Here is a 60,999-nt window from a genome sequence, read left to right as displayed (position 1 = left end):
GTGTTTCAAAAAATTTCACAATGTTGAACAATGGTCCTTTAAAGAGATGCATGTCCTCTGCAGCATCTACAAGCCAAACTCTGATGAGTGTAAAGCCTCAGATCCGTTTCATTTTGATTGCTGGCTTAAATATAAAGTAGAATTTAAAACGCCTCTAGAAGTCTGCCTCCACACACATACATGCATCATAACATGTGGCTCTCCTTGAACAAAAGAAAAGACTGATGTCAGTGGGGTTAATCACCAAAAACAAACAGTTTAGCTGCAAAAGTTGGACCTCAAAGGATAGGAAGCCGCACTCATCCTTGGTCAGCCACAATGAATACAGAAATCCACCGAGTCCTGAGGATTTGCATACATTTCCCTATGTGGTTTTTGCCTCCCAGTTCCTTTGCATGCCTCTCATGGGAAATCTGGAGGCAGCTCTCCTCTCTCCCACACACACTCTCAGAACAACAAGAGCTTCTGGTTTATTCCATGAATATTATACACACAATAAATCTTTATTTCTGAATTATTAAAATATTGTACAGTACAGCCTTGAGGGGGGAAAAAAAGAAAAGCAAAAAAGCATGAGAGTGAGTTTAAAAAAAATCTTTATTCATCTCCAAGATAAAAGAAACTCATACATGTCAAACTGCATTCAAGTCCACAAATCCTCCTCTGTCACTCATACGAAGCGCTTTCCAGTATTTTCAGAATCCTGCCACAGTATTAAATCAACTGTATTGCTATTGAAACAATGATTCAATTTAATTTAACCTTTGAAACCCAGAAAAGCAGGAACACCACAAAGTGAAATGAAAGAACAAACCAGAGGGGGAAAAAAGACAATTTGCAGAGATCTGAAACCAGAGAAACACACTAGGACTTAAACTTAGCCCCAACGTCAGTGGTTCATTCTGACAGGTAAACACCTTCCAATCAAATAACTGCAAATACTAACAGAATTAAAATTCACACTCATTTGGTTAATGCGTTCTTACATCAGCTGGTAAGAACATGTCCAGTATCTCTTCCTCACACTCACACCTCTCTGTTAACATGGTTGAAAACTCCACGTTCTTTTAAAACATCTGGCAGAATATCAACATCTGGATTAAAAGTCAGTGTTTTTAGACCTCAATTGGAACAAATATTTCAATTATCTTTTCATTTTTAATTGCCTGAAACATCCATAACAGTTGTTTGAAATGATAACATGAGCAGTACAGAGTGAATAAATGCTTAGACAGTTCTATAGTGTGACTTTCAAAATAAATGTATCCATAAGCAGATAATACTTTGTTTGCTTTTGCATGTCTTACCATAAAGAATAACATTTTCTTAAAGGGTTGGGTTTCTATTTGACCACCAGTTAGAAAAGCTTTACAAGAGAAATCGCGCTCTCTCTCTCTCTCTCTCTCTCTCACACACGCACACACACTCTCTCTCTCTCAGCTGCATCTCAGGGCATTGAATGCGGCCAGTGAGATTATCAAATAAATCTTCTCACGTATTTACTACTCTTAAAAATGAAGAACACTGCAATTAGAAACTCAGATAAATATATGTAACGAAGATTTAGTACTCTTTTCACATTGCTACCTTCAGTGGATGGAAGTGGTGGAGCCTCTGGCCTCCAGGATGGTTGAGAGAGACCAAAATTTATACGGACACTAAGAAATTAGGAGGGGGAAAAAATACATTTTTAACACATGCTGCTTCCAGGAAGTAGCTGGTTGCAAGTACCTGCCTGCTGTGATGTCTGACCCACAATGATCTAATTAATATATGACTAAAGTGCTAGTTTGGGGATTTCATTTGGTACAAGCAGAGAAATTGACTCGGTTCTTTAGTGTTTATACCAGGTGTTCTTGTTATCTGAGCCCTTCTCCTACGTGACTGGATGGCTGTGTGAAAAGTAACAGTGTTGAGCTCAGTTTTAGTAGCTTCAGTAGTTGAACACTGTTCAATCAGGAAACAAAGCAGCAACTGAACGTTCAGCACCTTATGCAGCTGCCGCTGTCTCTTGTATATCAAAAACAGCAGCAAGCACAGAAAAAAAGTGCATCTGCTTCAGGAAAAAGCAAAACAAAACAACAACAAAAAAAAAATGCGTACACACGTAAATGCTGTGCTAGGATACAAATATCCTGAACTGTTTGTTTAGCACACGTTTGCATATTTAGATCTGATCCTAGACACGGATTTTCCTCCTTTTTTGGGGTACACAACAAAAAGGTTTCGTTCCTAATGATTGTTAATTATGATTTTCAGTTCCTGTGTCAATTATTACTTGTTGGTACTGGAAGGGCCACGTGCTTTTTTTCCCCCTGACAGAGCAAAAGCCAGTAGTGAACTATGCCAGAAACAGATAATTACATGGAAAAAGGTTAATTTACTTAAAAAAAACAAACAAACAAAAAAACTGCCCGAATTTAAAGTGATTTGTTCAATGTGCATCATTTTGTAGGTGAGCACACATTAACATCACAGCATTTGCAATTTCTCTGGTTTCAGATGCAGCACATGTTAAAAGTATGACTTTTCAGGTTTTTGTCTCTCAGCCACCTTTCGGATTACATCATCAAGACTAATCCGAGGCAAGTGATCTATACAGTCAATAACGGTACAAACCCATGGGGCTTTTACACTCGATATCTAATGCTGAGAAAAATGCCAACCTTTAGATTTTACACACACACACACTTACATTTTTTCATTGTAAAAGTCAGACTCTTAAAAATGCATTGAACTTGATCAAAGTGGATTTTCTTATTTAGAAAAAAACACTAACTTTTGACAGATGTAAAATAAATAGAGATTCGTTAAAATGTATGTACAAAAATGGACAAACACTCAGTAGTTAAAATACCAAACTATAAGGAGCACTGCCTTCTTTCAGGTCAGTGTGTTTATGTCAGTTGTACTGTTCTGTCAAAGATGTAGCTTAGTGATCGATCCACAAAAAGACACAGCTGTTGGCAGCTGTACACTGTTGTGGTTGAACAATCACAATTAACTATAACTAGTTTTACCATCACTGCTGGACGGACTCACCAGTGCTGTTTGTAGTGTTAATTCTTCCTCCAACATAAAAAATAGACTCTGTGTCCCAGGTATCCTCTTGTACCCAAGACAGACCTGTAGCTCTGGGCCCCAGGCTGGATTATTAATGTTCGTTGATGGAGAGAAGTAGTAGTGTTAAGGCCAGGGCTTGTTGAAGTCTCTGTTTGTGTGTGTGTGTGTGTGTGTGTGTGTGTGTAACATCAGATCTACATCTGCTCCACCGGTGCTCCCTCTTCTTTAGGAGGAGGCTCTAAATGAATGGGAGTGACATTCGCTGGTTTCCTCACACTGATCAGAATAAAATAAGAGAGTACACATGAGGTTACAAAAAAGGAAGTGGAGCGATGATAACATTAAGCAGAGATCAGAGAACCTACACAGAAATACAAGTGAATTAAGGCAAATTGTTTTTTTTATCTGGTGTGAATTTACCCAAGATGGTTATTAAAATGAGAATTAAAAGCAAAAGACTTTAAGAATGAAACTGTAGTTGGCTGTTCTGGTTGTTGTGAATCTGAAGCAGATTAATCAACCATGGTGATTTTTGTCTCTTGTGGTCACTGACAAAGAAAACATATATTGATAGGAAACATTATCAGTAAATCAGTAATTAATGCAAAAACAGGGTAAAAATTCTCACTCCAACTAGAGATTCTGTTAAAGGGCTTAAAGTTATTTTACTGAAATAAAGTTTTATAAAACAAAAACAATTGGATGGTTGAAGAAAGGAAGTGTAAACAATCACAGGAGTTATCATATTACTTTTGAAATAAATTCCCTTTCTCCCTCTGATGACTGGCACAGTGCAGCAGGAGTGACTTTGCTTCTTTGTATCCTATCGTATTCACATCATGTCTTGAGGTGGAGTTTATATAACCTTTATATAATTATATAAATTAAGTTTATGGGCAATGGAAGGAAATCAAACATTTTCTTCAAATATTGGTGCTAATTAATTATTTATGAATTATTCCCTCCCCTCCAACAAGGTACCTCTTTAAAAGAAATGAGCCAGGGTACTCAGGAGTGTTTCAATAGTCTGCCTTCCTGAAATGCTCTTCTCATTAAAAGCACCAGTTGTAACCAGTACCTCCCACATGAACTCTTAGATCCTTCACTTAATCATGTTTACAATTAATAAATCTGCTCCTTGTGTTGCTATGAGAATCAATCTAACTATAAACAAGTGAAAGATGCAGCATCTCACCAAAATATCAACAATAGGGCTAAAACTTTAGCCTACATATTAGGAGAATGCACCTTCTAAGCATTTCAAAGCTAAATACCAACTGTGTAACAGAATGTGTGCTGGACTGCCAAACACTTGAGACCTGGACCTGAATACATCCATTCCAACAGAAGACTGCAGGTGATAGCAGACTGACTGCCTGATTTCATAGGCAGGCAGCAAACAGAGACAATATTTTGTTTAGATTGCATAAGTTATTTGCATAGCCCTTTATCTATCCAAAGTACCTGAAACTTTTCCTTTCTCCCTTTCCTGTCACGTAAAAGGTCATTGTTTGCCTGTGTTTCCACTGTGTTGAAAACCCTGAATTATTCATGTAACAACCAGGCCACATCTCTGCTGTTTGCATCCCTCTCCATCTCCATTTTCTGTTCTGCATTTACAGGCCGTCACACAGAACCTGCTGCTCTAACAAACAGAAGCTGCTCTTAGGTAATAAACAGGATCTTTTACGGTTTCCTCTTAGGGCTGTGAAAATGTTTCATCTTGTTTCACACTGCTTTAGGGTGCAACTGCTGTAAACCATCAGATAATGGTCATATGATTTCCATGTCTCTATCTCTGACTTTCTTGTTTTCCCAGAAAGATTACAGGTATGGGCTACATATAATCTGAGAGTTACTTACGAGTACGGGGAGATCGGAACAGCCACGACCAACACATGGTTCCTTTTTCTGAAGAGCCGCCATAGACCTCTGTGGTATCCCCGAACATCTAGATCCCAAACGTGCAGGCACTAAACAAGAGACATGATTGAATTTATTAGGGCTTAAATCACTGCCTGTAAAAATCACAAGCAAGACCACTTATGTAAATATGACCACCTTGGCAAGCTCAGTCCAAGTGGATGTGTCTGTTTCAGACTCCATCTTAATGAACATGATGTAGATCTTCCCCTCAGAGTCAGGTAGGAATGAGTCCTCACATGGGTTTTTGGTGTGGTCTAGCACCTCTGCCTCTCTGGAATATCACACACACACACACACACACACACACACACAAAATTTACTTTTTGTGGTTTACAACAACCATAAGCAAACACGCTGAGTGATGCCAGAGTTTGTACTCACTTCAGCAGGTTCTGGATCTCAACTTCATAAGCATCTTTCTTCAAGCTGTGAAGACCAATTAAAACCAAGTCTGTCACCATGTAGCCAGATTACTTACAAAAAAACAATAGCATTTAATCACATGGCTGTACACACCTGCCCACGTTCTTCAGCTGTACATTGGGAACAGTGTTGAACTTGTGCTTTTTGAAATATACCTCCTATGTGACACGATAAGACAAAAACAGCAATCTTTAACAGCGGGCTAAAAAGATACAGCTGACTTAACTGCTCTAGTGCTGCCTTCAGACCTGTCGCTTTGTGTCAGGAATACACAAATGAAAAGCTGATAACAAAAAGCATTTTCCTTTCAGATCTTACGTGAAAATAGCCATTCATGTTGAGGCCGATGATACCGAAGTGGTAGGAGCGGGATACATCAGGGATGATACACTCTCGGCCTTTCCTCTGCTCTGGCATTCGCATCCACATGTCCCAGTCCCACAGCTACAAGCCAGAAAGAGCGCAGGCACGCACTTAGTCACGATCTTTTCGCCACGGCCTCACACGCATGCACAGCGTGTTCCTGCATTTGTTTTTACTTGTCAGCTAGACACTATTCTTTTTAAGGGCTACATAGATATTATTCAAGATTTTTAGAATTACAACATGACAATAAAATCAACAACACAATATATTAAAAATCCTTTCATGCAGCTCCTTTTAATCACTCATATTTAAAAGTTATTGAAGATTATTCACTTCACATATCTATTTATGACCACTGGAAGAATCAATCGGTGATAAAATATCACAACAAAAGAAAAGACAACTTCAAGCACCTTTTCGGGTGTAGGCCATTTTGGCTCCAGCTCATCTTTGTAGAGGCTTTTCTTCAGCACCCAGCCCAGGCCGGGCATACTCTCCACCCTGTAGAGCAGGGCCGGGTCCTCTGCTGTGTGCTCATAGCCCTGATCAACACCACATATAGGGGAGTGTTATCATCTACATAACAAAGACTGGCGGGACAATGTTCATGAAAAGCAGGCTTAGAGAAGTCAAATAGTGAAGTCACTTAAGTGTGAAAATAAGGAATACAGATGATAGTCAGCACTCACCTGGTCGTTCCAGGCTGAAATACAGTACAGGCTGTCATCCTCATCCAGCAGGTGGATGGTCTGACTCAGAAAGCTACAGAAACAGAAAATATTGATAATGTAACCGTTTTCTGACAATAGACTGAATATAAAAAGGGGTCTAGTTTGCAGTTATGATTTTAGAAAAAAAACAAAACAAAAAAACATGAAGAAAACTTTGATCTAAACAGAAGACCCGAACATACAGACGTCTGATCACTGAACAGGAACATTGTTCTGGTACTTCAACAGATTACACTGAGCTTTTCTACCAGACCTTTCATAGCAAGTGTTCACTGTGATTGACAGCTGACACGGGGAGCTTCTGAACTGGACTTGTAGATATTCCTTCAAGAAACTACAACTATTGGACATAAAGAAGAAATAACAGGCTTGTTTTTGTCAATAGAACCAAGCTTTAATTTCACTGCTCTCTAACTGAAAGCTTGAAGCTCAAAAGCAAACTGGCGCAAACACAGATGATGGCCGCAAGTTCTTCTCCACTATTGAAGTCAGAGCTTCAAACAGATTGGTCAGCCCAGGAGGGAAGCTGGAGCTTTCACAGCAGCAAACACACAGTTCAAAGCACAGCCTGTCCAACAAAGGAAGGCTAGAGGTTCTGACAGAGCAGAGCATTATTATCACTGCCCTCTACTGCCATCTGGTGGTGAATCTTGCAGGTCAGCGTGTTAAAGGGCCGTCTCAGCTGACATTATAGAATCAAAAACATCTTTAAAAATTTCACAGAAGAGCTGAGGATGCTATGCAGAAAGTTCCTTTAACAAAAAAATAAAGATGTATTTCCACTTTCTCTCCTCATCATTTCTTAATTAAATTGTGGCTAACTATAAACCACAGCTTGCTGCAAAAGCAACAGCACACAGTTTGGACACATATTCCTAGCATACATTTGGGTCCTTAAGAGTAAGCATCTCATTTAATGCACAAGCTCTCTTTCTCTTGGAGAAAGAGATTGAGCACCAGTTTTAATGTGTGCCTACATTCAAACCCAAAGGTGGCTTTGTTATGAGAGGACTGAAACAAGCAACCTTCACAAGAAAGTGCACTGTGAGTTCATCTCCAAGGTTAAAAATGAAAATACAGAGTTCTATTCAATGGGCCTGAAGTGTCTTATGACGTGATTCTGCTTCACATCCCCAACCTCCCATATGGAAGTACTAGAGTACTGGTGCAAGTTGCTGGTTTGATGTCGTTTTGACCGGTCGTGCACCTTGGTGCGTTCTTTCACTGCCGCTGCAGCCAGGACGAAGATACAAGTGTAGGACTGTCAGTTTTTACTGTAATTTTAATAACGTCTCAGTACAGAAGCTCAGAGATCACAAATTATACAGAGAGATGTAGTGGTGCAACGGATCACGGTTGATCCGTAATCCGAACCCACTCCACGGTTCGGCACGCACGTTATTCCGAAAAAGAAGGAAAAAAGGTATGTGTATGGTGCGCGTGGTGGGTCTGTCAAGCGATAGTTATGGCCGGCGCTAGCGGTCCAAGTGGAGGAGCAGAGGAGTTTGCGGTATTTAAGCAGCCCTTTGCCGCCCAATCCGACCGGGCTAAAGCTATTACAAAAGCTACTGGAGTGTTTAGCTGCAGACGGGAGGCCGTATTCCCTTGTGCAAAACAAGGGGTTTAAACTATGATGAACGTGCTTGAGCCACACTATGATATCCCGTATGATATCTTCCCCTGGACGACAATCTATTATGGTTGCTGAATCACCAATAATCAGAGTCTGTTCCTTGGCGGGTGTGGCATTGAGTGTGTGTGTGTGTGTGTGTGTGTGTGTGTGTGTGTGTGTGTGTGTGTGTGGGGGGGGGGGGGGGGGGGGGGGGGGGAGAGAATTCAAGATGGTGGAATACCGTGAACTTCTGTTTAGGCCTATTCTTCATTCTAATCATCATCCAGCCAGCCTGATCTCCAGGCTGCTCAGGACAATACAAGGGGGGAGTCACCAATCAGCCAAGCAAGAAAAAGTGTAAGGGGCGTACATTTTGAACTTTTAACAGCAGTTTAAAGCATTTACAGCTTACTACACTGAAGCAATTAAGTAATACATAAGCAATTAAATAAACTTCACAATAACATTAAATGTAAAATCAATTTAAAGGGACTTTGCTCTGAAATAATGGAGAATTTTTAGCACAGCTTCCATAAGCATAAGCATGAGTAGAGTCTAACAGAATGAGACTACCAGGTTAAGAACCAAAAACAGCAGCTGCATAAAAAGTTGTCAGTAGAGAGTGACTAGATATCAATCAGTAAGAGCCCTTTTCTGGAACTAACATGGACATCTGGCTGCTTTTAGTAGTGGTAATGTAGACTGGAAGAAATACCTGAAGAAGTCAATGGATATATCAAGATCTTCTTCTAGTACAATGGCATAATTAGCATCCTGGGAAAAGATAAAACAGACACAACAAACTCTAATGAGCGCATACATATGGTGCATACAGACTCTACCCCAGGCAACTGCACACACTAAAACACCCACAGTGCATTCACAGAGTTCACTGCATAAAATCATAATGTCAGTGTTGACAGTAAGAGTTTCAGAAGTCTCATTAATATTGAGTGGAAGCAGAAATTTATATGTATACAGTTACAATTCAGACTTATGTTAGAGGGTTTACCTCTGGTTAAGTTGCAGGTTAGTTATGATGGTCAGAGAAACAAATGAATTGGAGCAACTGAGTGTGCACTGTGAAACCTCTGTTTGGACGTGCCAAATGATTTTTTTTCTTAATTAAAGAAATGCTGAAGTGCAATGTAAAATTGAGGCTGTACAATGCACTTATTATAAAAGATGAAAAATTCAAATAAGAGTTATAACAAACTGCATTAACATGATACAGCTGAGTGTTTGATGTTGGTCCTTACTGGGTGAAGATTGAAGGTTGCTGTCAGACTCGCTTTGTAGTGCTGTGATTGAGGAAAGAGATGTTTGAGTTTCACAGTAACAAAGAATAATTTAATAACAACACTGCTCAACGTTTCTGTAAAGGAAACATTGGTTCTTTAAAATCTATGCTTGTACTGCTCTGAATTATGTGTTAACCCTTGAATGAGAAGCTGTTGCTTACCTGAGACACTCTGGCATTCTTGATGCTGATAGGTGTGTGTTGAACTCCCTTCAGTCCAAACAGGTCAACAACATCCATTGGCTCCTGAGTCAAAAAGGCAGATGTTTGAGAGCTACAAAAAGATTCTTTAATAATTTGCAAACTGTTTCCCTGAACAAAATCCACTGAGGTGGTGAGTATAACCTGAAATGACAATTCTGTTTCTAAAAGAAATAGAAACCTAAAGAGAAAACACAAAAACATCCAAAAAACAGATTTCTGTAGTTCTAGTTTAAATTCTTTTAATCTCACAAAGGATGCAGTTTAATCCTACTCTCGTGGTAATTATGACGAGGATACACTGTAGAGATTAATTAGTTTTTTTAACATTTAACAAGATAATTTATAGATTCAGTTCATTCATTTGGTAAAACACACGTGATCGTTATAAGTCAAACAGACTCCCAATAAAAAATTTAAAAAAATTAAAAATTGGGGGGCAGTGGTCAGTGGTACCCCTTCGTCTCCTAGAGATAGTATCAATTTCAAAAGCCTTGTTTTCAAGTTATTGCATTCACAAGGCTTTCTAAAAAAACTTGACCTCTGACCTTGAGGTTGAGGTCACTGAGATTCAAACTCATCCAACATTTTTATTAGGAGCACCAATATTATCAATTTCAAATTCCTACGAGTTACTTGAGTTATCGCGTTCACAACTTCGGTGCCAACGCTGCCTGCCCGGCAGGTTAACACCAAATCCGCATCAGCCTCTTACAGCCAAGGTGTAAAAAGTTATCAATAACTTCAAAGTCTCTGACAAGGAAAAAGATATATAGATACCTAAACTATCTATAAAGACTTCTGCAAATAAAATTATGGTTGTTGTATTTGTTTAAAATAAGGTATTGAAATATGATGTGTTGATTAAGATCTTAAAATTGTATGACTTTGATAGTCACATGACCTAACACCAGCAAAGGTACACCCCAATCACTGGCAGAAGTAATCTGCAGCAATCAAAATAAATAAATACATACATACATAAACAAATAATAATAATAATAATAACAATAATAATAATGAAGGTACCTCATAATATCCATCAATGAAGACTGTGATCATCTGTGGGTTAACACCATGGGCTGAAAGAAGTGACCTCAGCATACTAAACAACAACAAAAAGCCAAACACTTAGTTATATTTTGACAGAGATTTATTACTTCCTTGTATGACAGAAGAGTATTTTTCAGATCTTACCGGTAGAGATAGTTAGGTCTGTTTCCTGCAATAACGGCCACTGGGACATTGAAAACATTATTGATGGGGAGCTGCAATGACGAAACAGTAAAAATGTGATCATACTGAATCTATACTTGCACACAAGAAACTCAAATTAGTGGACAAGAAGACAAGAATCGGTAAAGCATACACCTGACTACTTAAATCCAAGTATATGAGCATTTTAACAATGACACTTTACATAGACTATACAGCCTCATGTATTCGGACAGCTGGCCAGGTAAATTCGTCAATTTACCTTTATTTTTCCATCTGTCTAAGAAGTGGTTGTTTTACTACTGGACTCTAAGCTAACTCAGTCCTTCCTGTTCTGTGGCATCCTTCGGGCTTGTTTGTCGGATGGAGGCCCCTTATGTCATTCAACTGTCTTGAGTCCCTCGCAACATGCTCAGACAAATTCCAGCTCCACCATTTTGGACTGCAGATGATGACAGTGTGTTCTGTTCTGTTGTGGAGATCCATTGCAAACTGGAGGGTCACTCTAACTGAGCCTGAAGAGCACTAACGCCAAAATCCTGGGCTCACTACAGAGCAACACAGGAAGTATCATCGAGACAGTGAAGTTGAGCATACTCAAACATACGAGCAAGTGTGCTCAGTGCCTCACTACTCGCTACTCTCACTTCTGTGGGATTCTGTCTTCATCCAAGACCAAAAAAACCATACAAATTATAGCAAAATAAATAAATATCATTGACTGATGCAAGGACATTACTCCCTCCTTACAGCTTGGCATTCCTGTGCTTCCCCACGCAGGAAAAACATGGTGAAACTAAAGAGTCGTGTCTGTTACATGTCTTACAGGGTCAGGATTAAACTCTACGGGTGCCGGATCTTTGCAGCTGCAGATGCTGCCGTATCCTTCCACCTTGCTGCAGAAGAGTTTCCTCCTCCTGTTCAGCTCCGTGTCTGCCCAGTGGCACTCTGCCTCTGCAGAACATAAGAACACATCCCAAATTATTTTACAGTTTTTTGTAACATATAAAATTATTTTGAACTTTATTCTCTTATGGGTTCATAAAGTCAAAGGAGCTTGCAAAGAAAAGCGTCTGGACTTCTTTAAGTTGCTTGAAGACGTTTCACCTCTCATCCGAGAAGCTTCTTCAGTTCTAAGGTCAAATGGTGGAGAGTCCCAGATATAAACCTAGTGGGAGTTTCCCCCCACAGAGGGACAAAAGGACCCCCTGATGATCCTCTAATCGCCTGAGCCAAGGTGTGAAACTGGGTGTGGGTCCCAATCAGCCAGAGTTGAGCCAATGAACACACCCGAAACTCTGGCTGATTGGGACCCACACCCAGTTTCACACCTTGGCTCAGGCGATTAGAGGATCATCAGGGGGTCCTTTTGTCCCTCTGTGGGGGGAAACTCCCACTAGGTTTATATCTGGGACTCTCCACCATTTGACCTTAGAACTGAAGAAGCTTCTCGGATGAGAGGTGAAACGTCTTCAAGCAACTTAAAGAAGTCCAGACGCTTTTCTTTGCAAGCTCCTTTGACTACGATGACCTGGATGACTGAGAACCTTCACAGACGATTCATAAAGTATTCTGATTTCTATACCACCAAAAAAGTTGGGGTGGGGAAAAAGGCTGAAGAAGTAAATAATACTAAAAAGATAGAGCAGGCGGAACATGTTGCAATACATTAGGTTAACTGTCAACAGGCCAGCAACATGACTGAAAAGAACATGTTTGAGAGGCAAACTTGCATCTGTGTCATCCATAAATACAGCTTAAAGCTCTATCATGCAAAAGAGGAAGATGTATATGAACATGATCCAGGAATACTGTGTTCTGCTCTGAGCCAAAGCTCACGTAAAATGACTGAGGCAGAGTGGGAAACTATTCTCTTGTCAGACAAATCCAAATGTTAAATTATTATTTGCAAACATGGCTGCCGTTGCATTCTCTGGATTAAAAAGAACTGGGACCATCCTGCTTGTTATCAGCACTCAGTCCAAAAGCCTGCATCTCTGATGGTATATAGATGGGTGCATTAGAACTGGCAACTTGCACATCTGAAAAGGCGCTATTAATGCTAAAATGTGTACACAGCTTTTAGAGCAACATATGCTCTCAAAGAGAACACGTTTTTTTCCATGTGAGGCCTATTTCAGCAAGACAATGCTAAACCGCAAAATACATTGGTCAGAATTATAGGTGTTGAACTGGCCTGCCTGGAGCCGAGACCTTTAATTAGTTAAAAATATTTGACACATGATGAAATGAAAAATACAACAAAGATGACACAAGACTTTTGAGCAGCTCGGCTCTTGTATCAAACAAGAATGAGCAACTTTCCTCTCCCCAAAGTTCAGCAACTGGTTTGAACTAATATTTTTTCTCAGTTTTAACATTTGTGTTATTTTGTGCATAAAATGTGTTTGAGACCTTCAAATCATCATCTTTTTTTAAATTTACATTTTACAGTTTCCCCACCTGTGGCCAAAATGCTCATGCTAAACCTACAAAATGTGAAATCCAAAACTACCGGTGAATTCAACCATCATTCATATACAGTCTTTGTCTCAAACTTTTAACCCATCTGGTCCCTACACCGCCGGGACTAAAACATCTTAATATAAGGAGAAGCAAATCCCCAACTTTGACTTTTTTCTCAAGGACCCAACTTTTACTGCATGTCATCGCACTTTCAAAAGATTATTCATAAAAAAAAGCTACAAGTCTTTTAGTTTTTTATAACATTTTGTGCACGACAGGGGAATCAAGTTTAAATATTTCACCCTTTGTCAAGCATGCTAAAACTGGCTCTTACCTTCAGAGGCAGTAAGTTGCACTTCAGTCTTGAGCAGCACTGGGTCTCCCCAGGTAGACAGAGCTGGAGACTTTGAATGCTTCTCTCCATAAACCTGACCTGAACACAAACACAACATCAAGTCAAGAGAGGTAATCTCAGGGCAAGTGTAAACTCTTGTTTTTCCTTTTGTCTCTTCCCCCCTACTGACTGATTTATTTGATCAAAGATGCCTTATTTATGGTTTATACTGATAACTTCTCAACAAAATCCAAGTTTATGTAGAAAATAGTGATGAAAAACTGCACAGACAATTAAATATATCCATCTGTTTTGTTTCTTGTAAATCAAAGATGATTAATTTCAGCCTAAGAAAAAGTGTTTAGCCATTAGTGACAACACCTCAAGCACAAAGGTCAAGACACAAATGTGAATATGTAGAACAAAAAAAGTCTTTCTTTCAGTCATACACAGTAAAGTTGTAGTGGTCCTGAAAACAATCTAGGCTGATTCTAGTTTAAAAAAATAAAAATAAAATAAAACTCATATGTCAATCCACGATAAAATGGTGCACTTTGGGCTGACTTTGTGAAATCTCATAATCAAATCTTCTTAATGTTTCTAAACAACCAATCATAATTCTCCCCAGCTCCTCAGATGTTTTGTGACTGATCGATTTAGTGAAGCTCTTCCTGTATAATGGCTGTCCTCAATGTCATTGTTAAAAATGAAGGTCTGCTTTTCTACCTCCTTTCTTCACCACTAGAGTCCACATGTCTCTCCAGCTCAGATTGAGGGACACCTGGCTGCCCAGACTCTTGAGCAGGTTCTTAGCAGCATCTTTCAAGTGGAATGTGCCCTCATCCTGCAGGACAAATAAGCCCCCAAAAAACACAGTTACAGGTATGGTTTATGACTGGAACATGAATATCCCCTTCACTCCTCAGACAGTTAGAAGCTCCTGACCTTTATGGTAAAGATGAGGATTCGACCACGAGTCACCATATTGAGGAACAGGATCATGGCTTCATCCTCATGGGGAGAGTAGGTGTCAAATATCCTCTTGGCCATCACATGACCCTGTGAGAGAGAGACACACACACACACACACACACACACACACACACACACACACACACACACACACACACACACACACACACACACACACACACACACACACACACACACACACACACACACACACTTACTGAAAAATCTGAAATTGCTAAAAAAAAATATATATATATACTACTGACATTTGATAAGTTTAACTTCAACGTTGTTTGTATTGTGATAAATACAGCTATAAAAACAGTGAAACACAATTAGCAAAAAATCATAATATGATGCATCCATTTTTTCCTCCTACCTCTAGTATGTACCGTAATTGCAGTTTGTTATATTTACATATGAGTTGCCAGTGGAAAGACATGCGTCATGATATGAAGAATAAGCAGCACATGCTCACAGTTGCTTGGTTGAGAACTATCACATGGATCCCTCTGCCTTGTTCTCGCATGTCATCTTCCAGCACCTGCAGGAACAAGTAAAATAAAGAAAAACAATATTTTTACTGAGCCAAGTGTGTCAGACACTAATCTTATTAGCGTCTGACACACTGACTTCATTGCCAGTGGCAGTCTAAGATGGTAAAGTTATCCACGTGATGAGAAACTTACTGGAGACTAATTTGTATTGTTGTTGCTGTACATGGTATTATTTATTAAATACAATATAATTCTGTGAGAAATGTGGCATGTGAATGCTCGGCCAGAAGAAACAGTCTGACGCTTTGTGTCTATCATTAACCAAATTCATTATAAAGGATTATTACCATTTTGAACATGAGTTCAATGACATTAAAAAGCCAAAATCTAAACACCTTGCATTACCAATATTTCCCTTGACAAAATAGAATTCAACTGAAAACCTAACAACAAAATGAAGGTTAGTGGGAGGAAAGATTAGTCTAGGATGTATAGATTGTCTTGAAAACTGCGATGGTGAGAGGCCCAAGCAGCAGCTTACTTGGTCTGAGTAAGATTGTTGTTGTCTTCAGGCACCTGGAAAGTTAGTGAGACCAAACCCTCTGTTGTTGTGTGAGTCTGTTATATTAGCTAAGCCCCTTTGAGTATTAAAGCAGGATGTCTCAAGTAACCTGTCAGTAGGCATCAGCCAGTTAACCAGTTAATCACCCACCGTGGTGCCATCTACTGCCACGTAGACCTTGGAGCGGCTGGAGTACACCTCAATGTCGAGGACTTTGCGTCCATTAGCCGGCCTGCGTGCTGTCTCCATGTTAGGAATAACATCCTCTAAAGAGAGAAAAACAAACATCAAGATCAAAATGATGCACTTCATAATAAAACTACACTTTAATGGAACACCGTGTATCAGAAGGTTAATGAGTGATGGGTGAATATTAGGGGTGCAACGATACTCGTATCGATATTGAACCGTTCGATACAGTGCTTTCGGTTCGGTACGCATGTGTATCGAACAATTTTTTAATTTATTTTATCAACTTTTCTTCTGACGATGCTGTCTGTGTTGAGCGCTCAGTGAATCTGCGTTCGACTACTCCGCCTAGGCTGCACTGTCGAGCACAGATCCACTGAGTGCCACCCACATGCATTCAATCAAGCTAGCGAGACAGAAGCTAAGCTCATTGCAACATGGCAACTGCCTTAATGCCTCCCGAAGTTGAACCTCCTCCACAGTCATTGAAATCTGGCGTTTGGAACTTTTTTGGCTTTCGTGTGAAGTATGACCCTGATGGTAAGCGCGTTGTGCACAAAACTACAACAGTATGTCGGATGTGCCACGCCATGGTTAATTACATCGGTGGCAACAACAAATATGAATGCACATTTACGCCGACATCACCCTAGTGCAAAGACGAGTGAAGGCAGCCAAAAACAACAACAAACACACATGCTACAAACTTTGCCAGAGTCATTTAGACAGCCATTAGCGCATGATTCTAAGAGGGCAAAAGAAATCGACAGGGCAATTGCTACTTTTATTGCTGTCGACATGCGACCCTTTTCTGTTGTAGAAAACACCGGGTTTCAGGAAATGCTGAGAGTACTTGAGCCCCGTTACAGTATTCCTTCACGAACCTATTTCACCGATATCGCAGTTCCCGCTTTGTACAAGGAGACAAAAGCAAAATTAGAGACGGCAGTGTCAGCAGCACCCGCTGTTGCTCTGACCTCAGACGGCTGGACGTCAAGAGCTACCTCACTGTCACCGCGCATTACATTGATCCGGAATGGCACATGAAAAACTGTGTTTTGCAGACACACCTGGTCGAAAGTCACGCCACTGACGACTTAGCCAAAGGTCTCTCTGAAGCTGTGGAAGGCTGGAAGTTAGTGCGACCAAATGTGACAATACCTGTAACTACTGACAATGCTAAGAACATAGTTAATGCCGTCACAGCTGCTGGACTGGGGCCACAAATCGGATGTTTTGCACATACAATTAATATAACTGCTCAGAAAGGAATGGCAGTGCAGAAGGTTTCCCCATCTCCTAGCAAAGATGAGAAGAATTGTCTCCTTCTTTCACAGAAGCACAACAGGATGCAATGTGTTTATGAAAAAACAGCAACTGCTGCAGCTTAGTGAAAAAAAAACTGATTCAAGATGTTCCAACTAGGTGGAACTCTCATGATATGATGGAAAGATACCTTGAACAGCAAGCTGCAGTGTTTTCTGCTATGGCCGACAATACTGTGAAGAAGAGTATGAAGAACATTCAGAATCTAACTCAGGAAGAACATGCACTGGCTGAAAATCTTGTTACAGTCATGAAAACCCTAAAAACTGTGACAGTCATGATGTGTGAAGCGTCATCTCCAACAGCATCCATGATCCTACCACTTAAAATGAACATCCTGAACTCTATGGCGCAGTCTGGTGATGACAGCCCAGCAGTGAGAGATGTAAAAAAAAAAAAAAACATCAGGGAGGACCTGGAGAAGAGATACGCTGATCCTGCCCTTCAGAATTACCTACACAAGTGCACAGCTTTAGATCCTCGATTCAAGTCCCTGCGACACTTGGATAATGTCACTCAGCTGAGAGTCTATGGAGCACTCGCCACAGAACTTGTCTTGAGCATTGAACAAGTAGGTATTCTTTTTTTTTATTTTTGAAATTTTATTTAGCTACTGCTTCATTTATAAATATTATTTAAACAAATACAATTAACAGTTTGGTTGTTTATATTTCCTCAAGACCAAGCTGCAGGCACCACAGAAACTGCGACCTCCGCAGAGACTCAAGCAGCAAACTCTTCAGATTCACCATCAGCATCTCCACCAGAGAAAAAGTCGGCCATGAAGGAGTTGTTTGGAGAACTGTTCATGTCACAGGAGCCAAGGACCAGGTCTGCAGCCGAAGTGGCAGAGGAGGAAATTAACTTGTACAGGTTAGCAGACTGCATTCCCACAGATGATAACCCACCGAGATGGTGGAAGGAACATCACAGCTTGTACCCTCATCTTTCCAAGTTGGCACAGTGTTACTTGGTTGTACCTGGAACCTCTGTCCCAAGTGAGAGGGTGTTTTCCACAGCAGGTGACATTGTCACAGCAAGCAGATCTGTACTGTCAGCAGAACATGTGGACATCCTAATTTTTCTGAAGAAGAACATGGAAATTGAGTAAAATATGTTTTGGTTTGTATTTAACAGGACCGTTTATTTAAGTTGTTTATGCTGTATAAGCAGCTAAGTGCTAGCATTCCAGAAGATGAGTGTTAGGGGAGGTCCATTAAAGAGTGATTCATTTTATGGGTACCTGATTTGTTATATATGCTGCTGAGAATATACCCCAGAAGAAGGGTATAGAATAGCTTTTATTTGTATTTATTTTTTATTCTTTACATGGTGGGGTTTTTTTTGTTTGTTTGTTTTACATGGTGCCAAGTCTGCACAACAGAAAATATGTGAAGTATAGCTTTACCAGATTTAAGTTTTCATGTGTTTTCTGTACACTATAGAACATGGTTCTAAAAATTTTTTTTCATGTCAGGGATTGGGTGTGTTTGTTTTATATTCTGCCAAGAATAGAAAATACCATCAGGGATTCCCAAACAATGCAGAACTGTATGTGGTTGATATCTTGTTTTTAGAACATTTTAAATGTTTAAAAATATATTTAGGAAGGCCTTTCTGTGCAATACATTTTTATTTAAGTTGTTTTTGTTGTATATGCAGCTAAGTGCTAGCACTCCAGAAGATGTGTGTGAGGTGAGGTCCATCAGAGAGTGGTTCATTTTATGGGGACCTGATATGTTCAATATGCTCGTGAGAATTTACCCCAGAAGAAGGGTATAGCATAGCTTTTATTTTGGAAAAGGACATTTCTCTGAAATAAACTCGTTTCCAAACTCCTTTATTCTTTTATTATTTTGTTGTTTCAGCAACATCTCATTTAAAAACTGTATTTTTGAGTTAAAAGAAATATTTATAATCTTAATAAATTACAAATTAAAAAAGGCATGAACATTTTTTTGTATCGAAAAAATATCGAACCGTGACACCAAAGTATCGAACCGAACCGAACCGTGAATTTTGTGTATCGTTGCACCCCTAGTGAATATGTCAGATAGCAACAGACAGATCAACCCTCAACTCTTCTATTAAACTGATTTTGTACATATTTAAATACTGACTGTTACATTAACATACAGTAAACGTTTCAGAGGAATTGACTGAAAGCTGCATTACTGTCCAGAGAGTCACAGAGTTAGACATTTGGGGACTATAGACTGTACTGTATACTGTACACATATATTGTAGATGAGATATTTTATAGTCACCTTGAGGAAACTATATAAATAAAACTGAATTTAAATCCATGACAAAATCGCAGCGTCTGTCCAAGTATACTGATGGGTGAAAGACTGTAGTTAAAGTTTACTCTGAAATCACGAATCAAGATAAAAAGTTCAAGTTAACATGTCAAAGGATGAGACATCCATCTATCAGGCCGAAATACTACTAATCACAAAAGTCTGCTACAACTCAAAGCTAAAGCTGTGGTCACTCGACATTCTACATTCTGGGTAGAATGTCATGGTAATGAGTTGCTTGTAGCAGTTTTTTTTGCGGAGTTATTATACAGCACAGATCTTTAAAGTCTTAGAATTAGACGCATTAGTGTGAATTCATTTAGGATTTTCACCAATCCACACAGGGTCAAAATCGTACATACAGGCTCAAATTTATACATACACTCACTTAAACCTGAGTGTACTAAGTATAAGTAAAATGACATGTGAACATGTTTCTCACCATATTCTTGGGCTGCTGCATCTTCACTGGCAACTCTTCTTGTATCCAGGATGAGTTTAATGTTGACTATGACGGTTATCAGCAGAAACAACACGGCACTGGCCTGTAGGATAAAAAAAAAAAAAATGTATCAGTGTTCATCTTGATGTCTGTAGTTAGTTAATTTTGATATTATTAAACTCTACAAATGGTTCACTTAATTGCTGATCTACTGGCACTAATGAGTCTTGATTTCTGTTGTGAGATTCAGATGGTATTTATTTTACTGTCATTTAAATGCGACACCCAACAAGTATTATTGCGGACCACATCCCTCCCTCTATGACTACTGTGTGCTTATTCTGACGTCTGTTTACAGGACAACAAACCATGTTACAAAGCTTAAATCAACTCAAACTAGTTTCTTGAACATGACAATAATCTCAATGTACTCAAATGGCCTCCACAGTTACCAGATTTCAATCCAGTGGATTGCTTTGGGATGCAGTGGAATGGGAGATTGAGATGAACGTGCAACCAACAAATCTGCAGCAGCTGTGTGATGCCATCATGTCAATATAAATCAAAATCACTGAGTGTTTCCAGCATCTTGTTGGATCTATGCCATGAAAAATTAAGGAAAATAGGGGTCCAACCCAGTACGAGTAACGTGTAACCTTCAAAGTGCCCAGTGAGTGCATCTAGGAACGGGCACTGATATAATCAAGCCAGGATATGTCTTGCAGCCTTTACTTTGAAAGAGCACCTGACATTTCGTTTACCAAAACTTTTTGGCAATATGAAACCTTTAAATATGAGCTAATGTGGCTTGTTAAATGCAAAATAAGCGAGAAAACAGAACAATTCTCCAGGACAATACGTTTACTTTACTGATTTACAGCAGCAACATCACTCTTTTGCTGAGCTCTATCAGTATTTACCTGACAGAACCGGCGAATCGTCCTCTTGTTGGTCAATTTGTATTTCCAGGTGAGATAGAGACTCCTCTGTTGACGGGGGATGAAGGGCTTAGCTCGGGGATTGGGGGTCCAGGTCTCCATCCCGGACACCGACAGCCGCCTGGACACAGCTCACGCCCTCCGCCTGCTCTCCTCCACTTTCTGCAACCGGGACATGCACAACTCCACACCACCAAAACACGGCTGACTCTTACATGCTCATCTGAGCTAAACAAGAGACGCGAATAAAAAGGCACTGTGCACAAATAGTCACCAAGTTTAGCCGACGACACCAAACTGCCATGTGACTGTACGGGGCTTTAACATGCTCCAGCCGCCTCTTTTCTGTTTGCGTATGAACATCATTAATCACGGAGTCATCAGTAAGTCTTGTAGTGTCATTTATATTCCATAGTAAGCAGCTGCTTCTAGAAAAGTAGCTTTAAACCGCAACATACACAGTTTCTGTCGCAGAGCAAAATACGTCACAGAGGTCCTCTTCCTTCTTCGTTTTTTAAATAGGCAGAAAAGACATTGGTGTATTTCTGCCCTCTACTGGTTGTTATTCGAGTTAACGCTTATGATTGACGTTAATTTGTTTGTTTGTTTTAAAGTAAGTAAGGTAAGTAAGAGCCCGCTTTCCTTCGTATTTTAAAACTTAGAAGGACTTAATGGGAGCAATAGCATTGTGTATTTCAAGTTGAAATGTCACAACAATAACAACAACAACAAAATAGCACTGCAGCTTTTACAGTCTTTCTGTGTTGAGCTTGCACGATCTCTCCAGGAACTCCAACTGGTGATTCTAGATTGGCTGTAGGTGTGGATGTAAGCATGATGGCTGTCTGTCCATGTTAGACCATTGACAGACTCTAGACCCGGCCAGGGTGTACTCTGACAGCCAGGATGGGCTCCAGCCCCCTATGACCCCAAATTGGATAGGAGAAAAAAAAAATTGATTTACTTATTATTTACCAGGCCACCTTTTGCCAAGTTTTCTTAGTTGCTAATGTTTAGAGAGGTCACATATTTTAAAGCTAAACATCCATGTGCAAAATGATGACTACTGCAGAGACAGACTTTCATTTGAATACATTTCAAGTGTTTTTAGTCATATACAGATAACAGCGGCACATCACTACTGGCAATGGAATCCTAAATATTGTACATAGAAAAAACTCCAAATTGCACATAAAGTAACACTCATGTATATATAAAATATAATAAAAAATATATATATGTTGAGAAACAGAAAATTAAAAAAATGAGATGAGGTGCAACTCCCCACTCCAACAACTCATAAGAAAAGGCCAGCTTCACAGAACAACTGAAATGCCTGGCACTAGTTTATTTGGGACAATGCCAAAACAGCAAACAAAGGTTTAAGTTCCCTCGTCTTCCCTAACTGAAAATAAAAGGCAAAGAAAGACAATTTTTATTATCTATGCTCCTAACCAATAAAAAAGAGACAACAAGATTAAATAAAAATGGCTTCTTAATCCCACTACTGCTGCAGTTTATAACCACCTACTGGAAATAAGTCTGACTGCTGGCATTATAATCCAAGCTCGTATATAAAGGTACCGAATGACCGGTGATGGGTGGCCCAACACCCTATTTCCATACATAGAAGGGATGCCTTCCAAGAACATGGTAACAAATTAGGACAATTTCTAGCTAACCAGTCAAAATAAATTAAAAAATGACTATATGTGCCATTAAAGACTCATCTGGAAGCCCTGAAAAGTATGCCCAATAATAAACATAGATGAATGAATAAACATAGATTACTTAATTTGATAGACACAGTAAAAACACTGAAACCACAGTATTGTTTCTAAATGTAGAAAAAACATTTGATAGAGTTGATTGGGTAGGGCTCAGCCTTTAACTGTGTGAACTTCATTTATTTAAACTGCACTTTGAATGGAATGACTTTGAAAAATAATTTCAAGAGGAATTCAGTTTAGACATCATCTAGTATGACCTCACCTGGATTTTAGCCTTTTGATGGCTTAAAATATCTTACGTCAGGTAAAGAAATCAAAAAAGTATGCAATCAACACTTCAGTTTCCTGACTAATACTTTGGGTAACACCCAAAATTAATCATTTGCTAACCTATCTTGCTAACCTAATTAAACATACACGTGGCGGTATTTTTTCATGAGAAGTAATAGTTCACTAAGTTCAAAGTTCATCATTTACAACAGTACAGAAGTTAAACATGACTGACTTTTATGGTGCCACACCCAAAGAAACAGTCCAAAGAAAGGACACCAGTGCTATTTAGAAAGCAACTGAGTTAGAAGATGAGGTGAGTAGCAGCTTTTCTGTTTTGTTTTGTTTTGTTTTTTGTTTTTTTGGGGGGGGGAGGGGGGCGTATGTGATTTGAATATTTAGAGAACATTATATTTCTTGAATGTGCATTTGTTTTAATTTTGAATCCCCATAGTTCTTCTCAGAGTCAGTCAACGTTGGAGTCCAAACTGGAGGCTCTGCAGTGCCACTTCAACTGGAATCTGGACTGTAGCAGGTCCACACTTTTCCGTCTCAAGTACAATTTGGAGGACATTGGCACCGAAGAGGGGTACAGCTGGTTGGGTCACATTTATAACTTGCAGGGGTTCATTCACTACGAGCTGGGCTTCAGTGAAGATGCCCTGCGTTTTTTCAGCAGAGCCACAGAAGCCTTCCGTCAGATGAGAAACACAGTATCAGATGAGGGTCCCTGGCTGGTAGTGAACTATGGGAACCTGGCTTGGCTACACAACCAACAGGGAGAACAAGTACAAAGTCAGAATTACCTGTCAAAAATTAATGCACTGATGAATGAATACCCATCTCCATCCCAGGATGAACTCCATCCAGAGATCTCTGCAGAAAAAGCCTGGACCCTGATGAAGTTCAACAAAGAAAAAAAGCTGCTGGCTATAGATTACTTCCAGAGAGCCATCAGGATGCAGCCTGACATGGTGGCATGGCGGACCAGCTATGTGTTAGCATTAGTGAATGCTCATAACAATAGCGACCATGCCATCGTGGAAAAAATGAGAATCGCCAAAGAACACGATCCAGAGAACTTGTACCTTGCTGCTCTTTACCTTGATGCATGTCCTCAAAAAGGAACAAAAATGAAAGATGAAGTATGCACATTGGCCAGAAGAGTTTTAAAAAAGCCAGTTAGCAGCTACAGTGGTATCAATCCGGTACTTATGCTTTACAGTAAATATTTATCTGTACATGAAGCTATTGATTTGATAGAAGAAGCTCTGGAAAGACATCCAGATGAACGTTACCTGAAGTGGTGTGCTGCGAACTGCTACAGAAGTAGGATCTTTTCCAGGCAGACAAGGACCAATCTGCTCGAGCGCAGCATGATTGACAAAGCCATCAGTCTCTGTAAGGAGGTGATTTCGCTTTACCCTCATTCTTCACTTAACATGAAAATAACTCTTGCAGACATGTATGTAAAGGTAAATAAGCAAGACAAAGCTGACCAGATATACAATGAACTGCTAGAAAGTGACCTGGAATATAAGGAGCAACAAATGCTTTACAACAAATATGCAAAACATTTATATTTTAACGGAAAGTTGATTGATAGACAAAATTCAATAGAATATCACAAGAAGGCAGCAGTGATACCACACCAATCCTTCCATCGTGAAAACAGCATTACAATGCTGGAGAAATACACTAAAAAATATGGTAGCAGAGAAATAGAGGAATTTCTAATCAAGCTGCAACAGTAAGAGCTCACACTAAAGTTACGAAGAAGAAAGAGAATAAAGATAAAGAACATTTACTATGCTGGCAGTCTAAATGTTTGCAACGAAACTAATAATAAATTATTATTGATTCAGATATTGTTATAACAGTAACAAGAACATACATGACCTGAAAAAGAACTTTATTGATTGTAATATTGTTCCATTAATGTTGCTGACTCTTACCCAAATTTTGCAGTTTGCATTTTTTTTTGTTCATTCATTTAATTGTGTTTTACATAAAAGGTTTAATTTTGAAAAGGTTGAATAATTTTTTTTAAGAGCTTTTGTATTTGTTTCTTGTTATCCTCTGCGGCTGAGACAATCAAATGAAGTTACTGGAAAATGATCTGGAACAGTATGACACCTTCTGAAATGAGATCATAACAGTTATGTGTAAAGGAATGCAGAGTGATCAGCGAACATCTCCAAGCTAGCACGGGCTCATGATGCAAAAAAAGAAGTGAGCAGCTGCACGGTGGATTTCAAGCAGTACTGTCCTCAGCTTCTCACAGACAGTTTACAAAATGTGCACATCGACAAAGACTGAAGCAGATCAGGGGTATCAAACTGATTACAGGCCACATAAAGCCACTTTGATCTTAAGTGGACCAGTGACACCCTTTTTTCTGTTAGTGTAAAGAAGTCACATCTTTAACTGCTTTTCTACATGATAAAGAAAAAGCTGCTGTGAGAAAGAAAGAACTCTGTGACCACGTCTTTTTGGACTTGAATTGTAAGAAATAAATGTGTAAAATTACTGAAAAAGCTCTGGTCCACTCTTAGAAAGAATAAGTTAAACATTTTTTAATTCTAATATAATGTGTAAAACACTAAATATTTAAAAATGTGCACTGTTTTTGTGTTATTTTCAAAATCCAGCAAAAGCAGGATCTAAAACAAGCAGTTCAGGATTAATGTGTTTGTGTTTAAGTGTATATTAACTATTATATTCTAACAATATAAACTGAATGAATGTAAATATCCAATTATTGTTTTTTTCACAGTCCTACACTTTTAATTTTTATCAAATCATATATTTTATGATTTAATGTGGGCCAAGGTGTGTATGGTATACTAAATTTGGAAGAATAGGTAATAAATTAAACTAAAAGAAGCTTAAACAGACAAGCTGGAAAAATAATCAAATCTTGCCCAGGAACATGACATATTAGTAGCGGGAAAGGGGCGGTCTTTCTTCATGCCACTCTGACAAAGGACACAAAGAGGGAGGCTGTCTGGCTTGAAATACTGTAAGACCCTACAGTAAGTATCCCTTAGTAGTTTAGCTTAATGTAATGAAAAAACATCATAGAAAAGTGAAATTGTAAAAAAAAAAAAAGAAAATACGTATTTCTGAAGGCATGTGATGTTTTTAGAAAATTATCGTCGTATGAGGAGGAGTTTTGAGTTCCTCTAACTGGCTAGCTAACTAGAGAGCTAAATCAGGGTTAAAACTTATTTAAACAAGCGATTTCACACAGAAATTCTAAGTTTTGAAGTTTAAAAAATTAAAAAAATAAAATAAAATAAAAATGTGTTGAAAACATGAATTATTTTACTTTGAATAAATTGTTTTCTTGCATTTATTTAGTTTCACAATTTTTCTGCTTCATTTTCTTTTTTATTTCAAATCAAATTTTTTTAGTTTCAGGTCATTTTTAATGCAGTTTCAGACTTTTGACCATGATTTTGTGTAACATCAAAGATGTTGCAAAGTGTAAAGGCGTTTTAATGTGGGGGATTTTATATACCTACCAAACAATCAAATCACAGTATTCCCTGTTGCTGGAATAAATTGTTTTCCTTTCACATGCTCATTCTCATATTCAGTGTCAAGAAGTCTGTCACACGCACACATATATTAATGCTATTTTATGATTACTTGTTACGAATTTCATACATTGTTTGTCACACTTACACTAATATAGGAGGAAGGGAGGAGACTGAGGGTGAGAGATATTTGAGGGTAACCTCGAGTGATATTGTTAGATATTACACTTTTAATAAACAATGGCAGAGTATCCAATGTTGACATTAATGTGAACAGTATCTTTAAGTCCACCCTTTATGCTGCCCGATATATGTGTCTGTAATGTCATCATTAAATTAAGCTAATACAGTAGTGTTAAATAACCGCTGTTTGTTCCAGGAGCAATTAAAATGAACTTAGCCAAAGACTACTGGATAAACTTACCAATGCAACACAGTGTCCACCAGTAGATGTGAACTATTAGCAGTTTGTTGTGAACCAGGAAATTACACTGTTTAGGTCATTGTTAGGCCAAGCTGAGATGCCACAGGATGTTCTAACTGCTTTAAATGAGATGTCAACTCTAGTCAATACAGCCGAAAACTGTAATCAGGGGCCTGTGCTTCGTACCGCGCTAAGTGAGTTAGCTGGATTAGATTGTTGACGATTTCGCGTGATCCTGGATCGTTCGGTTCCCCGAAGCCCATCCGGGACTTGCTGTCATAGCAACAGAGCCGTAAGCGTAAACCTGCTGGGGAGCAGGTTTACTTTATGTAAACAGGATTAGATCGTGGCCACGCAGGTATGTCCGCGTCATTCATACGAAAGCAACAGCGATATTCCACCACTGTTTCACCATAAATAAATAACATCAATGTAACTAAAGATAATGCAGCACTTGATCCTTTTATTGATTTCACACAGATACATACAGGTCATTCCCTAAAAAAGGGAAATGTACTATTAACATTCTATTACATGTATGTGATTATTACAGATGTAATTCATATTTCAGAGTAGTAATTGTAAATTACTTCGTGTAATCAAGATGAGAGACCACGGCTATAAAAGCCAAGGTGGATTTGGGAAGTCTGTCGCAGTCATATCCTGTCCGTTTACGCGAGCAACCCATTGCGGAAGGTGCAAGATTGATAAGGAGAGTCCTCAGAATTCAGCGTATATTGCGGGACAGACAGGATCCTTTAGCTCAGCGCGACAGTGTGCTCATAGAGAGATATCGATTTTCCCGTGAGGGTATTATTCACTTAACCAACTTGTTGACGAGGGGGTGCAGGACCACCACCTGTCTTTTTTTTTGCTCTGCCCTTTTCTTGGTTGCTGTTATGAACAAACAAACAGAGTATTCCAGGGTCTCTTTCCAAGAGACGACAAGCAATATAAGTGATAAATATTACCATTCTGTAGAATATTCTTATATTTCACTTTTACTTGTTCCCATGTTCTAGTGGGTCCTGTTGTGGCTCTAATGTGAAAGGGGATATAATATAACATATTATAATATAATATAATGTAATATAATATTGGATAATATGGTGTGATATGATAAATCTACCCTACCGCCTACTGGTGTTGGCCAGAGGGGCCGATGGCGCAATATGGCAGCCTGGCTTCTGTCAGTCTGCCCCAGGGCAGCTGTGGCTACAACTGTAGCTTGCCTCCACCAGTGTGTGAATGTGAGAGTGAATGAATAGTGGCATTGTAAAGCGCTTTGGGTGCCTTGAAAAGCGCTATATAAATCCACTCCATTATTATTGTTATTATTGGATTACTTACGAGTTTGATTTGTCAGCAACTTTCTGCCAGCCCTCTCTCCTTGCTTTTGCAGCCTTTGCAGTGTTCCCTTGCGTTTTAATTAAACTCTGAAACTCCTGAAATCCCTCACTCAAGAGTTCTTGCTCTGCTGCCGAAAAATACCGAGCCGAGCGCACTCCTTCGCCATTTTCGCCAACCAATCAGCGGGTTGCCGATCACTGTTTCTGCTATCGATGCGTATCCCCTTTTACGGCACCCAGTGATCGCACATTACTTCATCCAGCTGTACTAATCGTCAACAGCAGGTGTGTTCGGGGAACCGGATTAGTGAGCTCACGGTTAGCGCGATGATTTGATCTTGGATGTTTCATTTGATCTTGGATGTAGTAAGCGACGTACGAAGCACAGGGCCCTGAACTTCAATCAGGGCCCTGTTTCAGGAAGCCGGTTTAGTGGAAAAACTGAGTAAGTATACCCTGAGTTAACGAAAACTCTGGGTTTTCGGTTTCACAAAGCGAGTTCAGATGAAGCCTCAGTGAGTCACTATGACGACACACTCCGTGAAGCTAACCTGCCCCCTAGCAGGTTTACTACAACTAACCCTGACTGTCTCCGCCCCTTTGTCGGAAACCTGACAGTAGGAAGTGTCGGACATGGCGTGCCACTTCCTTGAAGAGCCAGTAGATCGTGAAGCCCAAATTCTCCGCAGAGCTCTCCGCCGGGAGAGAGTGATCAGAGCGCGTCTGGACATTTTATCATTTCCTGATGATTTTCTGTGCGAACGTTACCGTTTCTCAGCACAATCTCTAAGTTATTTGGATAACATCCTCAGGCCATATATTACGCATGTGACACATCGCGGACATGCTCTCAGTTCATTACATATTATTTGTATTGCACTTCGGTTTTTTGCAAACGGGAGCTTTCTGTATAATATTGGTGACGCTGAGCACGTTTCCAAGGCTACCGTCTGTCGGGCAGTCAGGAATGTTACAGTTGCACTGAAACGTCTCCTGTACACGTTTGTGGTGTTCCCCGGTCATAGACCCACAAGATTTATCAAAGAGGGATGCCACAAAATTGCAGGTATCAGGATGACCAAAACTTAATTTATGATGTGGTGATACTTGGACTACTACTTAAATTGTACATTTATTTTCAGGGTTCCCTGTATTGGCTGTACAGATGGCACTCACATTCCAATCATTGCTCCTTCAGTAAATGAAGGAGACTATGTGAACAGGAAGTCTTTCCACAGCATTAATGTACAGGTACATAGTTCCCTGTAGCATTTCAAACTAACAAATTATTTCATTATAGTAATGGATGCTAATTTGTGTTCTCTGCACTGTGAAGATCATATGTGATGCTGCCAACATTATCACAAATGTGGAAGCCAAGTGGCCAGGCTCTGTTCATGACTCACAAATATTCCGTGAATGTACACTGAGCACAAAATTTGGACATGGTGAGTTGAGAATACTTTAAAATATATAAAGACCAATTGCTTCAGGGACATTTGAACTGAAGTGTATCCTTCTGTCTTAGGAGAGTTCACTGGCTACTTGCTTGGTGATAGGGGGTATCCATGTTTACCCTATTTGCTTACCCCTTACCCTGACCCTGAACCGGGCCCACAGCAGCGATATAATCTGGCTAATTGCAGGACAAGAGCCAGAATTGAAATGACTATCGGAATGCTTAAGGCCCGGTTCCAGTGCCTGCAAAGACTCAGGGTCACCCCAGAAAGGGCATGTGACATTATTGTGGCATGTGTGATTCTTCACAACATTGCCACAATTAGAGGAGAACACTGTCCTTCTGAACCAAACATCAGCAGTGATCCAAACCATGAACATCCTTCCTGACCCTCCCACGGACATACAAGATGGAAGCGCAGTCAGAGACACCATATGTCACAATCATTTCTTTTGACCCATCACCTCAACATGTTGAAAGAAGAATAAACAGATTTTTTGTTCAACTGGCTTTATTGGTCGCCTGTATTTCCTGTACACAAAGTATTAAAAGATGTAAACCTCATAAAGTGTCTCTGTTGCTTCCTCCTCTGTAACAGCTGTCAATGTTTCTTCATTATTTTCCTGTAGTAAAGAAATAAACAACATTGCTGTTCTACTGTAAACTCATATAATCTGTGGAGTATTACTCACAACTGCATGTTGGTCTGGCTCAACAGGAGGCTGCACCAGATGCAGTACACCACCACCATCAACTGATAGAATATGAGGTTTATACAGGTCACTTATAACTTACAAGGGACCAAATGGCAATTAACAAACATACCAATCACCTTACACTTCATTGTCATTATGCTCTCAAAGACAACCAAGACTGAGGGAAGGCAAAATCAGTCGGAAAATAACTTCACTACAAAATAATCCATTATGGTAAAGAGTTTATCAGATGAATGAGTAGCACTGCAAAGGTGACTGTGAAGAAAGGATGTATGCACATCATGTATTATTTTGAATTTACCCCTTATGTAGGCACTTGTGTCTTGCGGGGTTATTGACTCAGAGGATGTCCCCGCAGAGATGCCTTCGGCCACAGGGCGCCCACTGTTTTGGCTGAGGACCAACTGCTCAGCCTCTGTGAGTGGTGGTGGTGGAGGACCCCCACCTGTTTTTCGGGCCTCCGCTTTTTTTCTGTTGGCTATAACGGGCCACATTTGAGCATACAGAGTAAGCAAATATGTACTTGTAATGTGCTCAGATAATTTCAATAAGTGCTTACAGAGGGGAAATTAATGTAGCCTCTAACTGCAATTGATTTACATGGGACAAACAGACCAAGCACTATGGCTCATAATACAATTACACCTTACCTGTTTGGACTATATTTTTATATTTCGTTTTTACTTGCTGCCAGGCACGTTTGGGGCCTGTTGGGTTGCACCTGCGCTCACATCACATCACAAAATAAAATGTATAAAATAACAAATAAAATAACATATGATAAAATAACGTGTTAAATGGGTGGAAATCCCTAGATCAATGTTTATATTAACACTCACGCATTGACTCTGTCGGCTATGTTTTGCCATGCATGCTCCCTTTCTTTTGCAGCTGTGGCTGTGTTACTTTTTTCCGCGGAATTTGCATGTTATCGGCATATGCTGCCATCAGAATTTCGGCCTCAAGCGCTGTGAAATACATTGACCGCGCCTTCTTTCCCTCCGTCTCCATGGTGACTCGCTTAATCTGTGCTCCGCTTATCAGGGCTTTATGTATCCTCGTCCGCGCGCTTCACTTGGGGTTACAGCAACTCCGCGTTGACTGAACTAATTGTTATCAGCCTTTCTGAAACCGAATATTCCGAGTTGGACAGTTCGGGGTTACTCAACCCTGCGTATCGTTTTTCACTCTGAGTTTTCTAAACCGGCTTCCTGAAATAGGGCCCAGGTGCCACTATTACAAGGAGATATGGGGCAGCGAAAATACAGTACATGTTAAATGATAAGATATACGTGTTCAAATAGTGTCAATTAACACACAACTGTTTTTTTTTATTTCTATATGATAATTCTTCTTAATTAAACAATAAGAACAAGTAGTCTGATGTCCTATAAGTATTATGAAGCTATAATTTTAAATACAATAACACATGAAGTTTTTGTACAAAGTATTGGTATCGGATCAGTATCGTCGAGACCAACTTCTTCTTTTGAGTTTGAGTTCTCTACTAAGTACGTCTGCACATACACAAGTTTTTCTGTAATTGCAGCTGTCAAAGCTGTCATCATGACGTTTAATCCCAATTTTACAGAATCTAGTTAATAATTATAATAAAGTTAAGAGAAGAGTGGCTAAAACACAACAGATACACTATAGATGTTATTCTCTTGTTCCCTGGTTGGCTTAAATCTGAAAGGGTCAGCAATTCTGTCTCCTCATTTCTGTTGTGCTAGAAATGAGGTACCTATGGAACATGAGGAACTCATGTTCCATAGGTACTTCAGGAGACCCACTTTGCCATCCCTTAAGGTGACAATATACCGTCATTGTAGGGCTGATGGATATAACGAGATATATCGGATGACGATATGAAAACGTCTATTGTTTCATATTATGCCATAATTTGTTTCATGGTGTTGCAAAATAAACTGTTTACGGCAATATTTTTTTATTGGTTTGACGGTCACTGCAGTGGCTATATTAATTTCTTAAAGTTCTCTCTTTCTCTTATATTTAAAATAACCACACTACGGATGGACCAGTGACTGTTTTTACACGTTGACGTTAGAAACAACAATGGTGAACCCAGCGTGTGCCTCCACCGTCTGCTTGTTTTCTTTCCCCACATAAACCTTTCACAATAAAGCTGAAGATCCTGTTGGCACTTTTCAAAATAAATTGAAATTATGACAAAATACATTATTCGCAAACATTTTAGAATATGCCTCAAAGAAATTACCTGAAATAAAAACATGAAGTAATTATAAATGGCGCTACAGGCACCATGTGGATGCACTTTTCCACTGGACTGGAAGAGGTTACAGGCAAACTAATCACTTCCTCAAAAAACAGTTATGGAAGGCAAGATGCTATTGCAGTTCAATGCAAACCTAGACTTAGAATGTATGTCTTCTCAGCATGTTGGGCAGAAGGTGACAAAGTTGGTTTATTTGCCCTTTGAACAAAGACAGACAATGTCAGAATTTAACCCTGTTGTAAGACCATCGGACCTTTGGGTGCTGCATTGCTGTTATTTCTGCATGTCTATACAGAAGTTATGCTTTATCAGATCAAGCCTTTAATTGAACACGCACAAAACCAAAGCAGCCTGGACAGCTGGAAGCTGCCAGTAACACTGAGTCTTAGGATCTAGGAGCAGTGAGACAGTGAGACTTTTGTTGCCTCAAATTTGTAGCAAGCTACAAAGTTGAGGCAACAAAAGTGTCCTATATAAGTCTGAGGTGTATCAGGTGTTTTGGCATCTACTCATAGATGAAGTTGCTGGGAATGTGTGGTAGAGGCTTTGTTCTGTGAGATCTTCATATCCCACCCTTCACCAGAACTTTGACCAGATTCCGATGGATGCTAAATGGTACATGGACTGGTTCTTATATAGCGCTTTTCTACTCTGTCTGAGCACTCAAAGCGCTTTATACAACTAATTCATTCACCCAATCACACAAGCACTTCTAAGCTTAAGTGCTAAGTATCTAACCCTTATAAAAAAATTCACACTTCGATGGATGAATCGGACAGCAACATGGAGTTAGTATCTTGCCCAAGGATATTTGGCATGCAGACTAGAGCAGCCTGGGATCGAACCACCGACCTTCTGGGGAGTGGCAGCATACCATGCTGTGGATGGTATGCTGTTATTTACTGCAGTAATTCTCACACAGAATAATTTACCTTTTTAAATGAGCCATGAATTCTTGATTTTCTATTTAATCAATTATTTTATTTCATAAAACATTCTTGACAGAAAAACCGCACATCCTCATACATCTGTTCACTTGGCACATCTAATCCATTCCAATTTATTTATAAAGCACTATTTTGACAAAGTGCTGTACAAATCACCAAAACACCATATAATAAAGCAGCAACAATAATATTAAACATGTAACGAGTTTAAGCATAACAAAAATCTCACTGACACATTGCTCATTTGTGGTGTACTACTACTATACACCCTAATGATCAACATGTCAATGATATGTCAAAAATGAGGTCCCAACAAGATTGTTCCAATAAGTCTTACCATTATTATTGCCTTAAAATGCTAGAAATATTATCAGATTATCTTTGTTGAAAGGCTACATGGTGACTTAAAGTTGCGGTCATTAAAATATGCATAACATAAATAGCCTTTTCTTGACCAGATGTCTTGCATAATCCATTTCTAACCTCTTTTACTAAAAAATTCAATAGTTGTCCTGTAACAGCTGAAGGATGGTTTATTTGAAGACACTTCAGCCATGTAGCAGTTGATAGCAAATGAAACAAAAATGGATGCAGAAGATGAAAAGGTCAGCTTAAGGTTTAACTAAAAACAACACTGCCTGATGGTAGGGGAAAGTCACAATTTCCCATTAAAACTGTGTCAGGTTTCGTCACTGGGCAGGAAAGCAGGACTCGATTGCAGGACTTTCTTAGCAGAAACACTGTTTTGTTGCAAAAACCAGTGTTTTTTTTTTTTTTTTGCCTGTCCCATTTGGTTCTTTAGCCATCAGAATTGTTGTCTGAAGACCAACAAGGATACCCAATGGATTTACTTTGCCAAATGGATCATCGTGGCACTGCCGTATTGGTCCATTTGGTCGATCTTTGTTTTTATTATTTATTATATTTTATTTTCAGATGTTACAGACGGGACAGACATGAGTGAGGGATAGGAAAGGGAGAAAGAAAGAGGAAGGAAAGGAAAAACAGAAGGGGAGAGGGACAGTGAGCAAGGGGGGGAGAAAAAAAATAAAAATCTCCTGGATCACCTGTTGAGAGAAGAATAGAAAACAAGCAAAAAAAACAAAGCAACATACTAAACACAACACCATCGCATTAATCTAGCTAAGTGTAAACAGCAGTAAATACTAAATATTCAATGTTGTTGTGCAGCACGCAGGACAGATGTGCTTCGAAGTAGCAGCCAAGAAAGGTGTAATTTGGGTCTACGAGCAGTGAACACCCGTGTGCATACCTGTGTGGATCAGCGCGCTTGTATTCCAAAGGTTTCTCCATGTAACGATCTGCTAGGGAGTGTGGGGGGGCCACAGCCCCGTCCTCCGGGGTGTGAAGCGGGTATGGAGGAGATCAAAACTCCAGACATCCAGAGGCCCCCAGAACACAAGAGACCATGGAAGACCAACAGAGGGGCAGCCGCGCCACTGTTCCAGTAAGAGCTGAGGAGAGTCCCAGATGAGGGTTCACTCAGCAGCCGCGGAGCAGAAGCCAGGGGGAGTTGCGGTGACGCGCCCATGAGCTCCGCCGGCCCCCAGCTGTGCCTGAGTGACCGGCAAAAACCAGTGTTACAAAAAAGTAACATCCACAGCAGTAAAATCCCCAGCTCCTGGTGCAATGCTAAAAACACTCCCTCCACAGTTTCCCCAGAACTATAGGGATGGGAAGCTTGAAACAGCCATTTTAACACTGTAGCTGTGTCCAAATTCAGGGGAATTCTGTCCTAATTCAAAGAGTCCTTTAAATGTGGCGACAAATGCATCTTACTTTTACCCGAATTTGAAGGATGGCTTTGTCCAAATTCAGGGGAAGGATGCTCCAAATGCCATACTTGGAGGCAATGATGTCACAGCAAAGCCACGAAGACTGTACTCAAAGAGTACTCCAAATGTGGCGACAAATGTGTCCTACTTTTCCCCGAATTTTAAGGGTGGGTCCAGTGTATCCTTCTTGTCCTACTTAATCCCAGGATTCATTGCGGGCCATTTTTTCTGATAACAATGTTGATCGAAGCAGGAGAGGAAAACACTGTGAAAATCTGGTGGTACAAAAGTTAAATTTTTATAGCGGTTGTGTTGTTAAGCTATGAGCATCTGCATAGACATGATTTTTTCTAATTTAAATAACCGTAAACGAGCTTGTGTGGTGGGTTCTGCGGTTTTTCATGTATTGCTGCTTACATACAGCCACTTTAGATTTTTACAAATTCATGCTTTGGTGATATGTTGTAGGGAACAAAGACCAAATGGCTCAATTGATTAAAACGAGGAGAAAAGGATCACTACTTTACTGCGGTGAAGAATTCACCACTGTGACATGGAGGTACAAGAATAAATCAATTTACACATTTAACCCTAATGTTGTACAGCTGCGGTCCCCAACGTTTTTTGCGCCACAGACTGGTTTATGTCAGACAAGGACCGGCCTTTAAGGTGTCGCAGAAAAAAACAAAATGAAATGATATGACCAAGACAAAAACTGTGGTATTTTGTAACTATAATAAAAAACATGAATTCACTGTGTAATTATGTAGCTTTGTTAGCAGCAGCATCCTGAAATTCGCCAAAATTGAGAGTAACATCCTCCTCTCTGCCCCTTAACGCTCTCTGGTCGCTATTGTATCACGGAAATATTTCTTTCAAAATAAGACACACAACTATCACACGGGAAAAGACCCAGGGAAACCGAGTTAACAATAAAAACCCTGAAACCCATAAACTTCACACCTGAGCCTCAACTCTCGCGGCGGTACCAAATGACTAACGGACCGCTGCTGTACAGAACCTGTGGTGTCCTGACGGTATTCCTCTAGTGTTCTGCTGTAAAACCTTTTAGATTTAAGGATTAACATAGTTGCCATGGTTTCCTCTCTTCTCTTATTTGTTGTGTGTGTGATCAAGACAATTCTGGAGAAGATGGGCCTACAGGGAAAAGTCACCCACTTTTCCTGTGGAGTTGTCTGCTTCCACCCAACTTCCTTACTAGACCCCCACCATTTGTCTTACAGTATGGGTGTGGAACATGTTTAAATCCAGTGGCACCAAGGCATTATACAATAAAATAATGTGATTAATGCATAAGTAAAAGAAACTCCTATACAGCAGACAGCAGTTTGATAAAGTGCTATGAAAAAAAAGAAACCAAAAAATTAGATTCTAAAGGTTTCAAAGAGATGGCAATGAGAAAGGTTTTTTTAGCTCCTCCAGAATTAAAAATGTATATAAAAACGGAGCAACATTTCTGTGTCCATTTAAAAGTTCTCGCACTGTGGTGCTAGCGACCGGAAAACACAAAAGTAAGGGCGGACTTGAACAAAGGCAGGTTGTCCATAGCTTTTTATATGTTGTATACTCATTGTTTTTTCAGTAAAGTTTCTATGGAAAAAAGGGGGCTGTGCACAGCTGCTCACTTCCTGCCTACCCGTCTGTCAAAGGATACTACCTACGCGATGTAGGTAGGTAGAATCCTTCGGTGCATTGTTCCCCCGAATTTGGGCACAGCATGTGTTGAGCTTCTCAAGCACAGATGTTTTGAAACTATGCTCCAACGCATGGTTCAAAACACCCAGATCATGTGACCATGACTGAAAATGGTTTTGGTGTGCTTCACACACTTTAACAGGCTCAATATTTTTCTTGTCTTGTTTGTGCAGGGATTTTTCCAAAACATGCGATGACCATCAATATTTAGAGTCTGGTATAATAAGTAGTTTAACCTCCTAAGACCCGAACTCTTTCATGGCATGCATTTTTAATTTCTCTTTGATATTTGGGCTAATTGGGACGATTTTACATTGTTTTACATTGATGAATGTAAAAACAAAGAATTACCAGATTTTTTATTACCTAATTTTTGTTTCTAAGAAAAATGAGAGCCACATATGAGGATATTCATTTAAAATTTCGATAGGACAGTAGCAGTATAATGTCCTCGTAACTGGATATCAGGCCCTTGTAGAGCAAAATTGAGTATTTTGGTCTAAATAACCCAAAATGTGATGTCCACATATGTGGACGCCAGGTCCTACACTGTAAAAAAAAATTCCGTATAAAAAAGGAAAATGTCCTGATAATTTTCTGCCAGTACATTTTCTGTTTTTTTATGGATGTTTGACGGACTTTTCTGTAAATGATAAAACGGAAAATTCTGTAGATTTACAGTATACTCTCTGTACTATTTACGGACATTTCCTTCAGCTATAAAACGGAAAATTCTGTAGATTTACAGTATACTCTCTGTACTATTTACGGACATTTCCTTCAGTTATAAAACGGAAAATTCCGTTTATTCACAGTATATTTTCTGTATCATTAACTGATATTTTCCGTTAATAGAAAAATTGAAATTTCTGTTTATATTACTATTTCCAAGCACTTCTTTTCACTGTAACTCATTAAATAGTTCTTTATATCCTTAAACGTACATTTCTATGCAATTACAACCTAGTACACCATGTACTCAAAAATTCCTAAACTAAAACTTAAATTAATTTGTGCTTCGTACACAACAACATTGGTACAATTAATGTTAAATATTCTTTTATTCTCCTCAACTCAAACACTATACTAAAATATAATGACAGCATCCAGCTTGTCATAAAACGACTAAATAGCTGATACATGAACAAAATAATTCACAAGCTTTCAAATTTTTTATTTCCTTGAAATGAGGTTGCCCTCATGTAAATGTGTTTATTTACATTCATTCAAGTGGCTACCAAGTGTTTTCTTCAAACAGGACACCTGACAAACAGAAAATGTCATATTTAACGATATGTTCACATTTAATAATATCCAGAGGACCTTTTAGTTAGAATCACTGCCTTGTGGTAGTTTTGCCTCAGCCAAATGGTTAAGGTGTGGTTTACATCCATGTCTGTCAACTTATGATACAGTATACACATGTAGTCAGTTATAGCCAAACACCTTTGATTACTGAATTGCATTCACTTCATTAATGAAGTGAATGTAATTCACATTTGTCTGAACATTTGTCTGAAATTAACTCTTTGGGGTCTTTACCTTACATACTATAACATACTTGAGTCAAAATTTGTTGACTGTTTAAGTGGTGCCACATGAATAAAACTGAACAGATCCAAAGAAGATGTGCCTGAACTTTGGGTTTATTCGAACAGGACGGATGGATAACCTCAGGACTTTTCCCCATATGATAACTACAACACAAAATAAATTAAGACAGATTACTGTCCCAAACTTAAAGATAAAAGTGTATTTACTGGACTTGTTTTGTCAGTGAGGAGCAAAGTACAATTAGAAGTGATTGTTCTGATGAAAAGTTAAACTGTAAACAGCAGCGTAGTGAATAAGGATCTGTGTCCACGAATCCTCAGCAGTGACAACACTTAAACATCATAGTTCAAAATCCTTAATGCTAGGGCTGCACGATTTTGCATAAAATGAGAATCACGATTTTTTGGCTTAGAATTGAGACCACGATTCTCTCACGATTTTCTTTTCCAGTATAAATATTTATTGCACTTATTAACTGCACATCAACTTCGTAACAGTTGAGACTGAACATAAAAACAATAAATAAACATAAAAACAACAAATGTCTCACGTTTTGTGGTTGCCGCAAAATGTTGTACTGCTTGAAATTCCGTCTCCACCGTTGCTCGACACTGCGTGTATAGAGCAGGTAGTGCAACAATAGAAAAATAGTTGCGGGACAGCACTGTGTAGCGTTTGTCTAGGGTGTTGATCATTTCCCTAAATCCCTCGTTTTGCACAGTGTTGATGGGAGCCATATCTTTGGTCAGGTGATAAGTGATAGCCTCCGTAATTTCTTTGTGCCTGCAGAAGTTCGACGGGTATAGGGAAGCACTGTATAAGGTTCCCGTTATTGATGTTTGGGTGGTTGACCGGGACGGATTTTCTCCTGTCACTTTCTTGTCATCCCTGACGTGCTCTCCGTTGTTTTTCCCCTGCTAATTTTAGCATCACACGGCACAGCTTCTGTATCACGTGATATAAGGCTCTGCCCTTGTCATTTGTTGAGCAGGAAGAGTGAGCACTTGTTTTCATGCAGATTACGTCCCGGATCAAAATGCGGTACAATCGTCGTCTGCTTTTTTTTTCTTTTTCTTTTTTTTTTAAAATCCTTGTCATTTGGAAATGAGATTGCACGTAAGTCTGAATTGAGATCGCGATTTTCTAACGATTAATCGTGCAGCCCTACTTAATGCACACCTTTTTCTCCACGGTGTTCAAATGCTCTTAGCTGTTAAAGTAGAGGAAAAAGTCTGACACATTTCATGACCATTAAATGTTAGACAAGACTCTGAAAACGAGGTTACGGTTACAAACAAAAACCTCTGCTTGTGCGCACTCACCCTAAATCACAACAAATAAGACAATAATAAGACAAATTACTACAAAGTCTTGTTACCACTGTTCATATACCAGTGTGACAAAGTCCTGAATGCAACCTGCATGTTAGTACATCAAGGTCCAACTGAGCTTTAAATAAACTACACTCAGCTTTTCCTTGGATTTTCAGAGTTGCTCAGTTCATACAGGAACTGCAGCAGTGGGGGTTAACGTGTCGCTGTGTTGCTCCTCCATGTCAGCCATTGAGACTAGTCGCAATTTATTCTGAGGAAAAAAAGAGAAACAACAGGACATATTTAAAAATTTTGTATTTTTATAATTTTTTTTACCTAGAACATAAACAACATTAACAAAAAAAGGATTAGGGCTGTGCGATATGACAATATATATCAGATGACGATATAAAAATGTCTATCGTTTCATATTATACACTATTGTTTGTTTTGTGGTGTTGCAAAATAAACTTTACGGCAATATTTTTTTCATGGTTTTGATGGTCACTGTAGTGGCTATATTATTTCTTAAAGTTCTCTCCTTCTCTTATACTTACAATAACCACACTATGGACGGACAAGTGACTGTTTTTACGCGTACTTTCGTTACCAACAATGACGGTAAAATCATTGCGTGGCTCCGCCGTCCGCTTGTTTATTTTCCACATAAACCTTTCACAATAAAGCTCAAGTTTCTGTTGAGACTTTTCAAAATAAACTGAAATGATATACATTATTCTCAAACATAAAATTTCAGAATATGCATCAAACAAATGACCTCAAATAAAAACATCAAGTAACTATAAATGGCGCTTACAGTCACCACGCAGATGAAGGCACAGAGAATACCAGCATGGCCAGCAAGGATGAGGCAGAACCAGCTAGCTCCAAACTGAAGGACCAGTCAAAGGAAATCGAGGACCTTATTGTTAAACGAGGGGCTAGCTCTGTAGCATGGACATGGTTTGGTTATGAAAAGGCTGACACGCCCCAGAAAACTGTACTATGCAAATTATGCCACAAACTGGTCCCCACCACCACTCAAACATGACAAACCTCTCTAACCACCTACACAAGAATCACATGAAAGAATTTCGAGAGAGTTTACGAATGAAAAGCAAAAAAGAGCCGTCAGGTGCTCAAAATAATCCTTAGACTCAAACGTTAGAACAGGCTTTTCCTCGCAGCACGCCGCGTAATAAATACTCAGAAAGAAAATGGCGGCCATTTAAACTCATGTCTAAAAATGTATAGTTTCACGCATCGGTCAAAACACTCGACTCCAGGTACACGACGCCCAACTGAAAACACTTCACATAAGTCAAGTTGCCCGAGAATCACAGAATTTACAGAAAATGCACTATTTTGTGATATATATGTAGCCTGGTCTCAAATATCTATTTTAGACCCTACAGGTTAAAAGGATATAAATATTGTCATCTGCCCCCTGGGGTTCTATCAATTTGAACGAATGCCACAAGGCATCACAGGAGCCCCAGCCACTTTTCAGCGGCTCATGGAGAAGGCAGTGGGTGATATGTACCTTCTCCAAGTCCTAGTGTACCTTGACGACATAATCGTCTTTGGTAGAACACTCGAAGAGCATGAGCAACGTCTCCTCTTAGTCTTAGTCTTAGATCGCCTTGAGGAGTTTGGTCTGAAATTGTCGCTTGACAAATGTCAGTTCTGTCAGTCCCAAGTCAAATATGTTGGTCATATTGTCTCAAAAGATGGTATAGCCACCGATCCAGAAAAAGTAAAGGTTGTCAGGAACTGGCCAGAGCCAACAGATCTGAAAACCCTTCGCTTATTCCTTGGTTTCTGTGGGTATTATCGCAGATTTATTGCAAATTATTCAAGCATAGTCTGCCCATTAACTGAGCTTACCAAAGGTTATCCACCTACTCAGAAAAACAAGTGAGCTCAAACCAAATACTCAACCAAAACGTACCTCAAACCTTCTGAGCCATTCAAAGAGCGATGGGACCACTCCTGTCAAGCCGCATTCAGAAAAATCATTGAATGTCTGACCAATGCCCCTGTTTTGGCATTTGCAGACTCCACAAAATCTTATGTCCTACATGTGGATGCTAGCCTGAACGGGTTAGGTGCCGTGCTCAATCAAGAGTACCCTGAGGGCCTTAAGCCTGTTGCTTTTGCTAGCCGAAAGATCAGTGACTCAGAACGAAACTATCCGGTCCATCAACTGGAGTTCTTAGCACTAAAGTGGGCGGTCGTGGATAAATTTCATGACTATCTTTATGGAGCCAAGTTCACGGTTAGAACCGACAACAATCCCCTAACCTACGTGTTGACCACTGCAAAGCTAAATGCTGTTGGACATCGTTGGCTTGCAGCTTTAGCCACGTACGATTTCAACATCCAATATCGTCCTGGTGGTCACAACATAGACGCAGATCTATTGTCCCGACAACACACCAATGACACTGAATGGACAGATGTTCCACAGTCTGCAATAAAAGCCATCTGTAAAAAGGAATCTATCTATGAAGCTACTAAGTCCCCTGTCAGGCTAGTAGACCAACTGGGAGTTCCTACATCCGTGATTCCAGAAGCTTATGTCCTTCCAGTAAGTCTAAAAGCAACTTTGGAAGATCAATTGACGCCTACAGACTTACAAGTTGCTCAAGATCTGGGCCCTATTTCAGGAAGCCGGTTTAGAAAACTCAGAGTGAAAAACGATACTCAGGGTTGAGTAACCCCGAACTGTCCAACTCGGAATATTCGGTTTCAGAAAGGCTGATAACAATTAGTTCAGTCAATGCGGAGTTGCTGTAACCCCAAATTAAGCGCGCGCACGAGGATACATAAAGCCCTGATTAGTGGAGCACAGATTAAGCGAGTCACCATGGAGACGGAGGGAAAGAAGGCGCGGTCAATGTATTTTACAGCGCTTGAGGCCGAAATTCTGATGGCAGTATATGCCGATAACATGCAAATTTTGCCGAAAAAAAGTAACACAGCCTCAGCTGCAAAAGAAAGGGAGCATGCATGGCAAAACATAGCCGACAGAGTCAATGCGTGAGTGTTAATTTAAACATTGATCTAGGGATTTCCACCCATATAACACGTTATTTTATTATATTTTATTTTATTTTGTATTTTATACATTTTATTTTGTGACGTGATGTGAGCGCAGGTGCAACCCAACAGGCCCCAAACGTTCCTGGCAGCAAGTAAAAATGAAATATAAAAATATAGTCCAAACAGGTAAGGTGTAATTGTATTATGAGCCATAGTGCTTGGTCTGTTTGTCCCATGTAAATCAATTGCAGTTAGAGGCTACATTAATTTCCCCTCTGTAAGCACTTATTGAAATTATCTGAGCACATTACAAGTACATATTTGCTTACTCTGTATGCTCAAATGTAACCCGTTATAGCCAACAGAAAAAAAAGCGGAGGCCCGAAAAACAGGTGGGGGTCCTCCACCACCACCACTCACAGACGCTGAGCAGTTGGCTTCCACATTTGTGATAAGGTTGGCAGCATCACATATGATCTTCACAGTGCAGAGAACACAAATTAGCATCCATTACTATAATGAAATAATTTGTTAGTTTGAAATGCTACAGGGAGCTATGTACCTGTACATTAATGCTGTGGAAAGACTTCCTGTTCACATAGTCTCCTTCATTTACTGAAGGAGCAATGATTGGAATGTGAGTGCCATCTGTACAGCCAATTACGCCTGGGAACCGTGAGAATAAATGTAAAATTTAAGTAGTAGTTCAAGTATCACCACATCATGTATTAAGTTTTGTTCATCCTGATACCTACAATTTTGTGGAATCCCTCTTTGATAAATCTTATGGGTCTATGACCGGGGAACACCACAAACGAGTACAGGAGACGTTTCAGTGCAACTGTAACATTCCTGACTGCCCGACAGACGGTAGCCTTGGAAACGTGCTCAGCGTCACCAATATTATACAGAAAGCTCCCGTTTGCAAAAAACCGAAGTGCAATACAAATAATATGTACAGAACTGAGAGAATGTCCGCGATGTGTCACATGAGCAATATTAGGCCTGAGGATGTTATTCAAATAAATTATAGATTGTGCTGAAAAACGGTAACGTTCACACAGAAAATCATCAGGAAATGATAAAATGTCCGAACGCGCTCTAATCACTCTCTCCCGGCGGAGAGCTCTGCGGAGAATTTGTGCTTCAACATCTACTGGCTCTTCAAGGAAGGAGCACGCCATGTCTGACACTTCCTACAGTCAGGTTTCCGACAAAGAGGCGGAGAAGGTCAGGGTTAGTTGAAGTAAACCTGCTAGGGGGCAGGTTAGCTTCACGGAGTGTGTCGTCATAGTAACTCACTCAGAATTAATCTGAACTCGCTTTAAACCGAAAACCCAGAGTTTTCGTTAACTCAGGGTATACTTACTCAGAGTTTGCACTAAACCGGCTTCCTGAAATAGGGCCCTGGACCCAGTCATTGGACCAGTCAAACAAGCCATCCAAACTGGAAAGCAACTTATCACATCCAAAAATTCACCACCTGACATGTCTTTGTTAAGTCGTGAGAGCAGGAAACTTGAACTGAGAGACAAAATACTATATCGACAGAGAAAACTGGCCAATGGCACAGTTCACAAACAACTGGTTTTACCAGATCGATACAGAACAAGTGTAATGAGATCACTACATGATGAATGTGGACATCTAGGAGTCGAGAAGACAACAGAACTCACCAAAGACCGTTTCTATTGGCCACGCATGAATGCTGATGTGGACCAGTACATCAAAACGTGTGGACGTTGTGTCTCTTGCAAAACTCTCCCACAACGGTCGTCTCCACTCAGTCAAATCACTAGCAAAGGTCCTTTAGATCTAGTCTGTATTGACTTTCTTCAGATTGAACCAGATAACAAAGGCGTTGCTAATGTATTAGTAGTGACTGATCATTACACAAGGTACGCCCAGGCATTCCCTACAAAAGACCAAAAGTCAATCACAGTTGCAAAAGTATTATGGGAGAAGTACTTTGTGCATTACGGATTACCTGCCCGGATACACTCAGATCAAGGTCGAGACTTTGAAAGTCGCCTTATCAAAGAGCTCTTGTCTATGCTAGGTATCCGAAAATCACGTACCTCACCATATCATCCGCAAGGAGATGCTCAGCCAGAACGTTTTATCAGAACCTTGCTATCAATGCTTGGAACTCTTGAAAATGTACAGAAACAAAACTGGAGTCAGCACATCAGCCAGTTAGTACATGCCTATAACTGCTCAAAAAATGAGTCTACTGGATATTCTCCATACTATCTAATGTTTGGACGTAATGCCAGATTACCCATTGACATTATCTTTGGTGCTGTTCTTGAAGATGACGCGGAGATGACTCACCTGCAGTACGTCGACAAAATGAGGAAAGAACTCAAACAAGCATACCATCTAGCTACCGAGAATGCAACAAAGAACCATTTGAGGAACAAGTCACGTTATGACCAAAGAGTAAGAGACCAACCTTTACAAGAGGGAGACAGAGTCCTGATAAGAAACGTTGGCCTTACTGGTAAACACAAACTGCAAGACCGATGGAAGTCAATACCTTACATTGTCATCACACAGCTGCCAAACCTACCTGTGTACAAGGTAAAACCGGAACAAGGATCTGGAGGTGTCAAAACTCTACACAGAGACCATCTGCTACCAATCGGTTATCTTGTCAGAATCGCAGATAACTCCGTTTCACCTGAAAGAGTAAGAACACTAGTTACTAGAAGACGTCATGCCAACAGACGTCAGATACGAGACCAAGAAGATCGGTTATCTGATGTCTTGCCAGACTCCGAATCTGAGAATGAGTATGTCTACAAGTACCCCACCATTACCAGTGACCATATTCAGAGACATGAATTCAGGTCAGACAGACCTAACACAGAATCTGTTCCCTCTGATAATTCCCCCTCATCTGAGGGTGAACCGGAATTGGAGGAAGGACCTTCTGAAAGTTCTCATGAAGAGGAATGCCAGCCATCAAATGTGGAAGGAGATACCAGTGATACGGCTGCAGACACCGAAGTGGAGTTGAGGACTCCCGCAAGACCTAAAACCCGAAAGTCAATGCGAGAGGTGAAACCAGTAATCCGTTTGACCTATGACAAACCTGGAACGCAGTCTGAGGAACCTGTGACTATTGTACACCAAGGCATGGTTATACAGTTGAACCTCAGTAGCACCAGAGATAAAAACCATCATACACTCAACAAAAATATAAACGCAACACCTTTGTTACTGCTCCCATTCCCCATGGGATGGACGTAGAGACCTAAAATTCATTCCAGATACACAATATAACCATCCCTCCCGAACAGAGGTCACAAATCAGTCCAAATGTGTGGTAGTGGGCACATCTGCTATATTGAGATAATCCATCCCACCTCACAGGTGTGCCACATCAGGATGCTGATCTGACATCATGAGTAGTGCACAGGTGTACCTCAGACTGCCCACAACAAAAGGCCACCCTGGAATGTGCAGTTTTTTGCGCTATTGGGGGTCTGGGGACCCAGAACCGGTCAGTATCTGGTGTGACCACCATTTGCCTCATGCAGTGCAACACATCGTCGCATGGAGTCTATCAGATTGTCAATTGTGGCCTGTGGAATGTTGGTCCACTCCACTTCAATGGCTGTGCGAGGTTGTTGGATATTCGTGGGAACTGGTACACGCTGTCGTATACGCCGGTCAAGCACATCCCGAACATGCTCAATGGGTGACATGTCCGGTGAGTATGCTGGCCATGCAAGAACTGGGACATTCTCAGCTGCCATCTGCCCTGAACAATGTGAACCATGATTCATCCGTGAAGCGCACACCTCTCCAACGTGCCAGACGCCATCGAATGTGAGCATTTGCCCACACAAGTCTGTTACGGCGACGAGCTGGAGTCAGGTCAAGACCCCGATGAGGACGACGGGCATGCAGTTGAGCGTCCCTGAGACGGTTTCTGACAGTTTGTGCAGAAATTGTTTGGTTGTGCAAACCAATTGTTCCAGCAGCTGTCTGGGTGGCTGGTCTCAGACGATCTTGGAGGTGAACCTGCTGGATGTGGAGGTCCTGGGCTGGTGTGGTTACACGAGGTCTGCGGTTGTGAGGCCGGTTGGATGTGCTGCCATATTCTCTGAAACGCCTGTGGAGACGGCTTATGGTTGAGAAATGAACATTCAATGCACGGGCGACAGATCTGGTTGACATTCCTGCTGTCAGCATGCCAATTGCACGCTCCCTCATTGCTTGTGGCATCTGTGGCATTTTGCTGTGAGACAAAACTGCACATTCCAGGGTGGCCTTTTGTTGTGGGCAGTCTGAGGTACACCTGTGCACTACTCATGATGTCAGATCAGCATCCTGATGTGGCACACCTGTGAGGTGGGATGGATTATCTCAATATAGCAGATGTGCCTACTACCACACATTTGGACTGATTTGTGACCACTGTTTGGGAGGGATGGTTATATTGTGTATCTGGAATGAATTTTAGGTCTCTACGTCCATCCCATGGGGAATGGGAGCAGTGACAAAGGTGTTGCGTTTATATTTTTGTTGAGTGTATAAAACGCTCTAAACACCCAAGGCATTACTCTGAGCCCAAGTGTCAAAATCCTGCGTTAGATGAGGACATCAAAATACTTTAGACGGGGAGGGTGCAGCCTGGTCTCAAATATCTATTTTAGACCCTACAGGTTAAAAGGATATAAATATTGTCATGTAAAAACTTTATTGTAAATATTTCATATATGTGTTTAAAAAAACAAAAAAGAGTTCAAATGCATTAAAAATGTGTTTAAAATCACAATAAATAGAAGTCAATCATAATTTAAGTGTTCATGGAGTTAAAAGTTACAAGAAACCCAAAGGTTTGTTATCTAATGTGAAACAAGGAAAACTTTGTATTTGCTTCAAGTTGTTTTACACGCTCATTTTGGGTTGTCAATCTTGTATTTGCTTTTATCCCATTGGTTGATGTAAACCTATTGTCCGATCAGACGTAAGGAAGGCGGGATCTAAGTGAGGCGAAAGAAAACAAAAACTAAGCTAGTGAGAGTCGGCAGCAGCACGTTACCGGAGGACGTTGTGTACCAGAGCTAACGGGAGAATAGTCAAAACAATAGCCGTGGATGCAGAGGCTACGTTCCTGTTATGGACTGTTTTACCCTGTGATGATGGACCGAGAGGAATTCTCTGGACCCTTCTGCTGTGGATAGGATTTCCGTGGGTTTGTCCCAGTGTGCTCAGCAGCCCATGTATGCCGCTAATTCCGACCACGTTGCCGAGTGGAGGCCGCATGGTCACCAACCGAGCCTGCCCCTCAGCTTGTCCTCGCACTTAGCCCGAAGGATTTGTGAGTAGCCATGAGCACGTGCGTTTTGTTTTCTGCTTGTTTATCAAGCAAAGCCGCCATTTGTGTGTTTTTCTGGCCCAACGAGCCCGAGCAACGATCAGGCCTGCAACGGTTTCAGTAAAGAGCTCTAAAAGGTTACAAATTTGAACTGAACTTAAAGGGGAATATCTTGGATAAATATGTTGTTTCTAAACATTGACTGTGAATTGTGAAGAGGAAAAAAACCATCCAATTGAATTGTAAGGAAACACTTCGGAACTTGGAATATTGTCTTTTTTTTAATTTAAATCATACTTTGTTTTGACTAAATCTTACATTTTGAATTTAAAGTTTTGTGTTGTGTCATATTTATGATTTACAGAGTTTATGAGTGATAAGGGTTACTAAAAAGGTAAAAGAGAGGTTTAACATGTTAGATAAAGATTAAACAGAACTCATTATTTTCACTAAGTGGAGGCACCGCTAACATTAAGATTTCTAAGTACAAAGGTTAAAACTGGTTAGCTATTGTTTCTCCTGTTTACCAATAAAATAAGCAACGTACCCAGGGCCCCGCTCAGAGTACTATCACCATCTTAACTGAGGGTTAATCCAGAGCTACTTGAGTTGGGTGCTACATATATCGTTATCAGGAGAGATGTCTTACATTGGGATGTGAGATTTTGGTCATATCCCACCGCCCTACAAAGGATTATAATTCACGTAGAGTTGCATACACATAACAGCATTCTGTTGCAACAAAAACAGTTTATAATTAAAGTAACATACATACCTTGAAAAACTAAATCAACCACAACATTAAACTCACCTTGTTTCTGTAGAGAAGGTGATCAGGGTTTTTCTTCATTTCCTGAGACCAGCTGCTCTGGATCATAACCAGCTTGTATCTTCATCTTTTTTTTCACTGGGGGAAGTCTTTCCTTTTCCTGGCCATTGCTCTGCACTGGAAAATCAAAGTGTGTGACCAAAGGTGAAATAAGGGATATTTTTCCACTGCAGGACTTTTAAAGTGCTTCAAGTAGTGATAGCTGTTGATCAATTTCTCAAATAATATGTAAGGATCTGAATTTTTAAGAAAGATACAAATATCTCTGCTTATATTTGGCTAAAAGCTTGATATAGACACAACAGTTTATAATATGTCAGCATCCCCCACAAGGCATATAAATCCCCTGCACACTAGCACTGCGCTTACATTATAGTTCAATCAAGAAATAGTTATTATTGATTTATTATTGAATTTTTTTTAGTAATATTTATTAGTATTTGATAGGGCCGGGCCATATTATACCGTTCACGGTAATACCGGTATAATGTTAGGCAACGATAGGAAAATGAAATATCGCGATAGAATATGAGTAAAACGCGCATGCGCAGTGCCTTTGTTTTCATGCACATGGCCGATTGTTGAGTGAAACAGATGAACCAGAATTGGTTTGTAAAAATGGTGCAACTTCAGTGATGTGGAACTGGTTTGGTGTTTGTCCGTCAGATACACGACAAAGCACATTTTTTTTGCAGAACATGCAAGCGGCCGTCGTTATTGTCGTATTTGTCGGACTAAGATGCTCTTAAATCTGGGAGTAATCTGGGTCCTAAACGCCGTATGCTTCAGGTCAAACGAACACTGCAGCATCACTGAGAGTTAAAAACTGTCTAAATTCTTTCATCTTTAATAAAACGATCAGCATTGCTGTTTTACCAGGTGTAACTATGAAGTTTAACTTCCAGGCATCCATGAAAACAAAATTTATTACATTTAACGGAGTTAGAAGTTAGCAGAAAGCTAGCGGAAGTAAGCTCGCTAGTTTCGCTAGTTACCTAAGCATGATATTGCATGTTCTGACTGAGAGATTTCTGAAAAAATTAAAACGTACAGCTCTGCTGTCATTTCCAACATAAATGAAGACAGGAAACTAAACAGCAGTGACGTTTGTAGGGTTACTGAAGTTGGGCTAGCTGTTATACAATGATGTGCTACGTGATCGCTAGCGACACAGCTATGTTTAGCATAACATAAACAGTGAAGCTGGAGGACGAACACTAACACTTTTTCCACTTATAAAAGTTAACGTGAAGGTTCCTCATGGTTAGAGACAAATGCAATCGCATGGCAGGATGCTGTAAACGGACCAAACTTCAGTCAGGAGAACAACTGAGATAATCCATCCACAATACGAGGTTAGTCATTAATATACTGCAACAACATTGTATTTTGTCTCGCATCAATTATATCGTCAGTTATATCGTTATCGCAAATTTTCAAATATATATCGTGATAAATATTTTTGGCCATATCGCCCTGCTCTAGTATTTGATCACATTAGCACAGTGGGGTGACAAAAATATTCCACATACTAGAAATGCTGCTCAGCATTTCATAAATTACATTTTCAACAAATGTTGGAGTAAAAACACAGTTACAGGGAAAATGTGTCTGTCTGTAAATATTAACTAAACATTTCTATGTGCTACAAAATAGACATAATTGTAAATGTGCTGAGGTGAAACTATACTTTCAATAATAATACCACCGAAATAATCTATGCTGGTCAGCTAGCTGAAAGTATTTACTTTAGCAGCCCAAATCAGAGGCTAACATTAGCATTTGCTAGCATCAGCCAGGAAGGTCTGAGGCTTAAACTAGGGTTAGTGTAACTTTGCCTGAAACCCTTTAAAGTGTACAGTAGAGCCAACTGTAAAACACAGGTATTGATACAGTACTTATTAGAGTCCTAGAATAATTTCTAGAACCATGAAGTTCTCACTTTTCTCAGTTATCCACATCGCTGACTTTCGCTAATTAGCTAGTTAGCAGTCACAGCTGTGTAATACCCAGAGAGACACAGACTGCTAACTATAATATTTATGAAAACTGGTTCAGACACTGAAGGGCAAAACTGGTGGTATCACAGTAAAAATTATTTTAACATTAACTGAAATGGAAAGCTTAAGTCATGTTAAACCTAAATAACAATTATTTTAAAAAATGAGTCAGCAAAATATTCCTGACTTGTCTGGAGACAGCCGAAACCAGTTAACAAATAAATTAACAATTCTTTCTAAATAAAAACGCGGAGTCTTTTGAAAAACATTATTTTAATAAAAGAAAACATGAGTTTTGATACTTACAACAGAAATTTGAAGGCAGTTTCTCCAACTTCAGAGTCCAAAATCCAGATGAAGCCTGAAAGAAGCCTAATGGCTGCTCTTGCGCTTACTTTTCCCACCTTTTCGGGTTCTTTTTCCCACAATGCATTGCAGTAGTTGAGAACTACAGAAAAATACCTGTAAATGACTAATACGGAAAATCCCTTCACGTTTATACAGTAGATTGTACTGTATTTTTACGGATTTTTTTTTACAGTGTAGGAGGTTAAAATTGTACAGGGCTTGCCTGTGTCATTGTTTCCCAGAACAACACTATCAGGATTTGGCAGTTGACAAATTGGGCAGCAGGTGTCACTGTGACATTGGTTTCAGATTGTTTCAAAGCCTTGATACAGTTTATGCACAAATACTTCAAACATTGCAGTGTTTCACGAAGCCTCACCCTGCCCATCTGCACTCTCTCCAATTCCATGCCACAGGATTCCTGGATATGAAGGAGAAAATGGGTAAGTAATGTTCACAAACAGAAAGGTAAATGGCCTGTGTTTTGTATAGCACTTTTCTAGTCCCTAAGGACCCCAAAGCGCTTTACACAACCTGTCATCCACACACAGGTGATGGCAAGCTACATTGGAGCCACAGCCACCCTGGGGCGCACTGACAGCGCACCGAGACTATCCAAGCCAGGCCTCGAACTGGCAGCCATCCTTTTACTGATATCCTCTCTGACAGGATGCCGATTAAACGCAGAACTAAACCTAAAACAGCCGGAAAGGATGGATCACGGTTCATCGGCTTCCGTGTCTTTGCCACTGTCTAGCCGCACAGCACAGCGCATGGAGATGCCGGACTTCAGTGAGGAAGAGCGGCAGCAAGTGTTACGGGCTTATCGCAAGGAGGAGCTGCGTTGGAAGCCTTGGCTCCATCCCGACAGGGAGCTCTCACGTGTTGCCTCGCCTCAGCCGCTCGCCCTCAGCGCCCCGCTCAGACTTTACTTCCTGAAGCTGAAAGAAGAGTTGTTCAGAAGGGTCTACTACGGGTGTCATGGATTCCGACCTCTATGAGCGACAGGAAGCAGCTTGTGCCCAGTGTGAGTACAAGAAAATAATTATTATAATATGATGTGTTAAATTTGTTTACATCAGAGGAATAAGGAAGGATTGGTCTGCACTGTTCCAAAAAATAGTAATGTCAAAGTATCTTACTGTATATTTTACAGTTTTGTACTGTCTTTCTAGAATATCATGAAATTTACATAAGTAGACTGTGATTTTACATGTCAAAGGTAAAATAACATAACATCACTGTACATATAGTAAAACACAATTTACTTGTTTTTTAAATATATTTTTTTGTACATATGCATATTTAGATTGTAAAAATACATTCACAAATGTATCATAATTTCACAAATATTTGTCTGATATGTGAGAGAATGATCTGTTAAATCCAAATGTAATACTATGGAAAAATATATAAAATGATCGAAAATTAATGAGAATAATCAATAATTAAAGGAGTATTTGAATTATAATTGTGCTGAAAATTTCAGGTCATCTAGGTCTGACTCAATAATTCAGAGGTAACAAGTGAAAATATAATTAATAGGAATAAAAACTAAAAAAAACATATAAACATTGCACGGCCACGCTGTGCTAATTATATATTTAAAAAAATAAATGTAGAGGTAGGAATTGCAATTGCAATAAATCTCAAAGTATTCACAACATTCCTGAACAGAAATACAGGGAGTGCAGAATTATTAGGCAAATGAGTATTTTGTCCACATCATCCTCTTCATGCATGTTGTCTTACTCCAAGCTGTATAGGCTCGAAAGCCTACTACCAATTAAGCATATTAGGTGATGTGCATCTCTGTAATGAGAAGGGGTGTGGTCTAATGACATCAACACCCTATATCAGGTGTGAATAATTATTAGGCAACGTCCTTTCCTTTGGCAAAATGGGTCAAAAGAAGGACTTGACAGGCTCAGAAAAGTCAAAAATAGTGAGATATCTTGCAGAGGGATGCAGCAGTCTCAAAATTGCAAAGCTTCTGAAGTGTGATCATCGAACAATCAAGCGTTTAATTCAAAATAGTCAACAGGGTCGCAAGAAGCGTGTGGAAAAACCAAGGCGCAAAATAACTGCCCATGAACTGAGAAAAGTCAAGAATGCAGCTGCCGAGATGCTACTTGCAACCAGTTTGGCCATATTTCAGAGCTGCAACATCACTGGAGTGCCCAAAAGCACAAGGTGTGCAATACTCAGAGACATGGCCAAGGTAAGAAAGGCTGAAAGACGACCACCACTGAACAAGACACACAAGCTGAAACATCAAGACAGGCTTTTGAGTGTCCTTGCAAAGAAAGGTGGCTATATTGGTCGCTGATTTGTTTTTGTTTTGTTTTTGAATGTCAGAAATGTATATTTGTGAATGTGGAGATGTTATATTGGTTTCACTGGTAAAAAATAAATAATTGAAATGGGTATATATTTGTTTTTTGTTAAGTTGCCTAATAATTATGCACAGTAATAGTCACCTGCACACACAGATATCCCCCTAAAATAGCTAAAACTAAAAACTACGTCAAAGAACATTCAGCTTTGATATTAATGAGTTTTTTGGGTTCATTGAGAACATGGTTGTTGTTCAATAATAAAATTATTCCTCAAAAATACAACTTGCCTAATAATTCTGCACTCCCTGTGATAGGTTTGTAGCTTGAACCCATCCGCTGGAACGTTGGAGACAATATAATTACACTGCAAAGCAAGACACGAAGTAGGCAAAGTTCTTCATGTTTCTCGTGCACGGGAGATAACCGGACAAATGCCGTTCCTTCGCTTGACCCCAGTTGCTCTCGTCCGTTCTCCCGTAACACTGCCCTTTTATTGAGGTTACATGAATATGCATAGGTTCATTAACATATGACGTCTACATACACACAAAGAGTACTTTGCCTGTGTGTGGAGTGATTTGTGTGAGGTCAAGATGTGACCCTGTGAAGACTCCCCAAAGCTGGTGCCACGCGTCTAGCAGATCTATCTAAACAAAAGGCTCTTATACTTAAAGAGATATACGTGTGTTTGCTATACCATATATCAACAATGAGAAGTTAGGACCTCTCTGATGTTCCTAGACTGTGGGTGTGCATTCTAGTGTGGAATACACACCAAGCCTTTACAGCCTGCTAAAGATCACAGTCCTATCACTACACAATTGATTATACACCTCTAAGCATATATGGTTAAATATTTCTAAGCATAAATGACAATCAACAATACAAAATCTAACATTCCCCCCTTTATTGACCTTTATGCTAGAAAAGTTCCCAGTTATGAATACCTCATGTCTGACAGTTTCAATGCAAACATTTTTATACACAGCATATGTCAAATCACCGTAAATTACTGTAAAAGTACACAGTTTAACAAATGTATTAGCAGTGATCCCATTCCTCATTGATCTCATCCAATGGCAAACTGCATCCTACAGGCAAACAAAGAAATTGTTAATTTAATAGTTAAAATAAGAAAGTAACATTTTCAACAACATCTCAGCTTGGTGGGGCTTCCTCCGGGTGTGCAAATCACATGTCTCTCTGAAGAGTGGTTTGAGTTCTGCAGGGCGTCATGAATGTCTCTTCCAGTTGTTTCCATGACTGTCCATAGGACCAGAGTCCTGTAGAATAAACATTCAAACATACCAGTTAGTTTTGTTGTTTGTCAACATGGGTCTCAGCTATTTCCAAAGCTGCAGACCTCTCAGCACTCAAGTTTTATGGCCTCTACCAACCCCCATCACCTCACTTCAGGCCTTCGTCCTGCGAGGGGGATATTTATGACTCCTCAATTGTCCACGCTCTGCAGAAAAACACCTCTGTGGAAAGGGTGCTGGGTTCAGTTATCTTACTGCTGTTATGATCCCAGCAGCCTTCAGAGTGTCATCGTATGCACAGTATAGTGGCACAGCATTAGGTGATGTTCATAGGAAACTGCTGTCATCACCACCATAGCTTCTGGTTCCTGTGCTTTCACAAAATCATGATGCCATCCTTAGACTCCCTCTGCGTTGTCGATGGACTTTGGCACGCTCCCCTCATCCTTCAGGTGCCCGTCTGTTGTCCACAATCTCCTCTGTTGGCCTCTGGAAAAGCCCCCTTGGCACAGCTCTCATTCCAACGCAGTTTCATGGTCCTTGCTGTGGCTTTGAAGTTTAATCTCATGATGGGCCCCAACCAGCTTGACCTTTGACCTCAACCACTGCCTGGGCTGTCAGCTATGCCTGGAATGGTTCTCGCTTCTCACTGGGCCTCTGAAGATTCCTCAGTAGATTACTGCTGCACCTGTATTTCCTTGCTAGGAGCAAAAACTTCTATTTGGAGAGCATGTCAACAATCATCAAACCACATTCTTTAGTTCAGTGAACTTCACTTATAGGCCATCAAAGCCTCATCTGAACATGGATGCACCACTTGCATAGGTTTAATACCTGTAAATAAACGGTTAATCACACAAATCACTGCAACAATAATAGAAAACATTGTTTAATGTTAATCCTTGGACTCCACCTCTTGACGCATGGACACTCCCACGCGTCAACTCATCAAACCTGGATCCCTGTCTTAAAGAAAAAGGTTAGCTAGATCATGTCCCAGGCAACATCAGGGCATCTCCGCTGGAGTAACTCCGTAACCCTGCAATAAAAGATGTTAGTGTGTTTTGCATATTAAGTTTGCTTAACACCTGGCTCTCCCAGGAGCCTGCATACACACCATCATGGCCTGGAAAGCAAAATCTGGAAGTGAAATCAAACTTCATACCTGTAAACAATTGTATCATAAGAGCAATAAGCATTCAACATCAGCAAGACAAGTGTCATGTGCAGGTTTTCTCAAATCAGTAAACTACAATTATTTCCATAAGGCACCTCAGACATGGATAATCCCATGTACTCAGGCAACATTAACGTAATCGGTGACTGCTCTTAAGCAAAGTCACTCCACTCATATATTACTATGGGCTCAAAGTGGCCAGCTAAGAGCCCATATTCAACTTTTCCATAAACACTGCATCTCCTATCTGTTTTTCTCATGTCACTTGTCTGCTTCTGCTGAATCTTCTACATGCAGTCTCAGAAAAACAAACATTAGCAATACACATTGACTGTGGTCAGACGCAGGTCAGACACAGGTCAACAGGTCCCAGAGGTGCCATAAAAAAGACCATAAAATCAACCATCCATTGCTGTGGAAAGAATGTTATTCATATCATCAAAGTAACCGTCACATTTTCCCAAAAACACAGTGTAACAGCATCACCACTCATAACCTGTAAACACAGTTTTCTTCACACATAAACCCAGAAATCCTGTAGTAGGAAAAAAACATCAACCAGTTGTCCTGGTATAAATCGCATCATCAATTCACATGAAGAACTGGCATGCTGTAGAAAAGAAATGCAAATGTTAGCGCTGCGCAGATGTATACACACTTTCTCACAGTTTCCTCTGTGAGCAACACAAGGTAGTGAATAACACGCCTGGTAGATGCACCGACACAGAAAGTGGCACTTAAAAGGTTAAATCATCACACAACCTCGAAAGTGGCTGTCATCTTCTGCTCCTGTAAAAGGAAACACACATAGATTCATCTGCACCTTTGTCAAGTGGGGGTTAACTTCACACAGTCGTGTTACATCAGTAAAGTCTTGTCAGCTTTTGTTAGCTTTTACCAGTCAGTCAGTTTTTTTGTTTTTTTTTTTTCCTTTCACTCATTCATTCATTCCTTGCTGATAGTGGAACCTGTCGTCGCATTTAGTTTCCACTTCCAGCAAAATGACATCATTTCAAAAAGAAAAAGAAGAACTTTTGTTCGGATTACATCGCTGAATCCTTTTCGGACAGGAACTTACTTTCTAATTGTCCCAGGTAAGTGACTTTCTCCAGAGCCCATTTTAATGTGGAGAAACTCACTTGTAACAATTTCCTCGACGACGTGTCGTACAGCGCTTTCTGTTCTAATCGTGCAGATCTGCTCAAACGACAGAGATTATCAAACAAAACTTTCAATGCACTGTGAAAGTATCAAAATAAAAAGGCCTTGTTAAGTCATGACACAAGCTCCTCATCTCAGGAGGGTAAATCATACCATTAGCATGGTTTATCATACCATCATACTAATTGGCAGGCTCAACTTCACAACAAAAGAAAAATCATCAGCTAGATTAACTCCAAACCAACCATCAGCTGCACAACACACAACATAAGCCTAATGTCCTATTAGCTATGAGTTTAATCACCAGGTCTGTGCTCTTCACTCATTTAGGCCACACACCCATTTTATTCAGTTTTCCTTTTTTCCTTCATCATAAAACATGTGACATGCTGTCATGTACTTCACAAAAGATGTTTATTCTTATGTATTCAGAGTTGTGTATCTAGGTACAGGATTCACTCGCACATCAAAACAGGAAACTCAGTGTTTTAGAGTCTCCACTCAACACACAACAAACTCCAACACATTCCATTCACTCGTGCTAGAATTCAGTCACCTTTCATTAATCTAAGAACGATCAACTCATTTGCATATCAGCTATTAACACACTAAGATGACAGGACAACAGAAATGCATGTTCAAAATGTTCTCACAAAAATAGAATTTCCCTCATACAGTAAATTACTTGTGCTGCATCAATCAAGCAGGAAGCATCTCCCAATTTACTATATCAACAACTAAAGTTATTGTCTGATCACTGGTTGGTCAAACCAGGATCTTTTTTTTTTTTTCCCACAAAAGTTAAACTGTTGCCCTGCAACCTAGAGAGTCAATTTTTTGAATTGGATAAATTCAGTATTTGATAACAAGTGTCTGCTAAATTGACACTATTTTAACACTGATGAAAGATAACAAGCTGATTTTCATTACATGTGTTTGTGTTATTAGGCAGGTTTAATGCATGTCTGTGGAGCTGCATCTCCAGCAGGGCATGTTCTTAAAGCTGCCTTTCCTACACACTTCTCTACTATTATTTGATCATTTCTTAACCAATGTGCTATGAGTCCACTGGTATTGGCATCACACTAAGTGACCTGGACAAGATGATAAACAGACTCACATGCTTAAGATGTTGTCTAATCTTCATGAGCTCTCTTTTGTTTGTATTAGTAGGGTTAATGCATGTTCTGCTTGTTTGTGTGATTTGTATATGTTTCTATTTTCGCAGTGTTTCAGACTCCTTCTCAATTTTCCAACTTAAGCAGTCAGTTTTCTTTTCCCCAGGTTTGCTAACCCAAATTTTGATTTCCCACATTTAAATAACAGCATTCCTCTGTGTTCTCACCACTCCTCTCTGTTGTCTGTTGTCCTCTCACTCTGTTGTCCTCTCCCACTTCAACAGTCCAATAGCCGGCAGTTCTCCTTCAGCTTTGTCCTGTGTCTCTCTTTGTCCCACTGTCTCTTTTATTGCCATTTTATTGCCTATTTTCGACCCAACAAAACAAATAACAAAAACATGATGCTGATGTTATGAACACTCTACACACATAAGTCAAGATGCAGGAAAACTACTCACGGAAACGCTGCACACTCCAGTTATCACAGTTATCATAGCTCTGTTTCCCTCTCTTTGAGTAGCTCTCAGACAACTCTCGATCTGATAATGTGTAGCTTGCTCATCAGCTCAGAAGAGACTGCAACGCAACATCACACAGTAGTTGCATGCTCTGCCCACAGTGGCAAAGTCTTACACTTTCATATTCAATTCAGCTTCTCCATCATGTACTTTTAGATGTTTCATACAGGGTTCAACATATTAGTTGTTTTCACAGGTGTGCTCTATATCTCAACAATGGCTCATAATAAGACGACAGTCTTTCACACAGGTCAAGTGCCTCTATGCACATCATTAGTTAAAATATTTATCTATATCACTTCACCTCATATGTCATTGTAATAAATTTGAGCAACTTTTAACAATTATCCACCTCAATTAAATCTATGGTCTGGCACACAGGCTGTTGTCGATCAGGGCAAGCTAAAGAATAAACATTTTGTGTCAGCAAGGGGGTGGGGGAAAGCCATTCACCACAGCACATCTCAAGTGCTGCTGATGTGGCAGGCCTTCTCCACACGCTCTTCAAGGCTGGTGTGTTTTCTGAAAACTTTGAATCTCTTCCATTTATAAGCCTGCGATTAACCGCACGGCTCAGGTCCGCGTGAAACCCGCGCGACCGCGCTCGCGTGAACCCGCTCAGCTAAGGAGCCGTCACTCTCTCTCATTTTTATTTAAATACTTTGTGCTGCCAGGAGCAAAGTCCAGCACAAACGTCTGTCACCCTCTGACACACTCATGGTTGCTTAGGAACCCATGATAACAACAACAGTCGGTGTCACAGACCACGTGTTCTGCTCCGCACACACTCACACAACAACAACGACAACGACAACAACACAAAATAGGCCTACTCTGGACTCACACCGGACCGCTCGGGACACTAACCCAGTTGTGGGACGCTCACCCAGTCGCGCGACAAAACCCAATGAAGGGACGCTCGGGACACACACCCAGGGCGATTTCAAAACCCAATGAAGGAACGCTCGGGACACACACCCAGGGCGATTTCAAAACCCAATGAAGGGACGCTCGGGACACACACCCAGGGTGATTTCAAAACCCAATGAAGGGACGCTCGGGACACACACCCAGGGCGATTTCAAAACCGGACACACACCGGACACTTGGGCCTTTGGGCAATTTTACCAAAACCTCTTTTTCGGGACACTAACCCAGTTCTGCGGTTATAGAGTCGCTCTCTCAACTTACTCGGCGTTGCTTAGCGTGTAATACAGCCTCGAATCCCGCCGATCGTCATTCATCGAGGAGAAAAGATAGACAGTTAATCCACAGGAACTTCCTGGCTGACGTCAGTCTTTCAGCGTGCCTCTTCTCCCCTCGGTGAATGCCGACTCCAGGGATCCGACATCGAAGGACCAATTAATGATAGGTTTGTAGCTTGAACCCATCCGCTGGAACGTTGGAGACAATATAATTACACTGCAAAGCAAGACACAAAGTAGGCAAAGTTCTTCATGTTTCTCGTGCACGGGAGATAACCGGACAAACGCCGTTCCTTCGCTTGACCCCAGTTGCTCTCGTCCGTTCTCCCGTAACACTGCCCTTTTATTGAGGTTACATGAATATGCATAGGTTCATTAACATATGACGTCTACATACACACAAAGAGTACTTTGCCTGTGTGTGTGTGTGTGTGTGTGTGGAATGATTTGTGTGAGGTCAAGATGTGACCCTGTGAAGACTCCCCAAAGCTGGTGCCACGCGTCTAGCAGATCTATCTAAACAAAAGGCTCTTATACTTAAAGAGATATACGTGTGTTTGCTATACCATATATCAACAATGAGAAGATAGGACCTCTCTGATGTTCCTAGACTGTGGGTGTGCATTCTAGTGTGGAATACACACCAAGCCTTTACAGCCTGCTAAAGATCACAGTCCTATCACTACACAATTGATTATACACCTCTAAGCATATATGGTTAAATATTTCTAA

General features: G+C 40.1%; 2 protein-coding genes across 2 annotated transcripts; one reads left to right on the top strand and one right to left on the bottom strand.

Moving 5' to 3' along the window:
- Nucleotides 1–1,282: 1,282 nt before the first annotated feature.
- On the bottom strand, nt 1,283–21,361 carry pomgnt1 (protein O-linked mannose N-acetylglucosaminyltransferase 1 (beta 1,2-)). The gene is made up of 21 exons (XM_085387100.1): nt 20,846–21,361; nt 19,926–20,028; nt 15,819–15,934; nt 15,088–15,153; nt 14,583–14,696; nt 14,364–14,481; nt 13,638–13,736; nt 11,664–11,791; nt 10,820–10,890; nt 10,652–10,727; nt 9,584–9,667; nt 9,381–9,422; nt 8,837–8,895; nt 6,468–6,540; nt 6,192–6,320; nt 5,731–5,856; nt 5,506–5,570; nt 5,371–5,415; nt 5,125–5,260; nt 4,927–5,036; nt 1,283–3,339 (listed from the first exon to the last, which is right to left on the bottom strand). The coding sequence occupies exons 1-21, from the start codon at nt 20,963–20,965 to the stop codon at nt 3,258–3,260; spliced, it is 1,962 nt and encodes a 653-aa protein (XP_085243226.1). The 5' UTR covers nt 20,966–21,361; the 3' UTR covers nt 1,283–3,257.
- A 1,813-nt stretch (nt 21,362–23,174) lies between these two features.
- On the top strand, nt 23,175–24,617 carry LOC146649468 (interferon-induced protein with tetratricopeptide repeats 2-like). Its single transcript, XM_085386098.1, has 2 exons — nt 23,175–23,179; nt 23,318–24,617. Exons 1-2 carry the CDS (start codon nt 23,175–23,177, stop codon nt 24,615–24,617), a joined length of 1,305 nt encoding a protein of 434 aa, XP_085242224.1.
- The last annotated feature ends 36,382 nt before the right edge of the window (nt 24,618–60,999 follow it).

This window comes from Rhamphochromis longiceps, linkage group LG17 (genome assembly GCF_057381845.1).
Source record: "Rhamphochromis longiceps isolate RC_006_pf linkage group LG17, R_longiceps_female_GT1.1, whole genome shotgun sequence".
In the NCBI taxonomy this organism is placed as follows: domain Eukaryota; kingdom Metazoa; phylum Chordata; class Actinopteri; order Cichliformes; family Cichlidae; genus Rhamphochromis; species Rhamphochromis longiceps.
This window is presented reverse-complemented; position numbering and strand designations above follow the sequence as displayed.

What these genes read in the sequence shown, in the direction of transcription:
- pomgnt1 (XM_085387100.1), bottom strand. Translation starts at nt 20,965, where the DNA reads ATGGAGACCTGGACCCCCAATCCCCGAGCTAAGCCCTTCATCCCCCGT. An exon ending in TAGTTCTCAACCAAGCAACT is followed by an intron (nt 14,697 to 15,087) that starts GTGAGCATGTGC and finishes TCTCTCTCACAG; the next exon opens with GGTCATGTGATGGCCAAGAG. An exon ending in CTTGGACTGAGCTTGCCAAG is followed by an intron (nt 5,037 to 5,124) that starts GTGGTCATATTT and finishes TCTCTTGTTTAG; the next exon opens with TGCCTGCACGTTTGGGATCT.